At 37.0% G+C, this 72,089-nt stretch overlaps 1 protein-coding gene across 1 annotated transcript; it reads left to right on the top strand.

The window, feature by feature from the left end:
* Positions 1–40,922: 40,922 nt before the first annotated feature.
* Positions 40,923–65,540, top strand: LOC131276761 (vomeronasal type-2 receptor 116-like). Its single transcript, XM_058290337.2, has 6 exons — positions 40,923–41,038; positions 48,079–48,370; positions 48,760–49,566; positions 58,130–58,357; positions 58,700–58,823; positions 64,618–65,540. Exons 1-6 carry the CDS (start codon positions 40,923–40,925, stop codon positions 65,538–65,540), a joined length of 2,490 nt encoding a protein of 829 aa, XP_058146320.2.
* Positions 65,541–72,089: the final 6,549 nt, after the last annotated feature.

The raw sequence follows: 72,089 nt of genomic DNA, 5'->3' as shown, positions 1-72,089 counted from the left end.
TTCCTTTTTATCATAGATTTTGCCCAAATGGGCATGATCTCATCAATTTTTACTCCCTTTCTGTCTCTTCTAAATCTATCATCCAGACTCTAGCACTGCGAGTCTGCTCAATTTGCTTAATTCATATCAATAAAGTCATATAATATTTGTCCTTCAGTGCCTGACATGCTTCACTCAACATAAGGTTTTCAATGTTCATTTATGTTATCCCATGTGTTAATACTTCGTTACTTCTTACACTGAGTAATGTTTGAATGTATGTATGAAATGTAGTAGCAGAGATGCCAGGTGTATGTGGTATTGAAGGCCAGGACATGAGAACTCTGAGAAGGAAGTTGATTTATTTGGACTGCTGGATTCAGCAGACTCCTGTCCTAATAAAAACCAAGCCCCAAATAGAATTTTTGAGCCCCTTTTATACAGAGGAAATAAAAGTGGGGAGACAAATGGTGCTTGTTGCAAAAAGACTTTTTTAGTTTCTTCAAGTGTTTTATCTGAGTATTGGATAGGTTATTTCCTCCAGGTAAGCTTGAATTAATGCATATCCTCCACATGCCAAGTCAGCTTTTAGCACAAACCCTCCACATTCTAGCTTATATTCTCCCTGAATATCCAAAGCCTACAGAGCTTATATTTCTCAATTGGCTTTCTAGGCATATTTGGATATAAAATAAGTTTGTATCTGTTCACAGGCTATATTATCCCCCCCACCCCGTGTTGCCTGCTTAAGTTTGTTAAGTTTAGCATCACTATTGTCAGAGTCTCTCTGGACTTGCAGGTATGTATATAAAGCCATGAGATGGGCAGCTGTCTGCTTTTTTACTATACCATTTATTAGGGAGCACATTCTCTTTATGATGAAGGGGAGGAGGCAAGGAAGTATGGTGCATCCTCCTATGAGGAAGGCAATTATTCCCAGTAGAAGCTTGAAATTTTTCACTATTGACTGCCAGCTTCCAAAGAAATTACTTAAATTCAATCCATTCCAGGTATGTACAGGAACATGAACAATTTTTACCATTTTGCTTGTAATTTCATCAATAACCTTTCCAGTGCTGTCTAACTGAAGGCAGCAGTTAGTGAATTTTCCATAAACTGCCACTTCAGCTGCAAGGAGATAACCTAGGGTAAGGGTTTTGATAGATAGCATTCCTGAATTTAGTTTTCTGTTGGGCTAGTAAGTTTAGTGCATGGGCAGTTTCATTAGTTATTATCTCTACCACAGCTTGTAGGCAGATAATTCAGTTTAGCATATAGATAGGGGTTCCATAACCCCACATGCCATCCTCTGCCCAAGCTGCTTGTCCATAGTACTGGATTATACACTAAGGTGGCCATTCCTCACCTCCCCAGGTAGTGACAGCCCTTTTTTCTCTTATGTTTTGATATACTGGCTGGCTTAGCTCTTTCCCTTCTGTTAAGGTAATGAGGAAGAAGGAGGGTTTTATTGTACCAAGCATACAAGTACCACACCCCTTTTGGGGAAGTTCTTGGAATGCAACTTTCCCAAAAATCCAGTATAGACCATTTGGAGCAGTAAAAGGGCCCTTTGCAGTGGAGTTCCACACTATGATTAATTTGGGGAAAATATGATTTGTGAGAACGAGGTCAGATTTGTTCCATGTTCCCCAAGGCTCTGTTGTATTGGTGGTATAATTTTGGAATTTTCCTCCTGTACATGTTAGGTTTCCAACAGGTATAGAGGAGCTTAGGCAGGCCCTTGAAGCACAATATTTTCCTATGACAGAAGTTTGCAAGGGCCTCATACTATCTAGGGGGACAGCTGGGAGGCCAGTTTCATTATGTGGTTGGCTGTGATTTTATTCTCTAGTTTCCCAGCACCATTGGTCTCCAATATTAGTACCTCCACATACGTAGCACAAGAAAACATTTAAAGCTGTCCCTACCACTTCAGCCAGGCTTATAAAGAGGTTTCTTGCTGCTTGTGGGATGGAAAAGGGCTTTTCCATTTCTTCATAGAAGGAGTGGAACACAGAGTGGGCTTTACTTAAGAGTGGGTTCCCGATACCCAACCCAGATGTAGGCTCCTGGGTCTATTTCTCTTCCATCAATGTGGAGGCCCATTTGGACTCCCTAAGTCTGCTAGGATTCAGGGATAAGGATGGTGAAGTTTAAGAGGTTACATTGACCACGTGGAGAGTTAGCTGGGGCCTTTTCTTTGGTGAGGACGGTTGTTTCTCTAGTTGTGTTTGTGTTCCAGGTGGCCTAGGTGACACAGGACCAGTAGGGGCAGTAGTATGCACCTATGTATTTCACCAGAAGCCCCCCCCCCCCCTTGGGATGCATTTTCCATTTCTGGAACACACATATACTTATTGTTATGAGTATACGTCTGCTCCCAGCTGAGCCCTCCACAATCAGTGTTTCATGGTATCCTGGAGTCTATATCTTGACATGCATCAAATAGGAGGGACACTCATTGGTTCTGGCTAGTGACTGGGGTAGAGGAAAGTACCTCCTCATTTTTATCAAGCACTGTTATTTCCCATTTATGGGAGACTGTTGGGGGTCTAGGGTCATAGCAGGTTATTCAGCCAGATGCATTCCAGACACTATAGGAGATTCCCAGAAACTGGCAGGTGGTTATCTGACCCTTGCAGGTATAATGACTATGATATATTAATGTGGTATTGAAATGAGCCCCTGTTTGCACCTTTTGAATATATGGCTCACACTCTGTGATATCGACCTGGGACCAGGGGAGGGTCAGGTCTAGGAGTAGGGAAAGTAGCCAAAGGGGCATTGTAACTGGAATTAAATTGGAATTAAACTATTCTTCAGCTGTGCATACACCAGTCAACTTCTGGGGTGTGAGTAGAGTGGGGCTTGGTGTTCTGTTTCATTGCAAGATGAATTTGGTTGAACTGTGGGTGCCTGGAATACAGGTACAGGAGTCTGGGGCAGCTAGTTTGAACCAGCTATGGTGTATCTATGGGGTGATTTCAGCTACTTTAACTGCAGTGAGAGTGGATAAAATGACAAGATTGGGTCCTCTCCATCGAGGGGTAAGAGGATCTTATTTCCAGTTCTTGACCTAGACTCCATCTCCTGGCTTGTACGGGCATATGGAGATGCTTATGCTAATGGGGGCCCTTTCTTGGACACAGTGATGCAGGTTTTGTAGGTTTTTTTCCTAAGCTGATCATTTGCTGAGCTATTGATAAGTTTCCTCTTTCTCTGAGATCCCCTTCTATATTTCTGATTGGGGGGGTGGTCCTAAAGAGGCTTTCATAAAGGGCTAGGCTTAGTTTTCAGCTTGGGCTGGCTTGAACTTGGAGGAGAGCACTTGGAAGTACTTGCATTCATGTTAGCCCAGTTTCTTGGCAAATCTTGGCAATATAAATTTTTATTGTTGATTTCATTTGCTCTACTCTTCCTGAGCTTTGAGGATGGTAAGCAGTGTACAGTCTCAATTGGATGCACAGTGCCTTTGCAAACTTTTGAGAGATTTCAGAGATGAAGGCGGGTCCATTGTCAGAGCCAATCATGAGGGGTAGCCTATATTGAGGAATGATTTCCCTGAGGAGAACTTTGGCTACTTCTTCAGCTTTCTCTGTTCAAGTAGGAAAGGCTTCCACCCAGCCAGAAAGGTGCAAACAAGGACAAGGAGATATCTATAGCATCTGGATTGTGGCATTTCAGTGAAATCAATGACTAGATCTTCAAGAGGTATACTGCTGATTCTCTGGACTCCAGGGCTCCCGTGGGCCCCTGGCAAGGTTCATTTTTTGCACATGTTACACACCACTGGCATACAGCAAGGGTGATAGCAGCTAGTCTTGGGATGTAGGAGAATCTTTCTAACACTTCTTTAAGATGTTTTTTTTCACAAGTGTGTGTTCTCAGGGTAGTGCTGAACTATAGTTGCAGGTTAATATTTGTGGCACAACTATTCTGTGATCAGGAAATTTCCACTGCCCAATTTCTCCTTGAGTCGTGTCCTCAGGGAGTATCCACTCTCTTTTGCGGGGTATACTGTGGCTCTCGGTGATTCAGAGGCTGCGGGATAAGAGCAGGAAGTGTATACTGGATGTTCTGATGTTGTAGAATTTGAGAGAGGTTCAATTATTTGTGTATAGAAAGGCCAGGACTCAAGAATGATTTTGAGAAGGAAAAATGGTTTATTGATGGCCGGACGGACATGGGAGCTTCCTATTGCAAACCGAAGCCCTGAACAAGACTTTTGAGTTTCTTTTTAAGGTTAAATGGTCCTTTTATTTCAGTTCTCAATAGGCTTGAATTAGCATATATATCTTCCACATCTTAGGTAAGCTTTTAGCATGGACTTCAGACATTCTAGATAAGCTTTCAGCATATTTGGTTTGCATTTCCCCTGAATACTTAAAGTTTATAGACCTTGCATTGTTAAACTGTTTCCTGGGACTGGAGTCATTGCCATGATCACCAAGGACAGGACTGCAGCCTCTTACTGTCTCACACCCACAAGTCACAGGCAGCTTAGGTTATCTCTGAAGAGACAAAGAGCCTCCCACCCATAGCCCACATCATGATAGTTAAGAGGTTGAGAAATGAGACCAGCAACCAGGTTTTCAGGTAGGGAACCTTCCTATGCCACTCTTTTGCTTCAGCATCTGCCCTCACATTTCCCTGGGCAATGGGGTTGTGGTTTGCCTGGTGTCCCTTACAGTGCATTACAGCCACTTTGACAGGCTTCCAAACTGCTTCTAGTAGCTCCAGAATCTGTATGCCCTATTTAATGCTTTTTCCTTCCTAGTCAATGAGTCCTTTTTGTTTGTATAAACCTTCATGCACATGTAGGGTAACGAAGGTGTATTTGGAGTCTGTGTAGATATTAACTTTGGCTCCAGCCACAAGTTGCAGGACTTGGGTTAGGGCAATGAGTTTGGCTTTCTGTGTTGGTGTGTTATCTGGGAAGCACTGAGCCTCTATTGTGGTCTCAGATGTTACTAGATCATATCCCACTCATTGATTTCTGCCCAGCATGAAGCTACTCTCATACGTGAAGAACTCCATGTCAGGATTTAAAAGTGGTTGGTCTTGGAGGTCTGGCAGGCTGAAAAATACTTCCTGCAATGTTTCCAGGCAGTTAAGGACTGGAACTCCTGGCTCCACAGATAGCAGGGTGGCAGGATTTAGGGTTTTTACTAGTTCAAGTTGGACAGCAGCTGGATTTTCACATAATAGGGTTTGATATTTAACCAGGCAGCTGTTAGTGTGAGTCCACACCTTCTATTCATAAGCCACATTTCTATTTGATTGTTGTGCACCTGACTGCCTGGAAGGGGGGGAAGTGAAGGGCATTAAGAGCAGAATCAAAAGAAATGCAGTGAAGTTCCCTCCCTAGGGTGTCAAAGCCAAAATATGTTTGCATTCTGCCCAGGTTCTTAGAAGGTATTGTGGTAACTTTAACTAAGGGAATGTTTTCTCTGAAGGTAAAATTTGTCTTAAAATAATATAATTATTGTCTATATGGTTATAAATAATTATAAAAAGTTTAACATAGCATTGTTTAAAATAAGGTATTTAAATGATTAATTCCAAAAGTCTTTATTAAACAAAACCTGAATTGATAATGCTACTAATAAAAGGTAATTTTGTAACAGGAAAACTTGTTGGTGGCCAACCTCCCCTGCCAACTTGCACCCAAAAAAAACTGTTGCTGGTATTACATGCTACTAAGTATTTAAATTAAAGAAAAATTCATTATTTTCACAAGCTTGTTTAGTGTTAATGGCAATTATATGTTGTAAGATGTTTGCCTGGTAATTTAGTATGTGGGATATATGGAATGTGTTTTTATTGTTAAAGAAACAGAAGATGATTTTGTCCTAAGATAAAATGATTGATTATTGGAAAGTGTAGAGTGTGGAACAAAACCTGAATGAATACTGAAAGTGTAGAAGGTTTGTGGAAAGAAAATTTTTATGATTTAAGTGGAATAAGATTTAATGGGTCTGTCTATAAAGTTTTAAAAGGTTTAGTTTCAAATAGTATACTAATGCAAAGATAAAAATTTTGTCCTTTTTCAAAGTCTCTCAAATCATTAGTTTGTTTTGGTAAAAGTTTCCAGAATAATAGTATACAAAGAAACTATTTTATCAAAACAGCTTCTTGTACTTTAACCTCAGCATTTCCTCAGTGCTCAGTGAAGGAAAGGCAAGACTTTAAGGAATTGTTATTAATAAAATTCTTGTAGCTTATTTAATAAAGGTATCCAATTCACCTTAAGGTTAAAAAAATTAATAAAACCTGTAACTGAGTTAAGATCATTTATAAATGCATTTATATTCTAAAACAGCAAAAAATAATATCTGAAATTATAGCTGGGTGAATTTAGCCTGAAACAATTATTTAACTATTATTTAAGTAAATTCTAAACTAAACTTTCCTTTGTTTATGGTTACTTCAAGCCTAACCTCACCCCTTGCCTTTGCCTATGGTTATTTCATAATAGCTTCTGCTCCTACAGTCCATAGAAGAGCTGGGGCATCTCTGTCTCCTGTCCTGGTATTAGTAACCCTTTCTCTCATGAATTCAAGTGTAAACTAAATAAATTGCTGCCTGGTGGAATATTAGCCTGTTCGTTTAAATGATCACTGGAGTTTTAGTATCTCCAAGGACTGGGGGGAATAAAGGAAGTCTCCTGCTTTCGTTGTCAGTGTTCCTAAGAGTGGCAATTCATGAGAGAAACCAGTCTTTCTTCCTGAAGCATCAAGAATTAGTCTTGTTGCTTATCAAAATTCTGCTAAATTGAAAGTAAAATATAAAGTTCTGAAACAAAAAATGGTGCTAAAGCATTGGGAACATTTTAGTTACAAGCCATTAGTTAAGAAACAAATTCTTGTGTAAAACTGAACAGTCATAATGTGAATTAAGAAAAGTTTCAGGAGCCTTTGAAATGTTTTGCAGTCACACTTATTTTGTAAAAAATGGAAGGTTTAATTAAGTAACTAAAGTTATGTTTTTGTGTCACACTATTCATGTCTGCCTATTTGCTAAAATTGTTGAGGTTAAATACACAGTTATATAAGTAATATATATTTCTGGACCCCAAATTAAGCTAAACAGTATATAAAATAATGCAAAATATAAGTAACATCAATGAGTTGTGTATCTGTGTCTAACCCTTTGTGTCTGCCCATTTGCTCAGTGTATGTCTTCATATATCAGGATGATAGTATCAAATTAACAAGTGAGAATTCTTAAAAGAACTCTATTCAAATTGTTAAAAATTAAATATGCAGTTATATGTGAATAAATATTCTTGACACCCAAATTAAAGTAAGCAGAATGAAAAAGTCATATAGAAATCTTATTATAGAAACTATTGGGAAAGTCCCTCCTCTTTGCAAGAGGTATGGGAGATTAAACCTATCTACTAGGCTAGGGATTTAAGCATCAGTTTTCCCTCTAATTTCCCAGTTTAAACCTTTTGACAGCCATAAAATTTAATAAAAAAACAAAAATTAGGTTATTTTTCACATAAAGAAAGAAAAGTATTGATTAGTGTAACCTGACAGCCTACTGCCTCATTCTCCAACTCCTGGGTTAAAGAGCAACAAAGGAAACCAGCTTAAGGCAGTCCTATAGGCAATAAAAGGCTGCCCACGAAAGAGCTAAGCCAATACCAATTCAGCACTAAATTCCATTCCTTACTTGACAAAGGGGAGCAGGTAAAAACTAAAATGGTTGGAATGTGATAGAGGAAGCAGTTAAATCACAAATTTTACATGGAAAAATTAGATCTTCTTGGATAAGCTGTAACTTCTGAAGTATCCAATCTATAGAGAAACAGAGGAAGAGCATGCATGCTAGGCTTAAGGGTATAAACTGAGTCATTTTTATTTGTTCGGGGGCCAGCCATTTCTGGTTCTGTGCTCCTTCTTGCAAGATTGAGAATAAATGCTTTTCTTCTCCACAATCAGATGAGCCTTATTTTCTTCCAGAAGTTTCCTTTGCAACAAAATAAAGGTAATTAGTGGCTCTATTGACAAATTTCAGTAAGTAAAGAAAAACCCATTAAAACTATGGAGAGATCTTTCCTGGATTATGGTTAAACAAATTAAGTAATTATGTAATGTGCTTTAAAACCTGGTAGTTAGTATGCTTTTAAAAATTATTCATTTTCATGACTTAAACAAAGAAAAAAGTGTTTAGCTTCCTGTAAGGGAAAAAGAGAGAACTCCTTACATAAACTATAATGGTTTCAATTTTATTTAACTTGAGTGTAATCTCCCATAGTTAACTTATAAACTAAATTAACATTATATGTACAAAATCTTTAAAGTAATGGAAACTGTAAGTTCACATTGGTGAAATTAGGCTAAAGGAAAAAAAATTGTAGATATGCTCTCTTAAATAAATAAAGTAAATTTCTTTGGTTGGTAATTGTAATTTAATAAGTTTATTTAAATATGAGGAGGCTAGTCAATGTGGTTATAGTCAATTATAAAGAGTTTGTAAATCATCTTCCAAACTGAAAATATTTAAATAGTTCTAGTTCTAGAAATCATTGTTAACTAAAACTTAGATTGGTATTGGTTGCCAAAAAATAACTTCATGATTAAAAAACCTGTCTGAAGGCCACCACAAAGTGCATATATAAGTAAATGGTAATAAAAAGTTATCTTGATTCTATTGGGAATCTTCTGTTTTCATTTTAACAATGAAAATTAATTTTTTCCCTCTATTACTAAAGTAAAGTACCTATTGTTATCTTCATAGTAAAACTGTAAGTAAATAGTCATTTGATGTATGTCTTGCATTAAATTGTTTAAAATATATATAAATACAAAGGATAAAATTAAACATTGTTAAACTCTTTCATGCATTCAAACTAGGCCTTGAATACATTGCAGCTTGCATCTCCATGTGAGTTATTGGCTAGACTGGTCACTGACCCCTCAATTAGAAATATTTGCTATATCAGCCTCTGGTTCTGCTCCTGAAGTCCATGGAGACTACGTTGCAGTTTCAAGCTCCTGCAGCAGCCAGTGATGACTTGGTACAGCCAAGTGTGCAATAGATATCACCTCCAGACTGGCACTGTTCCATAGTGCCAGAGAACACTATGTACCAGGGTAGTAGAATACTGGAAAATCTCTCTAGGATCAATGATGGTGCAACTTGCTCCTTGAGTGAAGAATATGCTAAGTGGAGCCATGTTACCACGATACTGTAAGTAAAACTTAAACACAACCGGCTCTCCTGGAGAAATAACATGTAAAGTATTACAAACCTGAAACTTAAAACTATTAATTTCAACTCTGAATCCTTTGCATTAAGTAATATATTAATTAATATTAAGTGACTAAATATATGCCTAATAATTATAATGTTATCTTTTCTATTTTGGATCAAGTGCAAAATATATTAAACATGTTAAATTCCTAGTAAATTCATTTTCTAAACAGTTAATAAACATGTCTATAAAATAAGGTGGCAATCTCAGCCAGGCTCAGTCAACTTACTATATTCTACTCTACTCTAATGTGTAGAAAAATGAGTCTTGCTTGCTAATAATGAGTCACCTATTGAACAAGTCAAAATTACTAGAAATTGTACAATTAAACCAAAATGTAAAAAAACCTTTATTCTGTAGTTCTGATCACTCCCACAGCTAAAAACTAAGAAAACTTCCAACTTGGTTTGCTAATCCTGAGTGAAACAAAATGCCCAAGGGGTTCCAGTTCACCAGGAGCATCTGACAGAACACATGAGTGCCAATCAATAAACAGCTTGAAATGTGTCTTCAAACAAAGCTAAGTATCTATTGCAATTTCTCTCTAAAGATAAATAACTTAGAAAAAGTATATATATACTGTTCCTACCAGCTTTTAAAAAGGGATGCCCTCTTTATAGGCACCTAACCTTGCCTACCTCCGTAATCCAATGTCCTCTTTAAAAATGGGTATTCCAAATTTTTTATTGTTTCTTTCAGAGTTAACATCTTATTAACAATATGAAAATATCATCCAACTTTGAACAGAATGCCAGATCCATCTTCCTCCAGTTAAAATAAGAGTTTTACACCTTGTTAGGCAATGACTACAGCCCATGGCCAGCAGGAAGAAGTTACAGAAAAGAGATCATCTCTCTTCAGCACCCCTTTTTAATTAAAGGTGTAATCTCTTTATGGGTAAAATAAAATTAATAGATGGATCTGGAACCTGACTGGAAATCCACGTGAGACCTGGTGGCCCCAAGATGACTGCAGGGGGCCCCCACCCCAGGATTCTGCTGTCCAGAATGAAAACTTCTACACTTCTAAAAACAGTCCTGGATGCTACATTCAAGATTGATAAATAATCAATCAAAACAACAAACAGCCATCCACCTCATAGCTCCAACAATAATTATACCAAAACTTAGCAAGTTAAAACTTTGGCAAAGGGGGGAAATGATGTAGGCTATGGGTGGGAGGCTCTTTGTCTCTTCAGAGATAACCTAAGCTGTCTGACTTGTGGGTGTGAGATGGTAAGAGGCTGCAGTCCTGCCCTTGGTGACCAAGGCAAGGACTCCAGTCCCAGGAAACAGTTTAACAATGCAAACTCTATAAACTTTAAATATAAAGGGGAAATGCAAACAATATATGTATAAGCTTATCTAGAATGTCTGAAGTCCATGCTAAAAGCTTACCTAAGATGTGGAAGATATATATGCTAATTCAAGCCTATTAAAACTGAAACAAAAGTACCATTTGGCCTTTCCTCTCTGTATAAAAGAAACTCAAAAGTCTTGTTCGGGGCTTCGGATTGAAACAGAAAGCTCCCAAGTTCATCCAGCCATCAATAAACCATTTTTCCCTCTCAAAATCATTCCTGAGTCCTGGCCTCTCTATATGCAAATAATTGAACCTCTCTCAAATTCTACAACATTGCCACTGGCATGACTGCAAGATTTTGTTTCTAACCAATGACCTTTCAAACACCTTTGGTGGAAAGATCATTTTAAAAGTATGAAGTTAAAACTGGGAATCACATTTGTGGTGATGAAGAGGCTGTTGCCAAATTTGAAAGTTCCTACCCCCTAAAAACTTTAAAATGTGGTGGAAACTCATAAAGCATTGGTCAATTTTCTTACCATCAATGCCATACATTAATTATAAAAGATTTTAAATTTAATGTCAAATTAGAAATGACTGGCTAGTATGTGTCAAACTTTGATTTATTGATTTAATCTTTCAATTATTTCTTTGGCTCTTTCTCCCACTCACCATTTATCCCACTACAACCAACATGCACTCACCATTACTGACAAGAAAAATAAGTTGTTCAGAATAAGTAGATGGATATAGCTATAGCAAAATGTAGAGGACCCAAGAGCAGAAGGATTTCAGCAATAATATGAAGAGAGGTCTCTTAAGTGTCTTTGAGGCTCAGCAATTCAACTGCATACTTGACTACATAATAGACCTTTTTTTTCCTATCTGACAAAAACAGAAACTGTTTAAATCAACCCCAGAAAATCAAGACCCAGCTTGTTGCCACTGTTTTTAAAGCTGTTTCCTGACAGAATTCAGAAACTTGTGTAGTCACTTGTCTATCCCTCGTGAATTTCAGAAAGTTTGGGATATCTGATCTATTTGTAAAAATCAATGTAAATTGTCCTTATTACAAATATCATATTGTTTTCCTAGAAAAGCAAGTAAGGAAAGAGAAAAACTGAAATTAAGTTAACTGTAACTCAATAATTCAGAGATATTCAGTAAATATTTGAGTGCATGTTTTCCTAGATAATTACCTATTATATAAAAATATGTATATATCCATTCATATATTACAAAAATCTAATTATTTTTGTTAGATGGAAACGTGCTTCCTAATTTTTTTTTACTTAAGCAGCTCTGAAAATTCTAAATACACTAATTAAGGTAGATTCCATTTCATATAACTTTTGAAGTTTAACCTTCACTCTTAGCACTAAAGTATATTAAACAGACCTTCTTACAGTAATGTGCTTACAGTAATAAGGTAACATTTCAAAGCAAAAGGAGATAGAATGGTGTCAGGAGCTACTTACAAACCAGTAAATCTGTAAATTTACTCAGAGGCAAAAAGCTAGATATCCTTAAGCAGTAAGTACAACAATATCTAGAGTGGTTTACTAGCACCTGAAACAAAGATCAAGTTCAATGTACTTGAAACAATGCAGGACTGCAAAACTGCACATGCCGTCAAAACAAGACCCCTGGCATCACTTGCTTATTACTTGTTTTTCTTCTTACCTACCCCTTTCCCTTCCCTCCCATCCCCTCCTCTCCCCTCCTCTCCCCTACCCTCCCTTTCCCTGCCCTTCTCTCCCTTCCCTTCCCTTCCCTTCCCTTCCCTTCCCATCCCCCCTTCCCTACTCTACCTTCCCTTCCCTTCCCTTCTTTTCCTTTCCATCTCTTTTCTTTCCTTCTCTCTTTTCCATTTCTTTCTTTTCTTTTTGCCTAATAAAATCCTAGTTCTCAATTTCATTTTGAACTGTTTTATGTAAGATTCCCCCAGGTTCCCCAATTTGTTGTGGACTTGCAATAAATCACATTCTCATTAAGAGACCTGTTTCTCCTTTATGGTGTCAGGTTGGGTGAGTGTTTCTATTGTATTTTAGCTGTGCTTAGAGAAACAATTATGGTGAAGCAAGTCTAGAACCATGTTTCTCTTTAATGCAGTCCCTGGAGTATCCCTGAGTCATTTCTCAACAACCACAGGCTTCTCTGGACCCCTCAGTTCTATGTCCAGTACCTGCCCAGGGATTTCCCTTGAGGACTGAGCCTGGAGGATCTGGGTGGGTTTTGTGCTGTGCATGGACACTGGGTGCTTTGTGTGGAGGTGATGGTGAAGCTGGATTTTTCTCTGTGTTAGATAAGAGTGTGAAATACTTTCTTCTGTCCTGATCTGTGCTTACTTCATATTCTGAGTCTGCTCCCGCCAAGAAGAGTGCTGGACTGGTTTTGATGGTCTGCTCATGATGTGGGATATGGGTGGGAGGCTCTTTGTCTCTTCAGAGATAACCTAAACTATCTGTGACTTGTGAGTGTGGGATGATACAAGGCTGCTCTCCTGCCCTTGGTGACCATGGCACGGACTCCAGTCCCAGGAAACACTTTAACAATGCAAGGTCTATAAACTTTAAGTATTCAGGGGAAATGCAAACAAAATATGCTAAAAGCTTATCTAGAATGCCTGAAGTCCATGCTAAAAGTTTACCTAAGATGTGGAAGATAAATATGCTAATTCAAGCCTATTGAGACCTGAAACAAAGGGACCATTTGGCCTTTCCTCTCTGTATAAAAGGGACTCAAAAATCTTGTTCCGGGCTTGTGATTGAAACAGAAAGCTCCCGAGTCTGGCCAGCCATCAATAAACCATTTTTCCTCCTCAAAATCATTCCTGAGTCCTGGCCTCTCTATACACAAATAATTGAACCTCTCTCAAATTCTACAACACTCATGCTGAATGGACTGTTGGATTCCCCCTGTGGGTCTGCTCATGATGAAGGGACTGTTGAATTTTTAGTTAATCTGAGCTGGTAAATAAAGGTTTGGTGGGTTTGCATCTTATTACCCATGATCTTAGGTTTGGGATCCACCTTGATTTTGTAATTGTATTTTTCTTTGATGTGGGAAAACTTTACTTTGAGGAGGTCCTCATATTGATGCTCTGTCTTTGTTATTTCTCTAGGTGCTGTGTGTGCAGCTATAACTCATCTGGGTTGTGTTTTAGAAAATTGGTCTGAATTTGGAGGAGACCCTGTAAGAAAAAAGAAATGATATTCTATTTCAACATTGCCTGGCCACAGAGTAAATGATGGTGTAATGTAACCAATAAACAAGCCTTTAAATTTCATCACCAATGGAATTGGTTTAACTGCTGGAGAAGCAGAAAACCTTAGTAACATTGATGTTCTCAGTATTGTTTCCATGTTAATTCTAATGGAATCTTAATAGACATGTTAATAATATCCATGCTTTTAAAGTTTAGTAAGTTTTGAACTAGACAACTCTATGAAACTAAAAGAGGGAGAAAAAAATAGACAATTACTAGCTGCTTTTGTAAGCCTGCAATTTCACTGTGACCTAACACTGAAAATGTGGTTCCAGAAAATTGTTTTAGAAAGGTGTCCTTGTAAATGTTACATAATATAACTCTATAAAATATTGATAAATAGTAAACTAAAAACCCCTATGACCTATCAATCTTGTAGTAGTATTTGAAATGAAGAGAAGTTATGTTTCCATGTAACTGAATTGAAACATTATTCTGACTATTTTGCATACTGTTGATAATTGTATGTTATAAGAGCTTTGCTTGGAGACAGTTTCCTAAGTCATTACAGTAACTAAATTTAATAATGTATATAGAATGTGTTTCTTAATTAAGGAAAAAGAAAGTAATTTCATTCTAAGAAAATTAAATGACTGATAAGAAAGAAGAAAATGGGGACAAAACCTGAAAGAACACAGAAAATGCAGAAGGTTCACAGAAAAGGAACTTTTATCATCAAACTTAGGTAAGATTTGGTGGATCTATTTACAGAATATAAAAGTCTTAGCATCAAATATTATACGGATGCAAAAGTAAATTCATTTTTTCTCTGTTAAAATGACAAAGTTGCTTAAATCATTACTATTGCTGTAGAATTTGAGACAGGTTCAATTATTTCTGTATAGAGGCCAGGACTCAGGAATGATTTTGAGAAGGAAAATGGTTTATTGATGGCTGGCTGACTTGGGAGCTTTCTGTTTCAATCCCAAGACCAGAACAAGATTCTCAAGTCCTTTTTATACAGGGTGGGGAGTCAAATGGTGCTTTTATCAAAGAAAACTACTTTATTTGTTAGTTAGGTGTTTGCCTGAGTACCAGGTAGGTTTTGAATTAACATATCGCCCATGCCTCAGGTGAGCTTGAATTAGCATCTTGCCCACATTCTTTCTGGATGCAACCTTGAATACACACTTAGTCTTACATTCTTTCTGAACATTCAAAGCTCATGTCACTTACCTGGATTTCTATGACTAGACACACTTGGATATAGAATTAGATGATTTTGAATTTATACACAGTCTGTATTATATTTCCCATTTGAGGCCAAGCCCAAGTTCCCTTAAGTTTCTGCATCACCACCATCAGAGATTTCCCTGGACTGACTGGTCTGTATATAGAGTTTGCATTGCTAAATTGCCTCCTGGGACTGGAGTCATTGCCATGGTCACCAAGAGCAGGACTGTAGCCACTTACTGTTCCACACTCACAAGTCAGGACAGACAGTTTAGGTTAAGGTTATCTCTGAAGAGACAGAGCCTCCCACCCAAAGCCCACATCAGTACAGGTCAGTAAAATATCATGGAATTTTTCTGCTGAATGAGCAGTAAACAAAGCAGAAAGTCTGTTTTGTCAAAACAAATTCTTGTGCTTTAAATTTATTGTGTTCTTGATTTAAGAGAAAACATTCCTCTCACATTAAAATCCATAATGTCCAAACAACAACTTTTAACATTGTGCTTTCTCAAAGGCAAATCCTGAAAATTATTTTTTTATTTCAAATGATTTCAAAATATTTTCTCTTTCACTTAATAAAAAGTAAAGTACAAAATATAGCTAAGTTCATTTGATATAAATTACATAGGTAAAGTTTAGGAAGTGTATGAAATTTTTAAAAGTTGGACTTCAGTTTCATCAGACTCTCTTGTGCATTTATACCAGGCTCCAAATCTGTGTATGGTGCCTCCCAATTTCAGTTATTAGCTAGATTGGCCACTATGACCCCTAAAAGAATAAAGGTATCTGCCACATCTCCTGATCATGATCTTAGAGTAGATGGAAATGTGTTTCTCCTTCATATTCTTTTGGCTCTGCCAACTGCAGATGGCTTGGCATTACATCCATACTGGCTCTCTTTCATGTGCCAGAGATGCTATGCACCAAGTTTGAGGAACTTAAGTGCATGCATATTGCAAGATTTCTTAAAATATTTCCAACTTATCTTCCAAAATTGTTATGCTATTTAAATCCCATTACTAATAAACTCTTGTAACTATTTCCACATCTTTTCTCTATGAGAGGTTATTATTATTTTCATTATTTGCAAATGGTTGGGGAGTGCATTGATTAGAGGCTGGATGTGTTTTACATAGATTACTGTTGGGAATTGAATTGTGACCCCCAAAAAGGCGTGTTCTGGTTGCACACTCTACTCATGGTGTGTGAGCCCATTTGTAAACAGAGCTTTTGAGGAAGCTAGTAGGTAAGCTGTGCCCAAATTGAATGAGGGTAGGTGTTAATCCAATATGGCTGAAGGCCTTAGATGCAAAGATAATTGGACACAGAGAGGAAGCGATTGGAAGTAGCCAAATAAAGGAAATCCACAGAACACAGGGGAGGAATTAGATTCCAATGTTTCTACAGGTGGACTGATTTTTATTTACTGTACAAAACAGCACATATTGGACATTTTTAAGTGGAAAACATCAAGCTTAAATTTTGGACATTTCTATCCCATTATTTCTTCTAACTTGGATTTTTTGTTATTCACTTTACTCTTGCATTCTGGAACATCTTTAGTGACTGGAATCACTCAAGATTATCTCAATGACACTCATTTTCCTTGTTATTGTTCATGGTTTTCTCATTCTATTCTGAGTTATTGGTAAATTCTACAGTTCGATTACTATGTTCAGGTCTGGTCTAAGTATTTGTACAAATATTTAAATTGTATAATTCATTTCCACTAGTTTATACCTTGTTTTCATGAATTATAATTGTGCTTTTTCTTACCTCTATGTTCTTGATTACTATATGTCAATTTATTTCCTTTGTTTCTCTTTTTATTACTATTTTTTGTCTCATTTTTTAAATTGTAATATTAATTAATATTCAAAAAATAAGAGGTCCCCATATAAACCTACCCCCCTCACCCCAATCCTACCCCCATAAAAACAATCTCCTCCATCATCATGAACATTCATTGCATTTCATGAATACATCTCAGAGCACTGTTGCACCTCATGGTCAATGGTCCACATCATACTCCACACTCTACCACATTCCACCCAGTGGGCTATGGGAGGACATACAATGTCCTGTAACTATCCCTACATCATCAACCAAGACAACTCCAAGTCCTGAAAATTCCTGCACATCTCCTCTCTTCCTCCCATTCCCTACCCCCAGCAACAACCATGGCCACATTTTCTCCACACCAATGCCACATTTTCTTCAGTTACTAATCACAATCGTACATGAATATATTATCAGTAAGTCCACTCTAATCTATACTATATTCCTCTATTCTGTAGAGCTTGGAATGGTTGTGTCCAGTCCACATCTATGTCAAAAGGGGGCATAGATTCCATGAGGATGCTGGATGCAATCCTCCTGCTTTCAGTTGTAGTCACTCTTGACTCCATGGTGTGGTGGTTGACATTCTTCAACTCCATTTTAGCTGAGTGGGGTAAGTCCATTAAACCAGAGTGTAGGAGCTATAGTCTGTTGAGGCTCAGGGCCTGGCTACCACATGGTCAGTCCAGAGATTCAGGTCCCCTGGGTATATATTAAACTCCAGCACAACTACAGTTCTGGAAAATGCAACAGGAGAGGCTTGTGAACAGAGATCACATCTGAGTCCAGCTCCATCACACAGAAACACAAACTCCAAAGTAGGACCAACTGACATGGCACTGAACTCCATCTGCCATGACCACAGAATCTGTGCGTCTCTGCAGCCCTCAGAAGAACCAATACTCATGGTTGTATCTACTTTATCTGTCACTGGGACTCTGCTGAGGTATGCATAAGGGCAACCCCTCTGATAAACTTCCGGCTCTTTATGGAGACTCATAGCCATATAAACTCATTTGTCCTATCCATTTCCCCCTTGATTCAGGTCAAAAAGCATTTTTAACTCCTGGTATTATATGTAGATTGAGATATTCTGCTGGTCTAAGTTGACCCTTTTATTCAAGGTCATTTTCTAGTTACATCCTCAGCTGGTACCTGGTAGTAATCCCTCGGAACCAGGGGGGCTCATCCCTGGGAGTCATGGTCCATGCTGGGGGGAAGGCAGCGCAATTACATGCTGAGTTTAGCTTTGAGACTGGCCACATTTTAGCAACATGGAGGCTCTCAGGAGGACACTCTTAGGCACCCTACAGCTCTAGGCCTAGTTCTTATCTCAGGTGCTCAGGTTCACAAGCATAGTGATTAGTATCAAGAGCTCATTGTTGGACCTTCCTTCCTTTTTTGTCTTTGCCATTGCACTTGGGGGATTCTTGCTGTTCCTCTAGGGACTGTGATAGAGCTCCCCTGGTTGGAACTCAGCAATCCCTCAGTTGTTGTTTTTAATTATATCCACTATGAAAATATCCAAACATTTTTATGTACCCTGGATGTATGCCCTGCAGAAGTCCCTGCCAACCATGTCACCCCTGCCAATAACATCCCACACCAGTATTCCTTCACTGCCATTTTTGAAACTCTCTGTGATCCAAAACTTCCTGAAAAGTGAAGCCCAATATATTTCCAGGTTCCATTAATAGTAAAATGGAATATAGCGATGAGTTTAAAGGTTAGATATAGAATACAAATTAATTTGGAAAAATTAAGATAAAAATAAATTGGGGTATCAAAAAATTTAAAAAATGCTAAATCTTTGTTTTTGATGTTTTGCCTTCCATCACTGCAATAAGTGTTGCCCTGTATGCAAATTGGCAAGGCAAATACTTCCATCTTTTCCTCAGTGTCTACATGCTATATTTTCTTTTCTTTTTTCTAATTATTAAGCTTATCTTCACAAGAGTTTTAGATCACAGTACTTCATATATACAATATTCAGTACTCCCACATATCCAACATAAAACATTTTCCCTTCCACAGCAATAAGCTTTTTACATATTCATACTATATTTACTGAAACTGATGTACAGATATTGAGACAATAGCTTTCAAAGAAGGTAACATTTAGGTTTACATTGTGATTTATATTTTAGACTATATGATTTTCTAAATTTTTAGTTATGTCTTACATTATGATTTACATTTTAGCCTATCAGCCCCTATATATTTTTGGTGTAATTTTGCACTTGTGTACTTTTGTGGAACATTTATAATGCTCACACCCTTACACTGGTTCCTTCTATTCAATACCTCTTTCCACCACCCCTTAGGGTCCACAGTGACAGTCAATCTTCATTGCTTAAAGGGCCATATTCAGTGTTACTTGTAACAGTGTTGAGGGTTTGACATCTTCAACTGCCCTAATGTACTGGAGGTCACCATATCTCTTGAGAGACACAATACCCTCTATTTGAGGGGATCAGGCCTCCCCAGGATGTGGTTATACCTTCACTCTTATTATATGGGTCTCTATCCAGTGATGTAAACCACTTTGGCAAAATGAGCATTCACATATTCCGTAGGAGCCTGTCTTGCATCAGATTATCCCCTTTAAGCATCTTAAAAGGTAACCTTCCTTATTATATTTTTGAAAACATTTTCTCAGCATTATACTCTCAACCAAATACCTGACAATATCCTATGTTCATATGTTCCCTCATCCTCCTCCCAATTTCTTGGACAATATTACCCATCTTCACATCCCAGGTCCCCCTCAAGCCTGCAAAGGCCCACCCAAAGATAACCTGTGCCCCCATTTTATTCCTTCCTTGTACAAATACTTACCTCCAGTTTATCATAGATTTCACCCATGTATGTGTCAGCTTACATCCTTCCTCTACCCCCCCCCCCCCCATTTCATGTAAGCCTATCATCAAGTCTCTAGCTCTCTGAGGCAGCTTGGCTTATTTATTACATATCATTGAGGTCATGTAATATTTGTGCTTCAATGCCTGGGTTGCTTCACTCAACATAAGGTTCTCAAGATTCATCCATGTTATCACATGTGTTTGTAGTGTATTAGCTCTTAAAGCTGAGTAGTACTCCATTGTATGTATATAACACATTTTATTTATCCATTCATCTGTTGAAGGGCATTTGGGTTGATTCCAACTTTTGGCAATAGTGAACAATGATGCTATGAACATTGGTGTGCATATATCGGTTTGCATCCTTGTTTTCAGTTCTACTTGGTATATACCCAGCTGTTGAATTGCTTGGTCATATGGCAAATCTATGGCTAGTTTTTTGAGAAACCGCCAAACTGTCCTCCAGAATGGTTGGTTCCTTCTGCGTTCCCACCAATGCTGGATGAGTGTTCCCATTCCTCCACATCCTCTCCAGCATTTGTAGTCTTCTGTATTTTTTTATAACTGCCAATCTAATGGGAGTATGATGGTATCTCATTGTAGTTCTGATTTGCATTTCCCTGACAGCTAGAGATTGGGAGGTTTTTTCTTGTGTTTTTTAGCTATTTTTATTTCTTCTTTGGAGAAGTGTCTGTTTAAATCTTTTTCCCATTTTTTTAAATGGGTAGTTTATCTTTTTATTTTCAAGATATAGGAGTTCTTTATATATGCAGGCTATAAGTGTCCAGTCAGATAAATGGTTACCAAATATTTTCCCCATTGTGTAGGCTCTCTTTTCACTTTCTTGACAAACTCCTTTGAGGTGCAGAAGGCTTTAATTTTGAGTAAGTCCCATTTATCTATTTGTTCTTTTGCTGCTCGTGCTTTTGGTGTGAAGTTCATGAAGCCATTTCCTATTACAAGGTCTTGTAGATGCTTCCCTACACTGCTTTCCAAAGTCTTTATGGTCTTGGCTCTTATATTTAGGTCTTTGATCCATCTCGAGTTTATTTTTGTATAAGGTGTGAGATGGTAATCCTCTTCCACTCCTTTACGTATGGATATCCATTTCTCAAGGCACCATTTGTTGAATAGGCCATTCTCTCCCAGTTGAGAACGTTTGGTGGCATTATCGAATATTATATGACTATATATATGAGGATCTGTATCAGAACTCTCAATTTGGTTCCATTAGTCTTGTGTCTCTCCTTGTGCCAATGCCATGCTGTTTTCACTAATGTAGCTTTGTAGTACGTTTTGAAGTCAGGTAGTGTGATTCCTCCAATTTTGTTTTTCTTTTTCAATATGTCTTTGGCTATTCAGGGCCTCTTTCCTTTCCAAATAAATTTTATAACTAGTTTTTCTAGTTCCTTAAATAATGCTGTGTTGATTTTTATTGGGATTGCATTGAATATGTAGGTCAGTTTTGGTAGGATAGACATCTTAATAATATTTAGTTTTCCTATCCATGAACAAGGAATATTCTTCCATTTATTTAGGTTTTCTATGATTTCCTTGAACAGCATTAGTAGTTTTCTGTGTATAAGTTTTTTCCATTTTTAGTTAAATTTATTCCTAGGTATATGATTTTATTGACTATTGTAAAAAATATTTGTTTCTTGATTTCCTCCTGAGCTTGCTCATTATTGGTGTACAGAAATGCTACTGAGTTTTGCACATTGATCTTAAAACCTACAACTTTACTAAAATCATTTATGAGTTCTAGAAGCTTTGTAGACCTCTCAGGGTTTTCTATGTATAGGATCATGTCATTTGCAAATAATTAAATTTTGAGTTCTTCCTTTCCAATTTGCATAAATTTTATATCTGGTTCTTGCCTCAGTGCTCGAGCAAGTACTTCTAAGGCAATGTTAAATAGAAGTGGTGGGAGTGGGCATCCTTGTCTTGTTCCTGATCTTTGAGGGAAGGATTTTGGGATTTCACCATTTTAAACAATTATTGCTGTGGGTTTTTCATATATACTCTTTATCATGTTCAGAAAATTTTCTTGTTTTCCAATCTTTTGCATTGTTTTTATCAAGAAAGTGTGCTGTATTTTGTCTAATTCTTTATCTGCTTCTATAGATATAATCATGTGATTTTTTTCCTGCAATCTGTTTATATGACATATTACCTTTTTTGATTTTCTAATGTTGAACCATGCTTGCATACCTGGAATGAATCCCACTTGGTTATTGTGGATAATTCACTTAATGTATTGTTGAATATAGTTAGCAAGTATGTAGTTGAGGGTTTTTGCCTCTAGGTGAATTAGAGAAATTGGTCTGTAATTTTCCTTTCTTGTGGTGTCTTCATTTGGCTTTGGTACTAGGGTAATATTGGCATCATAGAATGAGTTAGGTAATGTTCCTTCTGTTTCGATTTTTTGGAAGAGTTTCAGCAGGATTGGTGTTAGTTCTTTCCAGAAAGTTTTGTAGAATTCACCTGTGAAGCCATCTGGCCCTGGGCTCTTCTTATTTGGGAGGTTTTTAATGATGGATTCTATCTCTTTACCTTTCATTGGTTTGCTGAGATCATCAGTTTCTTCTTTCATCAGTATAGGTTACCTATGTGTTTCTAGGAATTTGTCCATTTCCTCTGAGTTGTCATTTTTGTTGGAATATAGTTTTTTAAAGTATCCTGTTATGATAGTCTTTATTTCTCTGGGTTCAGTGGTGATATCTCCTTTCTCATTTCTTATTTTGTGTATTTGCATCTTATCTCTTTTTTTCTTTGTAAGTCTTGCTAAAGGTTTGTCAATTTTATTGATCTCCTCAAAAAACCAGCTCTTACTTTTGTTTAACTCTTCAAGTGCTTTCTTATTTTCTATTCCATTTAGTTCTGCTCTTATTTTTGTTATTTCTTTCTTCTTCCTGTGGGGTTAGTTTTTTTTTTGTTTTTGTTTTTTTACTAATTTCTCCAAATGTGCAGCTAGTTCTTCAATTTTTGCTCTTTCTTCTTTTTTGATGTATGAATTTATGGCTATAAATTTCACTCTCAGTACTTCTTTTGCTGCATCCCGTAAGTTTTGTTATGTTTTGTTATCATTTTCATTAGTTTCAAGATAGTTATTAATTTCTTTAGAAATTTCCTTTTTGACCCACTCTTTTTCTAAGTGTGATGTTTAATTTCCATATCATGGTGTGAAATCTGGGCCTCTGGGCCTTGCAGTTTTCCAGGGTCACTCCACTGTGGTCAGAGATATTATTTTGTATGATTTCTATCTTTCTGAATTCATTGAGACTTATTCTGTGGCCTAGTATGTATTCTATCTTGGAGAATATTCCATGTGCACTGGAGAAAAATGTATATCCTGCTGTATTCAGGTGTAATTATCTGTGTATGTCTATTAGATACAGCTCCTCTAATATACTGTTCAAAGTTCTTGTTTCTTTATTGATTCTCTTTTGAGATGTTGTATCCTAAGTTGATAGTGATGTATTAAAGTCTCCCACTATAATTGTAGAGGCATCTATTCTTTCACTTTGTTTTTCCAGTGTTTGTCTCATGTATTTGGAGGAACCCTTGTTAGGAGCATAAATATTTATGATTGTTTGTTCTTCTTGAAAGATTGTCCCTTTCAGTAATACGTAGTATCCTTCTTTGTCTCTCACAATTGTTTCGCATTTAAAGTCTATTTTGTCTGACATTTATATAGCTACTCCTGCCTTCTTTTGGTTATTGTTTGCTTATAATCTTGTTTTCCAGCCACTTACTTTCAACGTACATGAATCCCTGGGTCTAGGATGTGTTTCTTATAGACAGCATATATATGGATCATGTTTCCTTATCCAATCTCCCAGTCTGAGTCTTTTGACAGGTGAGTTTAATCCATTGACATTCATTGTTATTACTTTCAAGGAATTATTTATGCTAGCCATATTTTGATTTGACTTGTGTTTGTCATATTTTTTTCTTTCTCTTTGTCTTTTTTGTTGCTCTTACACTGTCCTCCAACTCTGCCTCTCCTGTTTTTTTCTTTCTTCCTGTAGACCTCCCTTTAGTATTTCTTGAAGGGCAGGGTTCTTGTTGGCATACTCATTCAATTTCTGTTTATCTGTTAATATTTTGAAGTCTACATCATTTTTGAATGCTAGTTTAGCTGGGTAGAGTATTCTTGGTTGGAAATTTTTTTTCTTTTAGTTCCTTGACAATATCCTACCACTGCCTTCTTTCTTCCATGTTTTTGAATGAGAAATCAGCACTTAATCTTATGAAGCCTCCCTTGTATGTGATGGTTTTCTTTTTTCTTGCTGCTTTTAGAATTTTCTCTTTGTCTTGAGCAGTGGATTATTTGACAAGTATATGTCTTGGGGTGGGCCTTTGAGATTTATGGTGTTTGGAGTGTGTTATGCTTCCTGGACATGTACATCCATCTCTTTCAGTAGATTTGGGAAGTTTTCAGCCATTATTTCCTCCAACACTGCTTCTGTCCCTTTTCCCTTCTCTTCTCCTTCTGTGATGCCTATAATACATATTGTTTGCATTTTGCATTTTCATTCAGGTCCCTAAGTCCTAGCTGAATTTTTTTCTATCTTTTTATTGATCAGTTCTACTATCTGTTTGATTTCAGATGTACTGTCTTCCCCGTCGCTAATTCTCTCCTCTGCCTCTTCCAATATGCTGTTATTTGATGAGAGTGTATTTTTGATTTCTTGAACTGTGGTGTTCATCCCCATCATATCTGTTACCTTTTTGTGTATGTCTGCAATTTCCTCTCTAAGTGTTTTCTTCATATTGTTAATCCTTTCCTTTACTTCATTAAGTTGGTCTCTAATATATGTTTTGAGATCTTTAAGTACTTGTCCCATGTTCTGCTCCCCTTCCAGGTTTTCAGTTTGTTCTTTGGATTTCAGCCATGTTTTCCTCATTATTGGTTTGGTTTGTAGATTTTTGTTGCTGTCTGGTCTTCATTTTACCTTGGTGGGTTTAATCAGTTCCTTAGCTTCTTTGTCTAGTCTTGGGGATTAATTAGTTGTTGTACATGCATAAGTGTTATGTCTTCTCTTTGTCACTTTGTTTTTCTTACTCTATTTTCTTTTTGCTGTGTAAGTTCACTATGATGGATAATATTAGGGCCAGGGAAAGCAAAATGTGTAAGAAAAGAAAATGTATAAAGTAGTATTGGTAATAAATGTTAACAGAGCAAAAATGTGAGATCTGGGAGAATGGGTATTAAACTCATGTAAGTTGTGTAGGGTTATATCTTTAAGTAGTGTACCTATAATGAGAAAGCCAACTGAATATGGGGAGGAATATAATATGAATTAAAATGCCAATGTTTTCATGAGAGAGGAAAAGAGAAAAGAAAGACAATATTATCTAGAGTGGGTAAAAGACAGAAAACAGAACAAAGGTATTAGAATTTAAAAGTCAGACAATTTGAGTGACAAAGAAAGGAAGATGGAATGTAAGAGAAGCAGTAGATGATGGATGATGGTATGATGTGGGGAAAGGGAACACTGTAGGTGGCCAAAATCAATTCACACAGAAAAGAGGAAATGGAGGATGAGGGAACACAGCAAGTATGAAGCACTCCCTGTAGCTCCTATTGTATAAATAAAATAAAATAAAATAAGAAGAAAAAGAGAGAAAAAAAGAGAAGAGAAAAATGGGGGTGGGCAACGAAAAGGGGAGGAAATAAGCAAGAAAAAGAAAAGGAGAAAAAAAACTAAATAAATGAAGAAGGACCTTTAGGGAAAACAGGAGAAAAGACCAGGAGACAATGCAATATTAGCAACCAAGACAAGAAATAAAAAGAAAAAAACACACACACACACAAATGCTGAGCGCTAGGGAAATCAAGGAACTCAGATGGACCTCAGGGAGCTATGGATTCATGGATGGGAAGTCTGTGACACTGCAGACTCAAGGTGTGTGTGTCTAGAGTGTGGGCCATCAGGGTTTAGGGCACTCAGACCTGGGAACCACGCATCTGGTTAACAGGGGGCCTGAGAGCACCACAGCACAACACAGCCTTCAGGGATCCCTGCAGCTGGGTGCCAGCCATAGCGGGAGGGGTCCCACCCACACCCTCTGATGTCTGTGTCAGAAATGCAAAATTCCACCTCTCACAAGAGTCTCTTCTGGCACTGTCTCACCAAATTGACATCCAGATACCTCCTACCCTGAAAGCCCCCAAAACAGTTCACTGGGGTTGCCGCCGCACTACAAAGATTTCAGGGACCAGCGCGGCTGGGCCGCCAGCCCTAGGGGGAGGGGTTCCACCTAGAACTTCTGACCTCCATGTCAGAAACTATAAGTTCCACCTCTTGCAAGAATCTCTTCTGTCATTGGCTCACCAAATTAACATCCATACACTTCCTGCCCTGCAAGCCCCCGAAACAGCCTGCTCAGAGTTTGGGAACTCCCCAAACAACAAAGATCTCAGGGATCACTGCAGTCCAGCCGCCAGCCCCAGGGGGAAGGGTCCTACTCACAACCCCTACCTCCATGAAAGAGACCCAAAATTCTCCCTCTTGCAAGAATTCCTCTGTCACTGTCCCACTAAATTGACGTTCAGATACCTCCTGCCCTGCAAGCATCTGAAACAGCCTGGTCCAGCAGGACGCCAACCCTACTCAGCTGCTTCTTTGTAGGAGAGATTATGAGGTGCACTCACTCAGAAGCCATCTTTCCCCGCCTCCCATTTTACTATTCACATTTGTTTCTTTTTTTTTTTATTGATTTTGTGATAATATTACATTAAAAATATATATGTGAGGTCCCATTCAACCCCACCCCCCTGCCCCACCTCTCCCCCCCCCCCCCAGCAACACTCGTTCCCATCATCATGACACATCCATTGGATTTGGTAAGTACATCTTTGGGCACCTCTGCACCTCATAGTCAATGGTCCACATCATGGCCCATACTCTCCTCCATTCCATCCAGTGGGCCCTGTGAGGATTTACAATGTCCAGTGATTGCCTCTGAAGCACCATCCAGGGCAGCTCCATGTCCCAAAGACGCCTCCACCTCTCATCTCTTCCTGCCTTTCCCCATACCCATCAGCCACCATGTCCACTTTCCCAATCCAATGCCACCTCTTCTATGTGGACATTGGATTGGTTGTGTCCATTGCACCTCTATGTAAAGAGGAGGCTCAGATTCCACATGGATGTTGGATGCAATCCTCCCACTTTCAGTTGTAATCACTCTAGGCTCCATGGTGTGGTGGTTGTCCTTCTTCAACTCCATCTTAGCTGAGTGTGATAAGTCCTATAAATAATATTGTAGGTGCTGGAGTCTGTTGAGGCTCAGGACCTGGCTATCACATTGTCAGTCCAGAGATTCAAATCCCCTAAATATATCTTAAACCCCAACATTAACTGCACCTCCAGCACATTAGCATGAAAGTCTTATGAAGGAAGATCCCATCTGAGTCCAGATTCATCACACATAAACATCAGTTCCAAAAAGGGGCCATCTGACCTGGTAGTTAACCCCATCGGCCATGACCATATCTCCCATGGGTCTCTTTAGCCCTCAAAGGAACCGATATCTGGGGGTTGTATCTGCTTTATCTGTCTTTCTGACTCTGCTCAGTTGTGCATGATGGCAATCCTTCTGCCAGCCTCCAGACTCTTTTTTAGAAACTCGTAGACATATAAACTCATTTCTCTTTTCCATTTCCCCCTTACTTTAGGTCAAACAGCATTTTAAAGTCATGTTATTTTATGTAGACAGGGATATTCTGCTGATCCACATTGAACCTTCCGTATAAGGTCATTTTCCAGTTGCATCATCAGTTGGATGTTGATAGTGGTCCCTCGGTGCCAGGGAGGCTCATCCCCGGGTGTCATGTCCCACGCTGGGGGGAAGGCATTGCATTTACATGCTGAGTTTGGCTTCGAGACTGGCCACATTTGAGTAACATGAAGGCTGACAGGAGGAAATTCCCAGGCACAATGTTGCTCTAGGCCTTGTTCTTATTTTAGGCTTATCAGCTCACAAGCATAGTCATTAGCATCAGGGGCTCACTGTTGAACCCTCACTCCCTCCAGGTCCCCGCCGCTGTACCTGGGAGACTGTCGCTGCTCCGCTAGGGACCACGACAGAGCACCATTGGCCAGGAACCCAGTACCCCCCCTGCTGTGGTTTTTAATTGTTGCCACTATGAGTATATCCAAACATTTCCATGCACCCTGGACATATGTTCTGTACAGCTCCCTGTCAGCCATATATCACCTGTCATTGGTATCCCATACCAGTATCCCTCCATTGCCATTGTTTCAACACTCTGTGATCCAGAACTCCCCAAAGTTGAAGCCCAATATAATGTCATGGTCCCTTACTAGGGAATGGCATATAGCGATGGATTTAAAGGTTAGATAAAGAACTTGGATAAAGTTAGATAAAGAACTTAGATAAAGAATGTTGACTTGCAAAAATTCTACATCCTATCTTTCCCCCCCCCCCCAATTATTCAGCTTCTCTTCACAGGAGTCCTAGACAACAGCAATGCATATATATAATATACAGCACTCCCTTACATCCACCACAAAACCTTTTTCCTTCCACAGCGATACTCTTACACCCTATTCATATCATATTTACTTAACGTGATGTACAGAGTCTGAGACATTAGCTTTCTAACAAGGTGACATCTGTGCTTACATTATGGTGCATACTTTAGGATATACAGTTCTTTACATTCTTAGTTATCCTATGTTTTACATTATGGTTTACATTATCAGTCTGTCATCTCCTATATGTTATGGTGTAATATTACATGTTTTATATCCATCCTTGTGTACTCTCAAGAAACTCCTCTCTTACCCCCCATTTACCTTGGTTCCACACATTTAACGTCCATTTTCCCTTCCACCTTGGTACCCAGAGTGACAGCCAACCTCCGTTTCCTGAGGAGCCACTTCCAGAGATAGATGGAATAGTGTTCAGGGCCTAACTTGCTCAACTGCCCTAATGCCCTGGGAGCCACCCTTTCTCTCGAGGGATACAGTTCCCTCTATTTGGTGGCATCAGTCCTCCCCAGGATGTGGGTACACCCCCACTCTCACTACTTGGGTTTCTACCCCATGGTGACACCCACTCTGGCAGAATGAGCATTTAGACATTCCCCAGGAGCCCGTCCTGCATCAGACCCTCCCCTCTGAGCATTCTAACCAGGTAACCCTCTTTATTATATTTTGATATGATTTTCTCGGCATTTTACTCTCCACCAACACCTGACCTTCTCCTGTGTTCATATGCTACCCCTCCCTCCCCCCACTTTTGGGCAATGTTACCCATCCGTCCCTCCCCAGCCACGCTCAAACCCCCAAAGCCCCAACCAAAGGCAACCCCTTGCCCCCCTTTTATCTCTTCTTTGTGTTCATACTTACCACCATCTCGTCTTAAATTACACCCCTGCAGACATCGGCTCATATCCTTCCTCCACCCTCCGATTTCCTGTAAGCCTATCGTTCAGTCTCTTGCTATCTAAGGCAGCTTGTTTATTTCATATCATTGAGGTCATGTAGTATTTGTCCTTCAATGTCTGGGTTGCTTCACTCAACATAAGGTTCTCAAGATTCATCCATGTTATCACATGTGTTTGTAGTGTGTTTGTTCTTACAGCCGAGTAGTATTCCATTGTGTGTATATACCACATTTTATTAATCCACTCATCTGTTGATGGGCATTTGGGTTGATTCCAACTTTTGGCAATAGTGAACAATGCTGCTATGAACATTGGTGTACATATATCTGTTTGTGTCCTTGTTTTCAGTTCTGCTGGGTATATACACAGCAGTGGTATTGATGGGTCATATGGCAAATCTATGGCTAGTTTTTTGAGAAACCGCCATACTGTCCTCCAGAACGGGTGGATCCTTCTTTATTCCCACCAGCAGTGGATGAGTGTTCCCCTTTCTTCACATCCTCTCCAGCACTTGTATTCTTCTGTTTTTTTCATAGCTGCCAATCTTATGGGTATAAGGTGGTATCTCATTGTAGTTTTGATTTGCATTTCCCTGATAGCTAGAGATTTGGAATATTTTTTCATGTGCTTTTTTGCCATTTGTATTTCTTCTTCAGAGAAGTGTCTGTTTAAGTCTTTTTCCCATTTTTTAAATGGGTTGTTTATCTTTTTATTTTCAAGATATAGAAGTTCTTTATATATGCACGTTATAAGTTTCTTATCAGATATATGATTGCCAAATATTTTCTCCCACTGTGTGGGCTCCCTTTTTACTTTCTTGACAAACTCCTTTGAGGTGCAGAAGGCTTTAATTTTGAGGAAGTCCCATTTATCTATTAGTTCTTTTGCTGCTCGTGCTTTTGGTGAGATATTCATAAATCCATTTCCTATTACAAGGTCCTGTAGATGTTTCCCTACACTGCTTTCTAAGGTTTTTATGGTCTTGGCTCTTATATTTAGGTCTTTGATCCATCTTGAGTTGATCTTTGTATAAGGTGTGAGATGGTAATCCTCTTTCATTCTTCTACATATGGCTATCCAGTTCTCCAGACACCATTTGTTGAATAGGCCACTCTCTCCCAGTTGAGAGGGTTTGGTGGCTTTATCAAATATTATGTGGCTGTATAATTGAGGTTCTATATCAGAGCTTTCCATTCGATTCCATTGGTCTATGTGTCTGTCCTTATGCCAATACCATGCTCTTTTCACCACCGTAGCTTTGTAGTATGTTTTGAAGTCAGGTAGTGTGATTCCTCCAATTTCATTTTTCTTTTTCAGTATGTCTTTGGCTATTTGGGGTCTCTTTCCTTTCCAAATAAATTTCATAGTTAGTTTTTCTAGTTCCTTAAAGAAGGCTCTGTTGATTTTTATTGGGATTGCATTGAATGTGTAGATCAGTTTTGGTAGGATAGACATCTTAATAATATTCAGTCTTCCTATCCATGAACAGGAATAGTCTTCCATTTATTTAGGTCTTCTTTGATTTCCTTGAACAATCTTGTATAGTTCTTGGTGTATTACTTCTTTACCTCTTTAGTTAAATTTATTCCTAAGTATTTGATTTTTTTGTTTACTATTGTGAATGGTATTTGTTTCTTGATTTCCTCCTGATCTTGCTCATTATTAGTGTACAGAAATGCTACTGATTTTTGCGCATTGATCTTATAACCTGCGACTTTACTAAACTCATTTATGAGTTCTAGAATCTTCGTTGTAGATCTCTCAGGGTTTTCTATGTATAGGATCATGTCATCTGCAAATAATGAAATTTTGACTTCTTCCTTTCCAATTTGAATGCCTTTTATTTCTGGTTCTTGCCTCAGTGCTCGAGCAAGTACTTCTAAGACAATGTTAAATAGGAGTGGAGACAGTGGGCATCCTTGTCTTGTTCCCGAGTTTAGAGGGAAGGAGTCTAGGATTTCTCCATTGTAAACAATATTGGCTTTAGGTTTTTCATATATACTCTTTATCATGTTCAAAAAATTTCCTTCTATTCCAATCTTTTGGAGTGTTTTTATCAAGAAAGGGTGCTGTAATTTGTCAAATGCTTTTTCTGCATCAATAGATATAATCATGTGATTTTTTTCCTTCAATCTGTTTATATGGTGTATTACATTGATTGATTTTCTTATGTTAAACCATCCTTGCATACCTGGGATGAATCCCACTTGGTCATGGTGTATAATACGTTTAATGTGTTGTTGAATACGATTAGCAAGTATTTTGTTAAGTATTTTTGCGTCTAGATTCATTAGAGAAATTGGTCTGTAATTTTCCTTTCTTGTGATGTCTTTGTTTGGCTTTGGTACTAGGGTAATGTTGGCATCATAGAAGGAGTTGGGTAATGTTCTTTCTGTTTCGATTTTTTGGAATAGTTTTAGCAGGATTGGTGTCAGTTCTTTCCGGAATGATTTGTAGAATTCACCTGTGAAGCCATCTGGCCCTGGGCTCTTCTTAGTTGGGAGATTTTTAATAACTGATTCTATCTCTCTGCTTGTGATTGGTTTGTTAAGATCATCAATTTCTTCTTTTGTCAATATGGGCTGCTTATGTGTTTCTAGGAATTTGTCCATTTCCTCTAGATTGTCATTTTTGTTGGAATATAGTTTTTCAAAATATCCTCTTATGATAGTCTTTATTTCTGTGGGGTCAGTGGTGATATCGCCTTTCTCATTTCTTATTTTGTGTATTTGCATCTTCTCTCTTTTTTTCTTTGTTAGTGTTGCTAAAGGTTTGTCAATTTTGTTGATCTTCTCAAAAAAACAGCTCTTGGTCTTGTTTATCTGTTCAAGTGCTTTCTTATTTTCTATTTCATTTAGTTCTGCTCTTATCTTTGTTATTTCCTTCCTTCTTCTTCCTGTTGGGTCACTTTGTTGTTGTTTTTCTAATTCCTTCAAATGTGCAGTTAGTTCTTCAATTTTTGCTCTTTCTTCTTTTTTGATATATGAATTTATGGCTATAAACTTCCCTCTCAGTACTGCTTTTGCTGCATCCCATAAATTTTGGTATGTTGTGTTATCATTATCATTTGTTTCAAGGTAGTCATTGATTTCTTTTGAGATTTCCTCTTTGACCCACTGTTTTTCTAAGAGTGTGTTGTTTAATTTCCAAATCGTGGTGTGAAATCTGGGTTTCTTTCCCTTGCAAATCTCCAGCTTGACTCCACTGTGGTCAGAGATAATGTTTTGTATGATTTCAATCTTTCTGAATTCGTTCAGCCTTTCTTTGTGGCCTAGCATATGATCTATCTTGGAGAATGATCCATGTGCGCTTGAGAAAAATGTATATCCTGCTGTGTTTGGGTGTAGCGATCTATATATGTCTATTAGATCGAGCTCCTCTAATATACTATTCAGATGATTTGTTTCTTTGGTGATTCTCTTTTGAGATGTTCTGTCCAGAGTTGATAGTGGTGTATTAAAATCCCCCACTATAATTGTAGATGTATCTATTCTTTCACTTAGTTTTTCCAGCGTTTGCCTGACGTATTTAGAGGCACCCTTGTTAGGGGCATAGATATTTATGATTGTTCGATCTTGACAGATTTTTCCTTTCACTAAAATGTAGTATCATTCTTTGTCTCTCACAATTGTTTCACATTTAAAGTCTATTTTGTCTGATATTAATATAGCTACTCCTGCCTTTTTTTGGTTATTGTTAGCTTGTATGATTGTTTTCCAGCCATTCACTTTCAATCTCCATGCGTCTCTGGGTCTAAGATGTGTCTCTTGTAGACAGCATATGGATGGGTCATATTTCCTTATCCAATGTCCCAGTCTGAATCTTTTGATAGGTGAGTTTAATCCATTGACATTCAGTGTTATTACTGTCAAGGAATTATTTGTGCTAGCCATATTTTGATTGGATTTGTGTTTGTCATATTTTGTTTGTATATTTTTTTTTGTCTTTTTTTTATTGTTGTTGGTCTTATACTCTCCTCCAACTCTGCCTTTCCGGTTTTTTCCTTTCTTCCTGCAGAACTCCCTTTAGAATTTCTTGAAGGGGAGGTTTCTTGTTGGTATACTCTTTCAGTTTCTGTTTGTCTGCGAATATTTTGAACTCTCCATCATGTTTGAATGCTAATTTAGCTGGATAGAGTATTCTTGGTTGGAAATTTCTTTCCTTTAGTACTTTGACTATATCATACCACTGCCTTCTTGCCTCCATGGTTTCAGAAGAGAAATCAGCACCCAATCCAATTGAGCTTCCCTTGTATGTGATGGTTTTCTTTTCTCTTGCTGCTTTTAGGATTTTCTCTTTGTCTTGAGCATTGGATAATTTGACAAGTATATGTCTTGGGGTGGGCCTGTTGGGGTTTATGACTTGTGGAGTGCGCTGTGCTTCTTGGATATGTACATCTGTCTCTTTCAGTAGATTTGGGAAGTTTTCAGCCATTATTTCCTGCAGCATTCCTTCTGACCCCTTTCCCTTCTCTTCACCTTCTGGAATGCCTATAATACATATGTTTGATCATTTTGCATTGTCATTCAGGTCCCTAAATCCTAATTGGATTTTTTCTATCTTCTTATTGACCCCTTCTACTATCTGCTTGATTTCTGAAGTACTGTCTTCCACATCACTAATTCTCTGCTCTGTCTCTTCTAGTCTGCTGATATTTGCTGCAAGCGTATTTTTGATTTCTTGAACTGTGGTGTTCATTCCCATCATATTTGTTATGTTTTTTCGTATGTCTTCAATTTCCCCTCCAAGTGATGTCTTCATGTTGTTAACCTCTTTCATTACTTCGTCAAATTTGTCGGTGATAAATGTTCTGAGATCTTTCATTGCTTGTGCCAAGTTTTGCTCCCCTTCGTGATTATTGGTTTGTTGATTGGATTCAGCCATGTTTTCCTGATTACTGGTTTGGTTTGTAGATTTTTGTTGCTTTCTGGTCATCTCTTTATCTTGACGGATTTAATCAGTTCCTTAGCTTCTTTGTCTGCTCTTGGAGGTTAATTAGCTGTTATTTTTGCATAGGTGTTATATCTTCTCTTTGTCACTTTTTTCTTCTTATTCTAGTTTCTTGTTGTTGGTTAAGTTCACGCAAAGGCAAGTTCACTCAGTGACCATTTTGCCTCCCCCTCCCACATTTGTTTCTTAATGCACATAATAGTCCTTTACTTCTTTGAAGAGCTTAATATACTTGATTTCTGAGATTTACCCATTAGTTCTACTTTTTCCTGAGGGAATTCATCTCCCATTTTTGAAGACTGAGCAGTCTCAATTACTAACATATTCCCTCATATCTTTAGATGAATTGTATGAACTTTTTCTCTCCTTCCATGGTTTACTCCTTTCTACTGCAAGCAACACACAGGAACTTCTACCAGAAAAGTAGGATTTCCATGATTACTCAATAATAATTTTTAAAAATCTAATCTCTCATGCTTAAAAGCTACAGAAGTCCCCTGGAAAGACAGTTGCTAGAAGCAGGGAAGTAAGAGAGGTGAGCTGTCCATCTTTGTTTGCAGTGGGTCACCTCATGGCTATCTTGCACAAGATGGCAGAATGAAGAGCGGTGATGTTGTGCTGACTATCAATGCTATAGACTTCATCATCTTAAATCACAGTGAGGTGGTAGCTATGCTGCAAGTCAGTGCTGCTTCCCCAGCTGATGCCGTTAAACACTGGAGTTCCAGTTTTAGAGGAGCCAGCAAAAACCATGGAAGAGTGCCAAGTGCTTTCAGTTACAATGAGTACCATGCCAGCTGGTCTCTATCATGGGTCACATGGCTTGGGCTTCCAAGACCTCTGCATGGCTGCCATGATTTAGTTTTAAGAAGCTATTTGGGAAGTTGGGGCTTTACTATTGTTGGTTGACATGAGGAGAGGCACACCAATCAGCCTTCCTTCCTTAAAACTATCATCCAGGAAAGGCATGCTTATTAGGATTGAAGACTAAAACGTAGAGATAAGATTGTAGGGGTGAATGGCTTATCTGTCATGGGAATGAGCCATTCCACCCTAGTCCTCATGCTGAGGGATCAGAGGAAGAAAGTCACGTTGACCATTATTTGTTGGTCTGGAAGTCTCCTATCGATTTTTTAAAACATTTTAATGTATTTTTAATTTATTTTTAAAAGATCCAGAGATCACACAAAATGTGACTAAAAAATAAAGATTCTCATATGCCCCACTTCCCCAGCCCCCACTTTTTAAAAATTAGTTGTGAATCAAGCATCTTTTCTAGTGAAAAGAGGAATTGTAAGGTGATTATAGTTTAGTGCTGAAGGTGGTAAAAGCTATATTTGCGTGAATAATCCTGCTGCATTAAAGATTCATTTCCAAAGGAATATTTTGTTACATAGAAAAATTCTGAAGCAGTTTTTGCTAAAAATCCTTTCTGGAGTTTGTATTGTATTTATCAGCAAACTTATCTGGAAATATTTTTGTGATTTATGCAATTAAAATGGATAAAGATAAAACCATACTGCTATTAGATAAACAATCATATATCACTGTTGAGTAAGAGAAGATCATTTTTGTAAGAGTCTTAAATGTTTTAGAAGCTCTTGTTATCCCCATTATTTCTTTAATTATGAACTTAACTATTTTAAGTAAGAGATTGAGAAGTTCTTTTTCTTAATCTGAAACATTAAATTTTTGATGTGACCTTTCAATCAAATCTTGGTCACTAGACTATTTCATATTTTGAAATATTTTTGAAAGCTATGAGCACCCACTTTGTTGGTCCTTTATTTGATATGGTTGTCCTTTGAAAGAGCATAAATAAGTGAATAAGAAAAAAGTATCTTTTCCTTATTAATGTTATGCATACTTGAAAAAATTTCATTTACAAACCTAGTTCAGAATGTATGTTAATTTATAAATGACTCTGGAATAAATGGTCTTGATGATCAGAGAATGTAATTCAAAATACTATATCTGTTGAGAAGCACAACCACTTTATTTTCCGACGTAGTGGTTTCCTTGCTGTGATTTAGTGTATCTGCATATCACTGATGATTTCTGTTAATTTTATAATGATTAAAAAAATACCGGGGTGGGGGAGAAGGGGAGAGAAATAAATCTTAAAAAAATATATAACTCTTTTGAATAAACAAGAAATTGCAATTATAATGATTACTGATGTATTCGGTCCTTTGCTATACTCTGTGGTCAACATAAAACCAGGACACAGTGAAATGCCCTCTACGTTATGGTATGGTTATTTGATGATTGCTTTTGAAATAATGTGATTATAGAATTCTTCGATATTCTAATTGATATGGGACAAGGTTTTTCCTGCTCTGCAGATAGAATTTTGTAACCTACTTTGCTAATTTTAAGAACATTTTATAAGAGTACATCATTTTTCTTGGGGACTAGCTATCCATCAAAAAAATCATAATTACTGGTTTGTTATATATGAAATACTTACCCTAAACCCTATCGTATAATAAGCATTTTTGGAGGAAAATTTTTTCAATGTTGTTTTTATTATTGGAAGCTTTGGAATGCACTTAAGTCACAGGTTTTCTTACAAAAGACTGTTGACACTGGTCAGAATGGTATTTTGAAACTATGAAAACACTTGGATTTTCTCATTTTAAGCTATCTGATTAAATACTTTTATTTGTTCTGTGCCTTCTTTGCATTATTTCAGAATTTTTCAGATGTGTTTAAATTATTTTGTTAAAATCATTCTGCATGGAAAATAAAAGTCTTCCTTTACAATTAAAAAATAAAAACTGTCCTAAACCATACCAGATTTAGGAGACCTCAAGACTTAAGTCTTCTTGGGAAGCGGACTTTGCCCAGTGGTTAGGGTGTCCATCTACCACATGGGAGGTCCACAGTTCAAACCCTGGGCCCCCTTGACCCATGTGGAGCTGGCCCATGTGCAGTGGTGATGCATGCAAGGAGTGCCCTGCCATGCAGGTGTGTCCCAGCATAGTGGTGTGCCCCATAAGGAGAGCTGCACAACACGAAAGAAAGTGCAGCCTGCCCAGGAATGGCACTGCACACAAAGAGAGCTGACACAAGATGATGCAACAAAAAGAAACACAGATTCCCATGACACTGACAACTACAGGAGTGGACAAAAAAGAACATACATTTATGCGTGATGAATCTGGACTCAGATGGGATCTCTCTTCTTAAGACTTTCATGCTACTGTGCTGGAGTTGTAGTTGGTGTCAGGGCTTAAGATATATTTAGGGGATCTGAATCTCTGGACTGACAATGTGATAGCCAGGCTCTGAGCCTCAACAGACTCCAGCACCTACAATCTGATTTATTGGACTCACCTCACTCAGCTAAGATGGAGTTGAAAAAGGACAACCACCACACCATGGAGCCTAGAGTGCCTACAACTGAAAGCGAGAGGACTGCATCCAGTATCCATGAGGAATCTGAGCCTCCTCTTGACATAGAGGTGCAATGGACACAACCAATCCAATGTCCACAGAGAAAAGGTGGCATTGGAGTGGGAAAAGTGGACATGGTGGCTAATGGGTATGGGGAATGGCAGGAAGAGACGATATGTGGAGGTGTCTTAGGGACTTGGAGCTGCCCTGGATGGTGCTTCAGGGGCAATCACCGGACATTATAAATCCTCACAGGGCCCACTGGATGGAATGGGGGAGAGTATGGGCCATGATGTGGACCATTGACCATGAGGTGCAGAGGTGCCCAGAGACGTACTTACCAAATGCAATGGATGTGTCATGATGATGGGAATGAGTGTTGCTGGGGGGGGAGGGGTGGGGTGGGGGTGGTGGGGTTGAAGGGGTCCTCATGTATTTTTTTGTAATGTAATATTTTTACAAAATCAATTAAAATATAAATAAATAAAAATAATAAAAATAATTAAAAAAAGAACACACAGCAAATATACACAGAGAACAGACAACTGGGTTGGGGGAGGGAAGGGGAGAGAAATAAAATAAATCTTTAAAAAAAACAAATGCACTTATTAAGACATTCTTCTATGTGCTTGGGAGACACCATTGAACATAACTCGCAAAAATACTTAAAAAAGACTTACGTCTTCTTCTCAAGTTCTGAGACTTACTCCCTCTCAGACCAAATGAATTGTGCCTTAAACATACACTATTTTACACAGTCCCATTTTAATGCATGAGTTTCAATCCCTCATCCCACAAGCTTCCGCATACTCCTAGTTTAGCATATGTAAAAACAAAGAAACCATTTCTTCTTGGAAAGTTGAATATTTAAAATATTAGACACCTATTCAAGCATTAAAAAGAAAAAAAAATCAATTTCATAGAAGACCTTATTTGCTTCATCATGAATTGGATAAGGAAACATTATTTCTTGAAATATAACTGAGGAAGGACCAGTTGGACATGACTACATTAACCTTTTTAAAATATTTTGTATTTTAAACATAAAAGTTCCATGAAAAATTTAGGGGATTCCCATATGCCCCACTCCCTCCCCTTCCCACACTTTCCAGCATTAACAACATTCTTCCTTAGTGTGGTATATTTGTTACAATTGATGAACACATGTTGAAGCACTGCAGCTTAGTGTGGATTTTTGTTTACATTATATTTTACACTCTGTCCCACACAATGTAGTAAGTTTTGATGAAATATATAATGGCTTATATCCGTCACTGCAATGTCATTCAGGACAATTCCGAAGTCCACAAAATGCCCCATATTACACCTGTATTTCAATTTTCCTGCTCCTCTGAACCTTTGGTGACCATTGTCTCCACCTCAATGATAAATATCTTACATTGCTAGAATAACAGTAAGTGTATAGAAGAATAACCATGAATTTTCTATAATCCACATTTAATTTCCTTATCCTGAGGATGCTGGGATAGTGATATTTACCCCTCCTGTAAATGAGAGAGTCTTAGATTCTTTGGAGCTGATGGATGGGAATAAATCGCGTGCAGTTCAGATTCTCTCTGTTCCTTGGGATGGATGTGGTCCATCATCATCTCCTTGATACTTGTCCTGGGTGAGTACAATGAACTGGAGAGTAGGTGCAAGAAATCTGTTGAGATTTAGGGCCGACCTGGCACATGGAACCCCAAAACATTTAAGTCCTATCAAGTCTAGTACTAAGTATAGTTTTAAATAGAATGTGCAGAAGAGCAATTTGTAGGAAACCACAAAGGAGTCTAACTCAGTCACACTGGGGAGCATAAATTCCAAAGTAGGGCCAATTGGCAGGGTGCAAAATACAATTTCAGCTTGAGAGCTCTTTTGCCAATTTTAATCACTTGTATCACATACATCCCAATAAACTTCAGCATGATATTCATCCTCACATAAATATCTCAATATCCTCAAATATTGTAATGGCCTTACCAATACCTATGACCTCAATAAAACCACAATGGAGTATGTTTATATGTGAACTTCACTACTACCTGGAAGAGAGAGAAAAAAGCCCCTGTTGTCTGTTTATGTTGTCTATTTGTTCCTTGTGTTATTGGATCTCTGCCATCAACAGCCTCAAGGATCAGAAACTGGCCCATAGTCAGAGGAGGTACACTTGATGTGGATTTCCCAAAACCTAGAGCTTCCTGCCCTGACCATTGATAAACTTGCAAGAGTATGTGCCTGTGAGATGGGCACAACTTTACATTCCCTTCCAAGTTAGTGGCCATAAGCCCTTTATTTTTTATCCAGGGTAATAAAAAGCCATATGGGTTGCCTGTGTCTTAGATGTTTGATATGGTGGAGAATATATGGGGTATTAAAGTGACCATTCTCTGCTTTGGGGTGACAAAAAATAAATGTTTCCAACATAACTCTATGTTCCCATAAAGGTGCAATTATTAGGAAAAATTCTCTGTAGATGGAGAAATGGATCAGCACAAGCTGCTGATCTATGGTATTAATGCATTTTACAGGGGCTGAGGAGTAGACAAGGGTGTCAAATTTTAGGAATTCAAAATGCAGTTCTATTTTCACATTAATCTTATGCTACAGATTTGTAATTTATGAAAATTGCATGACTGCTGAATCTCAGGCAGGGGCACATTGAATCGTGGGTGTTTCTGGTCACAGGAATGGTATGCAGGCCTGCATCTACCTTAGGAGGCATGTTGTTGTCCTAACCTGAGACATAGTTGTGTGAGGCTGTCCATCTCACTGTTGGACCATGGAGTGCATGATTCCAGGATGTCCTTAGCTAAAACATGACTGGCATGAGCCCCTTTTGACAGACCACCCTTGTGATGCAGTTAACACCAGCTTATTCATTGGGCCTGGTTGATTGACAAGGGATAGCACTAAATCTGCCTGGAGAGTGGGTGGTCCCTGGGGCCTTGCTATCCCTGGACTGGAGTGAAATGATAGCACCTAGGGGTGCTGAGAATATTCCAAAACATATTTTCCAACTCTTGTTTTTCACCTGGGCATGGAGCCTCAGATGCAGAGCCCCAGGGCAAAAAGTGTTACAGGTCCCCCTATTGTCTAGAGGATTTGGAAAAGCTTAGCAAAAAAAGGTCATCACAGCCCTTAGATTTGACTTTCGAGTTCATAACAACAACATATACACACAGATGTATTTATATATATAAACAGTATATATATATACGTATATAAGCAGTATATATACATGTATATACAGTATATATATATATACTTATATATATATTTATATACTGCTTGAGTCTGCAGGTTCCATTTCAGCTCTGCATGCCCCTTACCTTGCACATAATTAAAGCTTTGGCTAAACTGGGAGCTACTTCTAAGATGCATCTATTGATTTTCATTGTCCTGCTCCTGCAACTTCCCCTTTCCGCATGGAGGTTAACGGATCCTGCCTGCTTCTACAGAATGAAACCCAATGTATTTAAGGATGGAGATCTGGTTATTGCGGGGTTTTTCCCCCTCTATACATTTCTAACACAAGAAAGGACTGTCCGGCCTTTCAAAGGATTCTTTTTGCAGCAGTAAGTGCCTTTTTCATTTATTTTCTGCCTCATTATTATGATAAGCAATGCCTAGACAATTTGCAGATGGCTAGATCAACACACTCCACATTATTGTCCTTGCCTTCCCCGCTGCACACCTAGATCCCAGATTGTCCATAATCTTCTGACTGGATATTTTTCTTTCAAAGGAAAGTGAGTATATTTTATCTTTCTTCCTTTTAGTTCCCATGACATTCTTTTTTCCATTTCTGGAACATAAGGGATTCATCCTTCTCCAGCCTCTCCTCTCTCCTTGCCTCTCTCCTTGCCTCTCCTCTGACCTCAGCTGCCACGAGTAGTGAATGAAATGATATTCTTTAGAAACACAGCCCACTACCATTAGGGCATTGCTAAGAGGTTGTAGAAAAATGTCTTTTCCCCAAATTAAGGGTCTGCTAATGATTCTTTTCCCATAATTATAATTGCTAATATTCCTACAAAGATGCCACAGATATCTGGGGCCCACTTGCTTGGACAGATTTCTTACTGTAGACAGCTGGTTACTCTCTGAAATATCTTTATATCATAGCCCATCAGGTATCCTCCTTCTCTCCTCCAGCTGCCAGCCAAGCCAGGTTTAAAATGATGAAGGATCTGAGTGACACTTTCCACTCCAGCATGATTCTAAATGCCATTTCTAATGGTAATGGTCTAATTAAAGAATTGATAAATTAAAACTGCAGGGGTGATAGGTTTCAAAAAATTCTTTAAAATATTTTTGATGGGCTTCTGGCTAATAGATATAGCTTGAGTGAGAAGAGGGTATTTTACTAAAGAAAATGATAGCTTAATCTGGTTTTGAAAGTACCAGACACATATGTTTTGCAAGCAGCTGCACACATTTGTGACTGGAGATGGCAAGGTTCAGAAATTGCTGTAGAAAGAGTTTGCAACTTAGTTTTCTTCCTTTTCATGTCTAGTTGTTTTTCTGCTTATCTCTTTTATTCTTTGACAGACCTCCAGTGATTCACTGCTCATTTTCTTTCCATAATTTTCCAAAATCTTTGTAAGTATCTGTAATATACACACACCTCTTTCTGATGGGTACTGCTGATGGCTGTCTTTCCAGAAGCATCAGGGACATAGGAGTTGAGGGTGATTGATTCAGGGTATTCTGGCCTGAATCTCTTAGGAAAGAAGGCAAGTTTGACTCATGTCCCAGCTTGAAGCACCCTGTAAGGTGGAGGGGAAGAGTTTGTGCATTGTCAGAGAAGGAGATACTAAACTGTTTTCTTCTTATATTCTGCTGTCCATTCAAACTATGTAAGGGAAATGAGCATTTGGTGGATTTGCATTGCTGAAGAGTAGAAACCAGGAGTGACACTTGCTAGAATGCCCTGATAATTAAATAAGGCTTTCTATTCCGTGGTGACTTATCCACTAGGTTCAGCAGGTGCAGTGTCCAGTGCTGACCACACTGGGGGTCAAGAAAATGTTTTGATATCCTTTTAAATCTGAAGAATAAATAAATGTTTTGTCAAAGAGAATGTTTTAATATATAATATTATTAAATTTGTTTTTAAAATAACTAAGTCATAAAATGCAAAAATGCACATAAATGTCTCAGACCATGGAAGTTGTAATGAATCCTTAAACATATTCACTACGTTTCTGTGCTAAAAATTTGTATATTACAAGCGCGAGATCATTCTGTCCCCATTATCCTTTAACGTGCTTGCATATAAAAGAAGAAATCACAAACATGTTTCATATAAATACGTGTTTCCAATATACAATTTGTATGTCTACTTATCTTATAGTCTTAGGGTTATTTTAATTTTATTTCAGCAAAATTTTTGTGTTTTTATTGGGTTCTAATATTTTATTACTATAATTAAGTACATAATGGATATAGTAATAGAACTTTGCATTATAAAAGAAGCTAACAGAATTTTTGTAGTTAAGTGGTTGGGTGCAATTTTGGATATTTTTTAAATGTATTTTAAACCTATTGTAAAAGAATCCTCCAGAAGTACACTAATTGACAATTTTACTAGCCATAAAGGAAATATCTCCTTCCTTGCATTGTTTTTTATCATACTTGAATAAATCGATGTTAGATATTGGTCTCCTGTTGATCACATTTGCATTTATTTTAACAATTGTTGCATTAATATTTTCTTCAGTTATTTGGTCTTAAGAATATATTTGATGATTTGTCTTTTAAGTCTTGGGTCATATTTCTATTCATGTATACACCATTTCATTTTTTTCAAATGTTTTCATTACTGAAAATATAAAGTATGTGTTTGCAAACATTTATTTTAGGGCTGTGGATTTAGACAATGGTTGAGCACCTGCTTCCCAAGTACAAGGTCCTGAGTTCAATCCCTTGGACCTTCTAAAAAGTCTTATTTTCCTGTTGTTCCTTTTTTAAAAAATAGTTTAATTGTGGAGTATTTAAATTAACAAAAATAAAAAATCAGTATTAAAGTAAAATCCAATCATCTTTTCTCCTATTCTGTCTGACTTTTTGGCCATGCTACCCCAATCTGTAAGTTTATTAATAGATGTGCTAATTCCAGTAATTTGTTTTATTTTATGAAATATGGAAAGTGTTTGCCTCTAGTATGAAGTAGATTACCTCAATTTAATATTCCAAAATGATTTTCTTTCTCCATTAATTAAACCCATTATTTCCCCCTTACTAGTTTTTCAAGACCACCTTGAAGATGCATGAAACATTCCCTTAGACATACATCATTTCTCTATTTTCTATTATTTCCTAGAGATACAACAATATCTTCCTCTGTCTTTACCACACTCCTTAAAATATTGTGGCTAATTAAAAATTGCAGTTATTGGTTTTGTAAAATCAAAATCTGCCTTTAGTGTTCTCAATTATTTTCCCTAATTTCCTGAACTTTGCATACTTCCAAAAACCTCTAAAATTGTATTAACATTACCTTTAAAATAACTCTCTGAATTTTTATAATTTTTGTACTAACATCCATGCAACCTCCAAATTTTCCATTTTAAACACTGTCAAGTGTACAATTCAGTGTAATTAATGGCATTCACAATGTTGGGACACTATCACAATCATCCCTTACCCCAACCTTTCATCATCTCTAAAAAAATATACTTGCCCAATTAGAAACGATTCCCCTTCCCTCATCGGCTGGGCCCTGGTAACTTATCTATCTGTGTTAGCTTTTTTTAAGAAATCATATTTTGACTATATTAATACAGCATAAACCTATTGAAAGTGTACATATAGTTATGCATTTATCATTTTAATAATTACTAGATCATTTTCATTATTCCAGTAATAGTAATAATAATAAAAAGCAAAAACAGGAAAACTCATCACCTCTCAATCTTTCTATGCTTCCCATATTGTGTTTAGGTACTATTTTGTTTCTATTAGTTTATTTGTATTTATATTTTGTATACATTCTCTTATATGTGCAACATCACCCATATTTGTATTTCACATAAGGTTTTAATGTTATATAGCCCGAGGTTAAATTTTTTTAGTTATCCTTATAGTGATGTGGGCTATGGGTGGAAGGCTCTTTGTCTCTTCAGAGATAACCTAAGCTGAAGGCTGTGGGTGTGGAACGGTAAGAGGCTGCTGTCCTGCCCTTAGGGACAATGACAACAGGCTCCAGTCCCAGGAAACAGTTTAACAATGCAAGGGCTATAAACTTTAAGTATTTAGGGGAAATGCAAAAAGTAAATATGCAAAAGCTTATCTACAATATCTGGAGTCCATGCTAAAAGCTTACCTAAGATGTGGAAGATATATATGCTAATTGAAGCCTATTGAGAACTGAAACAAAGGGACCATTTGGCCTTTCCTCTCTGTATATAAGATGTTTGAAAATCTTGTTCGGGGCTCGGGATTCAAACAGAAGTTCCTGAGTCCGGCTGGCCGTCAATAAACCATTTTTCCTTCTCAAAATCATTCCTGAGTCCTGGCCTCTCTATATCAAATAATTGAACTTCTCTCAAATTCTACAACAATAGTAGTATACATGTCCTTAGATTTTACTTTTCATCCTTAGTCATATCCATTTAAAAGCTCCGCGCTAGTTGCTTACACTATCATGTGCTTTTTCCACTTCTATTCATTTCCAAAGGTTTACAAACAACCTTTTAAAATAATTCTGCAAATTGTTAAAAACTGTCCATTCCCTACCCTCTTTCTATTTTCTATTTATTAATGCCACGAATTTATACAACATATTTAGTTCATAATAGCACCATCATACAATATTTATGCTGTGTTAACTTTTATAGAAATTTTGTAGATTTGTTTGTGTTAGAGGTTTGCAGGAAATAACAAGCCGTACCTCAGTTCCCATGATATGCACTGGGAAAAAGGTAAACCACCTCCCCAGTGTGGCACTTTCCTACAGGTTAAACAAGGGAATCCACTCAAGACAGGTGTGAAGGGAGATAGAGATCTTCACCATCTGCATATCAGAGGGATATGGAAATCTTTACTACCTCTACCTGCATATCAGAGGGAGACTTTGAAACCTTACAGATAAAAAGAAACGGTTGCTCCTGCCGCATTCCAAGAAGCCATAGACTCCCTCAAACCCCTCCCACTACCTCACTCAGACCCTCAAGCCCTCTCCCACTAACTATCATTTCCCCACCTAGGAAAGTTATGTATAAATTCAAGTCCCCTCCTTCCAGGAATGGGCTGGCGTCTCTCTTCAGACTCCCAGGATGCTGGTGGGGTAACTGAAGTCTGTTCTTCAGACCCCCTCCATTGGAAGAGCTTCTCAATAAATAAATTATTTGCTTATGGTCAATCAGTCTCTGTGTCCCAGTAAGAGCCGTATTTTTTCCAACAGTGTGTATCTTTGCGAAATTGTTTCCAATGTTTTACATTCCTTGATAAGAGCTTTATGATTTTATCCACAGGAGATGCAGCAATTTTTTAATCTATTGCTATCATATATATCATCCCCAAAAGCTTCTATAAACTGTTGGTATACTATTGAAAAGCCATTGACTGTTATATATTTGTTTGTGTACTGCCTTATCAATTGCATATCTTTATCACATTTACTATTGGAGTTCCCTTGTGAACAATCTTATCTGCAGCGAAGTACTGTGGGTCCTTACTCTTTCCATTGTTTTTCACTTGTTATTTTATTACATTATCTGATAGACTAGAAATTCCAACAAGGTACTAATTAATTCTGCCCCCTACAGAACTTATACATATTCTTGATTTTAATAGGAGTGTTTTTTGTTCAAGAAATTTTTAGCAATATTCATCCGACAATACATGAGGAAAATGACTTATCAGTAAACTTGGCTAATAGTGAGGATTCAATTAGACTGCAAGGGGAGAGTATCTGACTGTGGAGATGAGTCTCTAGATGGGGGTGATTCAACCATCCCTGACCCTCACCTACTTTCAATTGTGATTCACTGTCTCTGTATGAAGCAAAGTCTATATTCTAATGTTAAGAAAGTTTGTTTTTAAGCATATTCAGTAAATACTCTTCTCCTAAAATAATATGTTCAATTGGAAGTTGTTTCATTTTCTTAAATTATTTCTTTCTTTTACTGTATTGTGAAAGCGTTTCTCACTAGGCAACTCAATTTATTTTCATAAAGCCTGTACCATGCTTTTTCTATATTTATGTTTACAAGAAATTTTGAGGAAAAATGGAAAATATGAAAGGCAACATACGGAATTAGACATAAAGATTCCCAAGGCAGATAATAATCAAAATATATCAGAGGTAGATATACCACACAAAATGGATAAGGATAAAATGCATTATTAGGAATCAAATGATAAATTCATAATGATAAAACACTCATCACAAATGTATAGTAATTGTTATATATTAATGAAGATTAAAAGCCTAAGATGAATAAAGCAATAAAGAGAAACAAGAAGATATAAAATGAATCAGTTATCATAGTGGAAACTTTCAACATTTATCTCTCAAACAAATGATAACATATATCTAAGAAATATCAATTGTATTTGGAAAAAAAACAAGTTCGATTTATTGAGCACATTTGGATACCTGTGTCCTACTATTGAAAAATATCCATTCTTGCCAAGCACACGGGGTGCATTAATGTACATTTAGTAATATGTTAACTAAGCCTGAACAGAAGGAATTTTGAAATAAATACAAGGGTGCTTTTCTTTTTCTTGGAATTTCAGATACATTTAATAAAAATGAAAGGTGTTTCCTTTGGCCTGGATGATAATTTCTTAATAAGTAAATGAGAACTTAGTGTAATCTGCAGAAAAATGAAAATAATAAGGATTATTTGCAGGAAGTACCACTGAAGTTCTTGACTAATTATTAATAACAGGATTTTTTTAAATTAGCAAATGGATGATAGACTTTTTAGACTTTATGATGCAGTTCCTCTTAGATTCCTAAAGTGTTTCCTGTCTTATTAGGTATGCATAATATTCACCTCCCCCTTCATCATTTTTACTCTCTCAAATCTTCCTGCCTTGCCTGAATCCTCCTTCACTGCGTCTCTGAGGCTCTTCACAGTTTGTTGATTTTTGATGATGGAAGATCCAAAACTTGATGGGGTAGATGTTTAGGCTAACTGACTGTCAGTCTTCTGCAGGTCATTTTGTCTGTCCCATCCACTTCTGTCCCTATTGCAGATCTGAACTGTTAAGGAGACTCACACTTTAGTTGGAAATAATCTGTCTTCAAACTCATGCCAATATTCCTGACATTCTACAAATCATTTAATGATGTGTTAATATTTTAAAAAGTATTTTGGTTCCAGAATTAAAGAACAAATCCTACCATGAAGGTATTCTGTTTTTCCACTCATTGAACCTTCCATTGTAGCTACCCTTACCTATTCCCATATAGGTAGAATTCAGTCAGGGCTTTAAAGAAATTTTTAGGTTTTAGCATTAGCTAAAATTCTGTGGATTCAGAAGACCCAGACTAGAATGACTTCAGTGTGTTTTCCTCCTTAATCTGGACATTGAATTGGATTGGTTGATAATCATGATTTGTGTCTTTTCCCTAAATATCCCTGTGCCCACCACAAAGGTTTCTAACCAAGAATTACCAGTATGTTCTGGCCATGCTTTTTGCCATTGAAGAGATCAACAGGAATCCCCATCTATTACCCAACATTTCTCTGGGATTTGATATCTACAATGCCCGGCACAGTGAACAGAGAACTTTGGAAATTCCCATCATTTGGCAATCCGGGATGGGCAAGTACAACCCTAATTACAACTGTAGGAAAGAAAGCAAGTCAGTAGCAGTCCTTACAGGACAATCATGGGCACTTTCCATTCAGGTTGGGATACTGCTGGAACTCTACAAAATTCCACAGGTAAGCCTTGGTGGGGGTGGGGGGAGGGGCCCGAGTATTAAATCAAGTATCCTTTGGTGTGATTTTCAAGAAACTTAAAAGTTCAAGTATGGAATTGTTTATGTATTTCTGAAAGGGTGTGGCCATTATACAGAATGTTGGGATGTGCACATGTCCTTTATATGGAATAGATATAAAGGAAAGGGGCGAAAAGATAAAGGAGTTCCCCAGACCTCAGACACTGATGAATGATTTTCTAAAACACTCCCAGGGATCAGGAGATGATTAGAAAATAAAAAGAGCAAGACTTTTCTTCTACGTTTCTAAGAATGCTTGTTATTTATTGGGGTTGAGAGGGTAGTTCACCAATTCTCTGCTTCATGTGGACTTATTTTCTCCTTACCCCTTAGCTTACTTATGGTTTTTATGATCCTAATCTGAGGAATGATGACCAGTTTCCATCAATTTATCAGATGGCTCCCAAGGATACCTCTCTGGCCCTTGGCATGGTTTCACTGATGCTGCATTTCAGCTGGACCTGGGTGGGACTGGTCATCTCAGAAGACAAGAGAGGTATCCAGTTTCTATGGGACTTCAGAGAAGAGATGGACAGGAATGGAGTCTGTGCAGCCTTTGTGGAAATGATCCCTATCACTGAGAAATCATATTTCACATTCGAGTGGCACTATCATTTACGTATCAAAGAATCACCAGTGAAAGTGGTTGTCATTTATGGTGACTCTGACTCACTATTGGTTTTGAGTTTTTGTAGATGGAGAGTGTTAGTGATAGGGAAAGTCTGGATCACAACCTCGAAATGGGATGTTACCACAAGTGAAAGAGACTTTTTCCTTGACTCATTCCATGGGACTCTCATTTTTTCATACCACCATGGTGAGATACCGGGTTTCAAAACTTTTATCCAGATTGTTAACCCTGTAAAATACCCAGAAGACTTTTACCTTGCTGAATTGTGGTTCATCTCTTTTGATTGCTTGCTTTCTGAATCTGACTGTAACACTCTGGAAAATTGTCCTCCCAATGCCTCCTTGGAGTTGATGCCTTGGTGGCAGTTTGACAAGGACATGAATGAAGGGAGTTATAATGTATATAATGCAGTGTATGCTGTAGCTCAGAGCCTTCAGGAAATGCTTCTTCAACGAGTAGAAATCCAGTCAGTGGAAAATGGAGATGAGCTTATTGTTGAGCCTTGGCAGGTAATGTCTCTTCCACTTAATAGCATGTGTTTTTTCAGAACATATCATAAATGTGACTTTCTTAGAGTGCCATATGTGCTCAAGTTTATAGCTTAGGGTTCGTTCCCCAAAAGCCCAGAATTCAGTGTACTTGTTTTAGTGTCTAGGAGGTAAATCTAGTCTTAGGTAGAAAAGTTCATCAAAAAGGAAATGCCATTGGGTGGGAGGAAAGGAGTTTACAATCTTTGTTACTAAGGATCTCAACCTCCTTCCCAACTAATGTTTTAAATAGAAAATATCAAGACATCTTCCACCAGTCACTTAAATGACAACAGGACTTAATGTCTTTTAGACAGTGTTGAGTATTGTACATACATTATCACATTAAATTCCACAACTACTTTAGGTATTGATAACCATGCTTTGCAATATGATTATCTGGGAGAATTCAAAGATTAAATGAGTATGGTTATGTATAATCCACCTTAAGATTTTCTGCAACTGATGTGTATAGATTATTTTATCACCTTGCCTTTGGAGTTTTCTGCACAAATTGAGTGTTATTGTATTGACTCTATGATATGTTAGTCCTCCATACATTTTATTTTATTGAAATATTCATACATGAAAATACAAAAAAATAAGTGTGTAGTGAAACTGTGAACTTACAAAACAACCATGCATATTATCATACATTGGTCACATGCATCACACCACCACCAACATCTCGCATTGTTTTGAAACTTTTGTTATAAGCTATGCAAAGGCATCATCAAAATATTACTAATAATTATAGCCCATAACTTACATTTGGTGTATTTTCCCCCAAACTACTATATTATTTTTATATATATTTTTATTATAGAGGTTGTGAAGTTAGAAAACAATCATGCACATGTTTAGAATTCCCATACAACTTACATTCACCAACACATCACACAGTGTTGGAATATTTAATATGGATTATCTGATAATATCATCAGACTATTATCAACAATCATTGCCCATAGTGTACATTTGTCAAATTTCTCCATACCCCACCACTATCAACACAATATATTTTTAGCATTGAGGAGAATATTACAGTAACGCTCATAACCACAGTCAAGAGGTCACACTAATTGTATTTTTCCCATGCTTATCCACATTCTCACTACACTGAAATAGTGACACAATTCTAGAATAGCTCACAGAAGGACACTCTTGTAAATCAGCCATCAACCATAATTGTCATCCAGCTGTGGGTTCACTGTTTTTCAGCCCCTAGACTATTCTCTAGCTTACTTTCATTTGACTTTTATATCCCTAGCCTACCCTTTCAGCTGCAATACCATTTACAAATCAGATACTACTCATTTTAATGTGTTACCATCAACTATATCAATTTCCGCATTTTAGAGTCAAGTTAATTAAAATCCAACGTACATTAAGCATCAGTAGTCCTTCTCACCCCTCCTCTTATCTCCTAATGACTTCTACTTAGATTTTACCTCCATGCATTTACTTTTCATATTTAGTTCATATTAATAAGACTATAGCAATATTTGTCCTTTTTTTCTGACTTACTTCACCTAGCATAATGTCTTCAAGATTCATTCATGTTATAAGTGTCCCAATTTCATTTCTTCTTACTGCAGCATTGTATTCCATCATATGTATATACCAGATTTTGTTTATCCATTCATTGGTTGATGGACAGTTGGGTCATTTTCATCTTTTGGTAATTGTGAATAATGCTGCTATGAATGTTGGTCTGCAGATGTCTGTGTGTCTCACAATATTCAGTTCTTCTAGTTATATTCCTAGTAAAGGAATGCTGGGTCATAGGGCAGTTCTATATTTAACTTCCTAAGGAACTGCCAAACTGTCTTTCACAGACACAGTATCATTTCACAATCCCACCAACAGTGAAGGAGTTCTCTTATTTCTCCACATCCTCCCAGCATTTATTGTGTTCTGATTTATGAAATAATGACTGTTCTATGAGGTGTGAGACAATATCTCATTGTCATTTTGATTTGCAGTTCCCTAGTAGTGATATGGAACTTTATTTTAATGTGCTTTTTGTCCATTTGAATTTCCAATTTCCTCTTTGGAGAAATGTCTATTTAGATCTTTCGCCCATTTTTAAATTGGATTCCTTCCCGTTTTATTGTTGACTTGAATGATCTCTTTATATTGAATGGAAATTAAACCTTTATTAGATATATGGTTTCCAAATATTTTCTCCTATGGAATAGGCTGCCTTTTCACCTTCTTGGTGATTTCCTTTGAATCACAAAAGTGTTTAGGTTTCAGGGTGTCCCATTTATCCATATTTTTCCTTTGATGCTTGTGCTTTCAGTGTAAGGTTTAAGAATACACCACTCCATTCCAAGGTCCACAGAATGGAGGAATAGAGTATGGATTAGAGTGGACTTACTGATATTCTATTCATGAACTGTTGTGATTAGTAATCGAAGAAAATGTGGCATTGGTGTGGAAAAAGTGGCCATGGTGGCTGCTAGGGGTAGGGAGTGGGAGGAAGAGATGAGATGTGGGGGCATTTTCGGGACTTGGAGTTGTCCTGGGTGGTGCTGCAGGGACAATTACCGGACATTGTAGATCCTACAGTGGCCCACTGGGTGGACTGTCAGAGAGTGTGGGCTACGATTGACCATGAGGTGCAGTGGTGCTCAGAGATGTATTCACCAAATGCAATGAATGTCTCATGATGATGAAGGAGATTGTTTGTTATGGGGGGAGGAGTGGGGGGAGGTGTGGGGTATATGGGGACCTCATATTTTTTTAATGTAATATTAAAAAAATAAATAAAGACAAAAAACAGAAAAAAAAAAAGAATGCACCACTTACTGCCAGGTCTTGAAGATGTTTTCCTACATTTCTCCGAGAAGCTTTGTGGTTCTTGCTTTTCTTTAATCCACTGTTTGTTAATTTTTGTATAAGGTATGAGATTGGGATCCTGTTTCTTATTTTGGTTATGGATATCCAGTCTCCCAGCACCTTTTTCTGAATAGATAGTTCTGCTCCAGCAGGGTGGGTAGGAGAAGCTTCTCAAAAATCACTGGACCATAGATGTGTGAGGTTCAGTTTCTGAACAGTTAGTTCAGTTCTGTTGGTCTATGTGTGTATCTTTATGCCTGTATCATGATATTTTTACCACTGTAGCTAGCTAATATGATTTGAAGTCTGGATGTGAGAGTCCTCCAACCTCACTCTTCCTTTTGATATTTCTGACCATTTGGGTTCCTTGCCCTTCTAAATATTATTTGCAATTGTGTTTTCCATTTTTTAAAAAAACTCCTGCTGGAATTCTTATGGGATTGCATTAAATCTGCATACAAATTTGGGTAAAATTGACTTCTTAATGATATTTAGTCTTCTAATCCATGAGCATGGAAAATTCTTCCAATTTTTTAGGTCCTTTTAAAATTAATGCATTATAGTTTTATGAATATAAGTGTTTTACATTCTTGTTGAAATTTATTCTTAAACATGAGATTCTCTTATTTGCTATTTTAAATGGAAATTTTTTACTTCATCCTTCAGATTATGCCATTATGATTGTATAGAAATACCACTAACTTATGAATATTGATCTTGTATCCTCACAATCTACTGAATTTATTTATTAGCTCTAGCATCTTTATTGTAGATTTTTTGGATTTTCTAGAGATAAGATCATATCAACTGCAACAGTGAAATTTTACTTCTTCCTTTCTAATGTGGAAGCTTTTTATTTACTTTTTACCTGATTATTCTACCTAGAAGTTGTAACAGTATATTGAAAAACAGCGGTGACATTGCACATTGATTTCTTCTTCCTCATCTTATTTTGAAAGCTTTCAGTCTTTCACCTTTGAGTACAATGTTAGTTGAGGGTTTTTCATATATAGACTTTATCAAGTGGAGAAAGTTTCCTTCAATTGCTACCTTCTGTACTATTTTTATCAAGAAGATATGCTGTGTTTTGTCAAATGCCTTTTCTGCATCAGCTAATAAGATCATATGATTTTTCTTATTTGATTTATTAGTGTTCAGTAATATGCTGAATGTTTTTCTTGTTTTGAACCACACTTTTATGCCTCATTAACACCCACTTGATCATAATAAATAATTCTTTTAATGTGTCATTGGATTCAATTATCCAGTATTTTGTTGAGGATATTTGCATCCATACTCATTAGAGAAATGGTTTTGTAATATTTTTTTCCTAATATCTTTATCTGACTTTGCTATTAGGATGATATTGGCTTCCCAGAATGAGTTTGGTGTCATTCCTTGTTGTTCAAACTTTTGGAGACACTTGAGTAAGACTGGTATTAAATTTTCTTCAAATGCTTGGAAGAACTAACTTGTGAAACCATCTGGTCATGGGATTTTCATTTTGGTGTTTTGTTTGATGATGGCTTCAGTCTCTTTATTTGTGATTAGTTTGTTGAGATCTTTGATTTCATTTAGAAACAGCATAGTTTGTACATTCCTAGGAAATTATTTCTTTCATCTACATTGTCTGGTTTTCTGGCATACAGTTGTTCATAGGATCCCCTTATAATGTCTTTTATTTTTGTGTGGTCAGGAGTAATGTCCTCATTTTCATTTTTTATTTCATATATTTTTATCATCTCTCTTTTTTCTTACAGCAACCTACATATGTGTTTGTCAATTTTGTTTATCTTCTTGAAGAACCAATTTTTGGTTTTGTTAATTCTTTCTACTTTTTTGTTGTTCTCAATTTCATTTATTTCTCTTCTAATCTTTATTCTTTCTTTCCTTCTACTTGATTTGGCATTATTTTGCTGTCCTTCTTCTAGTTTCTCAAGCTGAGTGGTTAGGTTATTGACTTTAACTCTTCCTTCCTTTTAAATGTAAGCACTGAGGACTTTAAATTTCCTTCTCAGCACTGCCTTGATTACATTCCATAAGTTCAGATATGCTGTGTTATTATTTCCATTCATCTCAAGATATTTGTGGGTTTACTCAAAATTTCTTATTTGACCCCCTGATTATTTAATGACTAGATGTTTAATGCTCATATATTTGTAAATTTACCACTTTTCTGCCTCCTGTTAATTTCCAACTTCATTCTATTATGATCAGAGAGATTGTTTTGTGTAATTTACATCTTGTTGATTTTATTGAGATCTGCTTTGTGACCCAATATACAATCTATCCTGAAGGAAGATCCATGAGCACTTGAAAAGAATGTGTATCCTGCTATATTTAGGTCCAGTTCTCTGTATATGTCCATTAGGTTTAAATCATTTGTCATATTATTCAAGCTCTTTATTTCTTCATTGATCCTCTGTGAAGTGTTCTATCCAATGCTGAGAGTAGAGTATTGAAGTCTCCACTATTATTATCAAAATGCATTTTTCTCCCTTCAGTTTTGACAGTGTTTTCCTCATGTATCTTGGGACATATTGCTTAGATCTACATACATTTAAGACTGTTACTTCTTCATGGTGTATTGCCCCTTTTATTAATATATAATATCCTTACTTGTGTGTAATGAAAATTTTGCTTTTAAAGTCTATTTCATCCAATATGGATAGAGCTACTCCAGCATTTTTTTTTTTTTTTGTTACTGCATGGAGGAATATCTTTTTCCAATCTTTCATGTTCAATCTCTTGGTATCCCGGGTTTTAAGGTGAGCCTCTTGCAGACAACATATAGGGGGCTCATTATTTTCTTTTCTATTCCATCAGTCTGTGACTTTTGACTGGGGACTTTAATGCATTAATATTTAATGTTTTTTCCAGTGAAATCAGTTCTTATTTAACCCTTTTTAAGCTTTGGAATTTATCAATCATATTTTATTTTCACCACTCTTTTGATACTTTTAGTTACTTATACTGATGTAATCTTCATTTCTAGACTCTCTTCCAAGACTGTCTCCTTTATTTTCTTTTCAGACTCTAGCACTCTCTTTAGTATTTCCTACAATGCTAGTCTCTGTGATAGACTTTCTCAGTTACTGTTTATCCATGGCTATTCTAAACTCACCCTCATTTTTAAAAGACAGTCCTGCCAGATATAAATTCTTGCCTGGTATTTTTTCCCAGGCAGTATCTTAAATATATCATGTTACTTCCTAATTTTATCCATTGTTTCTTAGGAGAAATCATCACTTAATTTTATATGGTATCCCTTTTATGTTATGCATCACTTTTTTTTTTTACTACTCTCAGAATTCCCTAATTGTTTTTGGTATTTGATATTCTGATTACTATGTGTTTTGGAGTTGGTCTATTCGGATTTACTCAGATGGGAGTGTGCTGTGCATCCTGGACATGGATATCTATGTCCATCAATAGGGTTGTGAAATTTTCTACTATTATTTCTTCAAATAATCCTTCTGCCCATTTTCTCTTCTGTTCTACTGCTCAGAAACCAGTGACGTGTATGCTTGCATGTCTTTCTGCCATTTAGTTCCATGAGACTCAGTTAAATTATTTCTCTTCCTTCTTATATTTGTTCTTTTGTATGTTTGCTTTTAGAAGCCATATCTGCAAGCTCATTGATCTTTTCTTCTGCCTCCTCAAATCTGCTGCTATATGCTCCAGTGTGTATTTAATTTCATTTATTGAATCTTTCATTCTCATAGGGTCTGCTGTTTTTCTATGAATACTTTCAAATTCTTCTTTGTGCTCACTCAGTGTCTTCTTAATACCCTTAATTCCTTTAGCTATCTCATTGAATTTATTAAGGAGACTTGTTTGAAACCTAGGCTTAGTTGTGGCAAATCCTTTGTCATCTGGAGGGTTATCTTGGTCCTTTAAATAGCCCATATCTTCCTTTTTCTTATCAAGGATTGTGTTTTTATTTTTTTGGTGCCTTGGCACCTGGCTTACAAGATTTATTTATAATGGATGCATGTTCTCCTTTTACTTTAAATCCTTCTTGCCTTTTCTCCTTTGCTGGTGTTGTAGTAGAAGCTGAGGATGAACTTGGTGCTGCAAGCTGTGGAGGCTTAAGCTGCTTGCATTGCCCTGGAACTGATTAATCTTCTCCAACATTTCTTCTCTGTCAGGGGTAGGGACAGAACTTCAGCCATGCATAATAATCCAAGTTGTTCAGGCAAAGATTATCTGTAATTGCCCAAATAGACTGATGAAGCCTCAGGACCCTTCCTCGACTGGTATGGGTGGGGGTAGAGATTCAGGTATGGGCTTCAATCTTATGCCATATAGGTTCAAAATGTCAGGCCCAGGTAGAATGACATAGTTCTGGGGCGCCTCCCTGCTGGGGGTGGGGATGGACTCTCTAGAGTGCACAGCAATCATATTCATTTGGGCTAAATATGGCTTCAGTTGCCCTGAAGAACTTCCCTTTAAGGGGTGAGAACCGAATCACTGATACGCAACAGTTTAGTCTGTGCCTACCAATACCTGGAGAGTCTGAGGAAACACCAGTCCCCTCTTAACCTTTCAGCATGTGGGGGTGGATCCCAAGGCACCTTGCCCTTCATTCCATGCATGCCAAAAGGGTCTTCCATTGCCCAGAGAGACTGAGAAAATGCCAGCTTTGTCCTATCCTTTTGGGTCATTGATGTGGACCCACAGGTGACCAGAGGTTCAGACCATCAGGCTGAAATTACCTGCCATTGCCTGGAAAGACACTGGAAACCTAAGACCCCTCCTTACCTATTGGGAGTTGGGGGCAGATCAACAGGTACCCACCAGTTCAGTCTATGCAATCCAAAAGTGCCTACCATTGTCCAGAAAGGCTGAGGACACACAGCTCCCTTCCTATCCCATTTGGAGGCAGAGGTGAAGATGGAATTGAAAGTGATTAAAAATCAGCAGGTCTAAGATTTCCAAATATTCAGTCTGTATTTGTCAAAATCACCTGTGGCTACACAAAGAGGTTGGTCCAGGTCCCCCCAGTTTCCTTCCTGCCAGAGGTTGGCTGGAGCCTATCTTAGGGCTGCTATCCAATTCTGGTGGAAAGATGCCAGTCCCTACCTTCACTGTGATTTTCTGTCAGCCCTGCCTCCCATCATGCCAGAGACAGATTTAAAAGGGAGCCTAGCCTACTGTTCTTTTTCTGACTTAGGCAGTTTCAAATTTGAGCTGTTCTTAGGATTATACTTTATCCAGTTGAGGTTCCTAATCAGGAGCTGAAGTTGACACCAAAGTCTCTTTCTCTGCATTTTTTTCAAAGTGGATCTTCCAATTTCAGACTCAGAATAGTTTCCAAGGTGGCTTGCACTGCTGCCACAAGCCTCCATGGTGGGGAGAACTTTACTCACAAATATCTGCAAATGGGCAGTCTCCTTCCATTCTTTCAGATGTTGCAGGATGCTCCACTGTCCCCCAGGTACCCCAAACAAGTGCTTTAGATAGTTCTGGGTGATTACTAATTGTCTTGTAGGTCAAGCTGACATTTCTAGCTACTTATTTGGCCACCATATTTTCCCATCTTCTCTCCATTCACTTTTCTTTCTTTTACTTCATCGGATGCTAATAGTTAATTTGTATTATGAAGCAGGGCTCCCATAGGTTCATGGATGTTCCCTAATTTGGGTTTTCAATCTTTAATCTTTGGACAAACTCTCTCAACAAATGATGTCTCTTTTAGCTGCACCCATTTCTGAAAAACACACAATTTAAAAATCCTGTTGGTGACCACGTGGTTTTGGATGAGGCAAGGAAATTGGATACCAGGTTTGACATTCTCAACTTTTGGAATTTTCCAGAAGGTTTTGGTCTAAAAGTTAAAGTAGGACAATTTGCTTCAGATATGCCACATGATCAACAATTTTCAATATCTGAGGAGATGATAGAGTGGAACGCAGGATTTTCAGAGGTGGGTATGATTCAATCATCGTATTTTGTATTACATATAAAGAAAATATCTTTATGGGGGATTCCTTCCTCCTTATTGCTCAGTAAATTGCCAATCTGTATATTTAACATCTTAACCTTCAACTTGAAAATTTTTCTTACACACTGTCAAATGGATGGTAAGGACACATTATATATATATATTATTTTGTATTTCACATATTACCATGAAAATGAAATCCTTTCAGATAAATTGATTCATGTATTTAAAATTTAAATTTGTGTTTGTGTCAACACCCCTAGCAGTGTATATTTTGGAGAGATAAAGTTACACTTTTTAACAGGTTTTTGATTTTCTTCCCAGACTCCCCACTCAGTATGCAGTGAGAAGTGTATTCCTGGTTTCAGCAAAACATCTCAGTTGGGAAAGCCTGCCTGCTGCTTTCTTTGTACTGCATGCCCAGAGAATGAGATTTCCAATGAGACAGGTAAGTTCACGACAAGAAGAAAGTCCCATCTCTTCTTTATATCCCCCACTCATACAAGGTATTGAAAAGTTTCTGTAGGAAACTAGAGTCAAAATTCATCCTTCATTTAGCAATTTAATTTTATAATCAATAATATTTTCCATTGAGATGACACTCCTCTGCACTTATCTATTATATTTGATAAACTTTAGACCCATTGCAGACAGTCATCTATAGGAAACACTTTTCTTGAACTCACAATAGTAAACTAAGTTTCATCCTTATCCTGTAATTAATACATTGTATTAAAACTACCTGCTCTGCATCCTGTTTGAAAGAATACTTAGATTGTATCAAAAGCTTGGGTCTTAATCCTCTTCAGTTTCACCATAACTAACACTGATATGAAGAACAGGTGCTCAGAACGTTTGTTACACTTTTTAGAAATGAATATTTCTGTGGAGTGCCATATGAGGACAATATACAGCACATCTACAATGAATGGGTTTCACTTTCTGCTTTCTCATAGTTCACAGCTGACCGTGGGGACAAAACATAGAGATACTTTGTGTACATCCTTAAAGCCTGCAATTAGTGCATGTGCAGCGGTTTAAGGGCTTGCAAATTCATTGGGACAAATGGTTCCATGGAGTTTTTCATAGAAGCAGTAGCATTAGTATTATGTAAGATGAATGAAGGGGCAATAAATTCTTGGCAGAATTCTTATAAATGAGAAAGAAGCAAATCACCACTGCATGTATTATTCATAGATTCAGAGAACTGGAAAACAGATTTCAGTGTGACTAAGATCACAGAAGATATTGAGGATGGAGATGGAGACACGGTATATAAATGTGACAGAAAATCAATATGCCATATTTTCTTCATAATACAATTCTTGAAATTAGCCATATTCATGATATTACATGCTGGAATGACATCTTTGGTGGGGAATTTCTGCGTTTCATTTATTGATTAATATGAGGTTAAATTTTCCAAAACACTTCCTATTATTCCATTTTTTGGAGATGTGTTCAGACTAAAGATATAACAAAGCAATTTGTCAATTTGGGAAAATGATCCATGTACACATCAGTACAATACAGGTACAAGTATATGTTCCATGTGCACATATAAAGAATACTGTAACCATCAATGCCTACTCCCACATGTTAGGAGATCAAGAAATATACATTTTAGCAACTCATTTAATTTAGATAATACAATAGATTTTATAAAACTACTTTGAAATTAAAAATGCTACATTTTAAGTGATATGGGATAGAGCTAAAGCTAGCTGTCTTTAGAGAAAAATGTATAATGATAGAATATATAATTTTAAATTATTTATTATATATATTTAAATGAAAAAACTGAACAGCTAAGTATTCTTCAAAAATTAAAATAATAAGAGCAAATAAATCATAAAGAAAAGAGAAGAGAGAAAATAATAATTATAAGAAACTTAATAAAGGACAATCTAGATAGGATAAAAAGATAAAGCTAAGGCTAGAATTAGGAAAAAAATTAATAATCCCTAGAATGGTGTATTATGAAAAATGAAATTTGCAAAATAAATAATATCAGGACTAAAAAAAAGTTGCCCTCTGTGCAGAATTTTGTATCATAAAAGCCTAGTATAAACTATTTTATTCCAATATATTTGAAAATGTAAATTATATTCACAAATTCCCAGAAAAATAAGTTACCAAAAAATGTCCCAAGAAAAAATGAAATATCTGAAAAGTTTCATATCTCCTTCAATTATTGAATCCACACTTTAAAAACTTTAAAACATTGTCATATATTTTTATATTCACCAATGGCTTTACTGGGGAATTCCACCAAACTTTCAAGGCAAAAATTAAGCTTATTTACTCAAACTCTTCCAGGAAATAGGAAAGAAATGGGAAAACTTCTCAATTCATTTTATGATTAAAGCTTAACATTTTTATCAAAATCTTATAAGGTCATTACAAGATAGAAAATTTACAGGTGTCTTGCTTTTTAAACATAAACTCATATGTCAACGAGAAAAAAAATTGTAGTCTAGGTTTCCAGCTTGTATAAAGATGTGTTCTCATGACAAAGCAAGGTAATTCAGTATGTGTGCCCCCTGAAAAGTAGAGTCATCTCAATGCATGCAGGAAAACATTTAATACAATTCAACACCGCCAGTGATTTTAAAACAAACAACAAAAGTATCACTTATCAAATATGGAATAGAAGGGAATCATCTTAATCCCTTAAACTAACAAGTATCATCCTGAAAACTAACAAGTATCATCGTTTGGAAGCATTTCAGGCCTGGGAGATGAATAAAGAAAAAATCCACAGTATTAACACGGTCACCAATACACTGGGGTTCTTTCCCAATGTAATATTGGCAGGAAAATAATTGGAATGAGTAATTAGGGGAAAGGATAAAATAGAGCTGACATCATTTGTGAAGGATTTTATTGTGCATGTCTAAAATCGGGAAGATTTTACAAACTGAGATAGTGGTCTGAATACAAGTGTAATATAAATCCTTATATATGCAAGTCATGGGACTTTCTAAAATGAAATTTTCAGAGATTATATTTACAATATCTTGAAAGTATTAAATACCTGAAAATAATATTAAGCAAATTTTGGAAAGACTTCTGCACATAAAGATATAGAAAATCATTTGGAAAATTTCAAAAAGACTAAATAAATGGAAGGAGAAACCATATTCATAAGGGAAAGGACTCAATATTGGAAAGGTATCATTATTCTCCAAATGGATTGACACAATGTAATTGCTTTCAAAATCCCAACTTTTTTGAGGCAATTGAAACTTATTATATCATTCATATGAAATCAAACAGGAAAAAAACTTGGTCAAGAGAAATTTTAAGACAAAGATTGAAATTAGAGTACTTATTCTACCTGTTTCATTTTTTATGAAGTCACAATAATGTTCTTTCAGCATAAGGATAGAAAAAGAAAGAAAAACAAAAGAAAACCCAAAAGAAACAATCTGGTCACATAAAGATTCATCAAAATCAGGCACATTGGAATGCTAAATGTAAAAATAAAAATATTAAAGAAACTTAAAGAAGAATATTTTCATCTTCAAAGTCAAAAATTTCTTAAATAAAACAAATATAACATCAACCTTAAAGGAAACATTTAATAAATGTTAACTACAATAATACTGCTATTTTTTGCTCATCAATGAAAGGTAAAGCCACAAGTGGATTAAATTATTTAAAATAGATCTAGTCAACAATGAATTACATCAGGAATATACTGAGAGCTCCTATAGAAACAAGATAAGCAAAAAATTCATTAGAAAAAAGTTCGATGTGTGAACAAGTCCTCCTTACCAAAACATCTCCAAACATGCAATGCACATATGTGATAGTGCTCAGATTAATTATTCACAAGGAAATTGCATTTAAAAAGCATGATGAAATACTCAGAACATCCCATAAAAGCTAAAATTAAACATTATTACTGTGTCCAGTGTTGAAAAGAATATGGAGGGAAGCGGACTTGGCCCAGTGGTTTGGGCATCTGTCTACCACATGGGAGGTCTGTGGCTCAAACCCTGGGCCTCCTTGACCCTTGTGGAGCTGGCCCATGTGCAGGGCTGATGCGGGCATGGAGTACCATGCCATGCAGTGGCGCCCCCATGTAGGGGAGCCCCATGCGCAAGCAGTGTGCCCCATAAGGAGAGCCGCCCAGCATGAAAGAAAGTGCAGCCTCCCCAGGAATGGCACCGCACACGGAAAGCTGACACAAGATGACACAATAAAAAGAAACACAGATTCCCATGCCACTGACAACAACATAAGTGGACAAAAAACACGCAACAAATAGATGTAGAGAACAGACAGGTGGGACAGGGGGAGGAGGGAATGGGGAGAGAAACAAATAAATAAATAAATAATCTTAAAATAATTAAAGAAAAAAGAGAAAAGAATATGGAACAACTGGATGGTAAATTGGTGTAAAACTTTGGACAGCTCTATGGTATTACCTGTCATGGTGAATATTTGCTTATTATACAATCCAAAATTATAGCATCTTATCGTACCAAATATGTTCATGGCAGTAACTTTAATAATAACTAATACTCATAAATAATCAAAAGTCCATAAACTGTAAAATGGATTAAAAAATGATGTATTAATAGAATTCTATTCAGCATTATAAGAGAATGGATTATAACACTTCACACCCACAAAGACTATGTTTTTAAAATGTGAAATAACAAGTGTTGGAAAGATGCAGAGAAATTGGAACTCTAATAAACTGGTGGTGGGAATGTAAAATAGTTCAGCTGCTGCAGAAAGCAATATGTCAATTTCTTAAAGAATAGAATTACCACATGATCTGCTAATTCCATTTCCATGGATGTACCCATACAAAGTGATAGCATGTACTCAAACAGATAATTGTGCACAATGGTTATAGCAGCATTTTTGACAATAGCCAACACATGGAAGTGACCCAACGTTTATTAATGAATGAACGGGTAAATAAGCAGTGGGACATACAAACAATGGGATATGATTTGGCTACAAAGAACACTGAATTTCTGATATGCACTGCTAAATAGAAGAACCTTGCAAACATTATACTCTTTGAAATAAGGAAGTGAAATGTCATTTATAAGAGATGTTAAAAAGGAGCAAATCCCCAGGAGCAGAAATCAATGAAGAGGGTTCAAGGGGATGAGGGTAAAGGGAAGAGGAAATATTTGTTGGTGCACATAATGAGTGTGTAAAAAGGAAATAAAAATATATTTAAAAGTGAATGAAATCTAAATTATGAAAGAATATTATCACAATCTTAATATTAACTATATTTCATATGTTATATTCAGTGTATTTATCACCTGCCCACTCTATTATTATTATAAATAATATAAAAATATATTTTTATTACAAAGTTGGCACTTATAAAATAATCAAGCATATGTGTAGAATTCCCATACAACACCCTTTCATCAACACACCAAAACAGGGGAATAATTGTTACAGGTTATGAGATAATATAATCAGTATATCACCACCAGCCATCATCCATACCATATATTTGGTACACTTTTTCCATACTCCCTGATTTTGTCTCACAACAATACAGTGTGTTGGTGGTGACTTGACATATGGGATCTCTGTATGATGTTATGCATGTTTGTTTGTAAGTTCACAACTTTTATTTTATACTTAGTCTTTGTGTATGTTCATATATTAGTAATTTTGAATAAAAATTTTAAAAAACGAATGAACTATACAGATACATCCAGTGAAATGAATGAATCTCACAAATAATATTGGTAAAAGAACCCAAGCAGAAGTAAGCTAGGTGCTTAGAATTCAAGAAGGTAGTTTATTTGGAGATTTGAGAGGGAGTAAATGATCAAGAGAGGTTGGAAAAGAGGCCTCTGGAGGGCTGGGTGTGTTCTAGTGCTTGGCCTGTGTGGTGTTACCCATAGTTTCACTTCCTCATAATTCATTAAGGCAGACACGTATGGTTTGTTCCCTTGTATGACTATATGTTACACACCAAGAAATACATTTTAAAAAAGAAAAGAATGGCAGCTCAAAAGTGAGTAAAGTGGAACTGTTATGAAATTGAAGGACTGAACTTCCAAAAGAAAGCCAGAAGGTTAAAAGAAAGTTTAGGGGAAGGAAAATAAGCAGATTAAAACACAGAGTTCTTTCGAGTCATCACAAACTGGGCAGATTTGGCTGAAATTGTCCAATTTTATTCTTTTGGGTCCAGTGAATAAGTGAGAATTACTGAATGCGTGCTGGTGACACTTTGCATTTCTTGTCAGATATAGAACACTGTGTGAAGTGTCCAGATCATCAGTATGCAAACAGTGAGAGAACTCGCTGCATCCAAAAAACTGTGACCTTCCTGGCTTATGGAGACCCTTTGGGCATGACTCTGGTCTGCACAGCACTTTGCCTCTCTTTCCTCACCGCTGTTATTCTTGGAGTCTTTGTGAAGCACCGGGACACTCCCATCGTCAAGGCCAGTAACAGGACTCTCAGCTACATCCTGCTCATCTCCCTCAAGCTGTGCTGCCTCTGCTCCTTGCTCTTCATCGGTCGTCCCAACACAGCCACCTGCACCCTCCAACAAATCACATTTGCAATTGTGTTTACCGTGGCTGTGTCCACTGTCTTGGCCAAAACAATCACTGTGGTTCTGGCATTCAAGGTCACTGCTCCAGGGAGAAGGATGAGGCAGTGGTTGGTATCAGGAGCACCTAACTTTGTTATTCCCGTTTGCTCCCTGATCCAGATGACAATCTGTGGCATCTGGCTGGGAACCTCTCCCCCATTTGTTGATAAAGATGCACACTCTGAGCCTGGTTATATCATCATTGAGTGCAATAAGGGCTCAGCCACTGCCTTCTACTGTGTCCTGGGATACCTGGGCTGCTTGGCCTTCGGGAGCTTCATTGTAGCTTTCATGGCCAGGAACCTTCCTGACACCTTTAATGAAGCCAAGTTCTTGACCTTCAGCATGTTGGTGTTCTGCAGTGTTTGGGTCACTTTCCTCCCTGTCTACCACAGCACCAAGGGGAAGGTCATGGCAGCTGTGGAGATCTTCTCCATCTTGGCTTCCAGTGCTGGATTACTAACCTGCATCTTTGGCCCAAAGTGCTATATTATTTTGTTAAGGCCAGATAGGAACACTCAGCATGGATTATTGTATAAATCACCTTCTGGGGGCAATAAGCTGTCTTAAGTTATAATTGAATGTTTTCCTGCAATAAATAGAAGATCTGAAGAAAATTTATACCATCATTGCATTTACCCTCACTGATTATGAAACAAATATAATTTTCCTCCTCTCTCAAAATATCAGAATGACAACCACAGCCATCCAACTTTTCAACTTTAAATTTCATTTGTCTTATTTTTATTTCACAATTAATCTAATGCTGAATACTGTTATTCTAGATATTTTATGTGTTCTGAATATATTTATATAGAATTTTACTTTGGTTTTCAGTCCTTTGTTTCTCAATTTCTTTTTTTCCAAATTATCATCGAAAACATGATATAGATTTCTTCCTTTTCTCTGGCTATGTCTTTCTTAATTGTTGTTGTTTGATTTTTAAAAATATATATTTAATTGTTTTTAGAATATACATAGATCACATGAAATGTTACATTTTAAAATATAGGAGTTTCCCATATGTCCCACTCCCCACAACCCCAATTTTCCCACATCAACAACTTCTTTCTTCAGTGTGGTACATTCATTGCAATTGATGAATACATTTTGGATTATAATTTATACATCCTGGATTATAGTTTAAATTGTAGTTTACTCCCCTAGTACATTCAGTAGGTTATGGCAGGATATATATTGTCTTGCATCTGTCCCTGCAACACTATTCAGGAGAAACTCCAAAGCCTGAAAATGCCCCCTTATCACACCTTCTTTTCCCTCTCCCTGCCTTCACCAACCCCTGTGGCCACTGTCTCCACATCAGTGCTATAATTTCTTCCATTACTAGAGTCACAATAATTCTATAGTAGAATATCAGTAAGTCCACTGTACTCCATATTTTACATCTCCAACCTGAGGACCCTGGGATGGCGATGCCCTTTCCACCTCTCAACTGAGAAGGGACTTCTATCATGCATGGCTTGTGAATGGGAATCTCATGCCCACAGGTCTAAACTCTCAGTTCCCTGACGTGGTGGTTGTCCATCCTTACCTCCCTTTCAGCTGACCTGGGTAAATCCAATGAATCAGAGGGTAGGATTTGCAAGTCTGCTGAGATTCAGACCGCAGCTAGCACATGAACAGTCCAGAGATTCAAGTCTCCTTGGCATACACCAGCCCCAGCACCAAAAATGGTTCAATAATAGCATCAGAAAATGCTTGTGTGGAGAAGTCACATCTGAGTCCAACTCCATCAAATTCAGGAGCACAAATTGCCAAGTAGGGCCCACTGGCAAGGCACTAAATTCCAGAGCCATCTGCCATGATTGTAAGACCTGGGTGTCACCATACCCTCAGAAGCACCACTACCTGGGGTTGTATCTACTTTGGCTGTTTCTGAGATCCTACTGAGATGTGAGATGTGCATAAGCACCACCCTTCTGATGACCTCCCAACACATTTTGAATTCTTAGCCATATAAACTCATTTGTCTTTACCTGACTATGGTGATCTTAATGATCCAATACCATTTAGGGAATATTCCTTACTTTCCCACATATTTGAATTGCTATATTTTAAGGATAATAAATACCTACATATAAAAGCTCTGTTTCTGGGCACACTCTGTAGGAGTTTGAATTATACAGCTTTTATTGGGCCATACCAGTTGGACTTTGAATCCCCTTTCCCTTGTTGCTGAGATTCCATAATTTGGACTCAGAAACCAATAATCCCCCAACACCAAAATAATTTGCAGAGCAAATAATGCATGGATAAGTATCCTACTGCCCCTAGACCTAGAGGTACTCACTGTCAAGGCATTGAGACTAAGCTGAGAAATAAACTTTAACTGAATTCTGTACAAAGAACTACAGCATTTTCCCATCACTACAGGCAGCAGGAAAACTGCAGGCAGAAACAAATAGCTCATCTAGGAAATAGCATGACCTGGGTGAGAAAACCCCATGGTGTGTGAGTGGTGGAGTGGACCATGGTATAGCCCTCATCCAGTCATTTTGGTTATCATGTTAATGCATTTTTTCTACTCTCACCTGAAAATATTTACAATGAATATACTTGCTATCTAGAAGTACTAAAATGGGACATGAGATCAGATTTTTACTCTCTACTTCTGAGTCCCATTTTACTTGCTCTAGTTTATAGTCACTAACACTGCATTACTGACCCTGAATTTATCCCTATGTGAAATGTTATTATGAGTTTTGCCCTTTAAGGCTTCAGAGGAAGTGTTTTCTATGTACAAGGCCTTGTCCACACTAGACTTCGATAAGAGAGTTGAATAAATTTGTGAGTGCATAAAATTGTGATGCTATGTGTGCATTTAATTTTGTGGACATTTGTTCATTCATTCAACATGTATGTATTAATACATTTAAAATATTTATTCTATGAAGATACAAAACAGAACATCATAGAACCAGAAATTGTCCTCATTAATCTAAGTGTAAAGTTTGATTTGATGGCATTGGCCTTTGAAGGGAAATTCAGGATGCAATGAGAGAATAGAAGGGAATGCCCTAATCTAGATATGGTAACTAAGGAAAAAGCCTTGCACGATAAGGAAATTAGAAAAGATACCTAGAGGATGAGCAGGACTTATGACTAGGCAGGGAAAGGGGACAGAGATACAGAAAAAAATGATATTACAATCATGGGAATAAGCTGAGCCTAGAACCTGAGTTTGACAGGTGCACTGTAAAAGACAGAGGTACTGGAATCCAAGGCAAAGGGAGAAGTGAGAATAGACAGGCATAATCAGATTGTACAGATTATGTAGTTCATTTTAGGGGCTTAACTTTATTCTAAGAAGGCTAATTTATTGAAAGATTGACAACTGGAGAAGTGGAAGTTGTTCATAAAAAGCGACCTCATTTTGGTAGCACATTATTGTGAGTTTAATTAACACCACTGAGTTATACAGGCGACTTATATATTACTGGGGAAAATGTTAAAAATAAAACATAGGGCTGTATAACACAGGGAACCTTATTGTAGATGATGGACTATAATTAATAGTGCATTTGTAAGAATGTTGTTTTATGTATAATCACTAATTTAGAGCATTTTAATACCAGATGTTAGTAATAGTGTGGTACATGGGGAAAATGCACCTAATGTAAGCTATGGATGGCAGTTAACAGCACTATTTTAATAATCCTCCATCCACTGCAACTAAGGTAATTACTAATGCAAAGTGTCAAGAATAAGGGACATATGGGAACACTTCAATTTTTGCATGATTTTTCTGCAAATCAATTACTTTTTAAATTAAGCATAAATAATAATGATAATAGGAAATATTTCATGTGCTGAGTAATGGTTTTTTTTATTGTAATCCATGTAAATTGCTTCACACACTGCCTAGAATATAAAATCTTTCATTTAATACTGGCTATTACAGTAAAAAATAGAGATCACTTATATTTTAAAAATCTATCATCAAATTTAACAATTATTTGACATCAATGAAAGGTGTTGGTGTGGTGGTGTATGGGAATCCTGTATTTTCTACATGATTGCTCTGTACACCCACAACTTTGCTAATAACATTTTTAAACAAATCTATTTTATTGATAAATATTAATAAAGCATAAATCCACCAATAGTGTAAAATCAGTGGTATTTGATCTAATCACACATTTGTGCATTCAACATATTTTTCATTCCTAGAGCACTTTCATTACCCCAGTAAAAATAATAATTAACAAAAAACAGACACACACAAACAAAACTCAACACTCTCAATCTCTCTGCTTCCCCAGCCATAGATAGTTGTTATACTTTTTCCTTCTCTCTAGTATATCATTATTTGTATTTGTAAAAAGTCTTATATATGCAATATCATGCATATTTGTATTTTACATGAGGTTTTACTATCTTATAGAGTACCATGTTGCAGTTTTTAGCTTTCTTTCTAGTAATATACATGACCTTAAATGTTTCATTTCACTCACTGTCATACACATATTATAGCTCTGCTAGTTACAAACACCATGATCCATGATGTGCTTTAACTATTTCTATTTATTTCCAAAGTCTTAAAAACAGCCTTTGTTTTTAACCAATTTTGCTGCTTAACCATCGGGTTTCTAGTCTCTATCCTCCTCCTATTTTTGTGTCCTATATTCTAATTACTAACTCCATGAGTTTGTACAATACACTTAGTTCATGAGAGTGCCATAATCCAGCATTTGTCCTTTTGGGTCTGGCTTGCTTTACTCAACAAAATATCCTCCAGCTTCTTCCATGTTCTCATAGGATTCATGATTTCATTTCTTCTTACTGCTACGTAATATTTCATCATGTGTATACTCCACAATTTGTTTAGCCATTCATAAGTTGATGGACACCTGGGTTGTACCCAACTTTTGGCAATCGTGAATCATGCTGCTGTGTGTGTAGATGTCTATTCATATCTCTGCTCTCATGTCTTCTAGATATATTCCTAGTAATGGTATTGTCAGGTAACATGGCAAGTCAATAGTCAATGACCTTCGGAACTGATAAACAGTCCTCCACAATGACTTTATTTTCTTCCCTCCAAACAATGAATAAGTGTGCCTTTCACACCACATCCTCTCCAATGTTTATAATACCTTTATGATGTTTTAATAGTGACCAGTCTAATAGGTGTAAAATGATGTCCCAGTGTCTGATTTGCATTTCCCTAATTTCTAGTGATGTTGAACATTTTTTCTTGTGTTTCTTCACCATTTGTATTTCTTCTGTCAATAAGTGTCTTTTCAACTCTTTGGCCCATTTTTTAAAAAATGGGGTATTTTTTTTTTCTGTAATGGAGTTGTGTGATCTTTTTGAATATCATAGATATTAAACCCTTAGCAGATACTTTATGATCAAATATTCTTTTGAAGTGGCTGCCTTTTCACCCTTAAGGCAATGTCCTTTAAGGTGCATGTGTATATTTTTGAGAAAGTCCTCATTTGCCTATTTTTTTCTTTTGTTGCTCATGCTTTGGATGTAAGTTTTATGAAACTACTGCCTATTACAAGATCTTGAAGATATTTTCCTAAATTTTCTTCTAGGAGTTTTATGATTGGAACTTTTATACATGGGTCCCTGATCCCTGATCCATTTCCAGTTAATCTTTTTATAAAGTATGAAATAGGGATCTTCTTTCTTTCTTTTGATAAGGATCTCCAGTTCTCTCTGCACCATTTGTTGAAAAGACTGTTCTAGCTTAGCTAGTGGGGCTTGTCCACCTTCTAAAATCACTTGAGTGCAGATGTGCGGTTGTATATCTGAGTTCTTAAATAGGGTCCAGTGTTCAATATATCTGTCTTTATGCTAGTACTATGTTGTTTTTAAAACTGTGGCTAAATAATATGATTTAAATTCCAGAAACGTGAGTCTTCCAACTTTGTTCTTCTTTTTCTAAGATCTTTTTGTCTATTCAGGTCCCCTTACTGTCGATCCAATTGATAAATACCCAATTTAGTATAAACAGTCTTTCATTTCTTTCTAGCACCCTCCTGGATGACCCGGGGCACACACCTCCCTGTACACTCCCTATATATCTTGAGGTGCTGGCAGGAAGGAAGAAGCCTGTTCCCCTCTTACTCAGACACCTTTTGCCAGGTGTTTTACCCTTGTTGGATATCTCAGGAATAGGGAAGGGGAGACTTTCCTGTGACTGGGAGGTTCAATACCTCACCATTTGCTATTTCAGCTTCCTCCTCTCTGTCCCTGACTCTCTTGTTATTATGAAGCAGTGCCCTGGTCTGCTGTACTTGAAAGCAGGTTACCAAGACGGCCTTAGACTCCCTCTCAGGTATTTTAGTAAGAGCTAAGCTTTATCTGTCTAACCCATCTGTCCTGCTTCCACAATCCTCACCTATACATATATTTTCTCTCTCTCTCTTTATTTTTTTAATGTTACATTTGAAAAAATTTAAGCAGTCCCCATATATCCCCCAGCCTCTCCCTCCACTCCTCCCACCTCAACAAACTTTTTCATCATCTTGGCACATTCATTGCATTTGGTGAATACATTTTGTAGTACTGCTACACCACATGGATAAGGATTTACATTGTAGTTTACACTCTCCCCCAGTCCACCCATCTAAATTTAAAAAAATTCAGTTAAAAAATAAATAATAATTAGTACTTGATTTAAGAAGACAATGGCTATTATTTAACTGTAAAAACTCCAGTAATTTATAAATGCATATTTTGTCAGATGTGTTTCTCTAATATGGATTTTTGCCAATAGGATGGTATTTTACATTACTTTTATGATTTAAAATTCATACACTTTAAATATCGATCCTCTTGAAGTGATTCTAACACATTAATCAACTCTCTGGCAAATTACTGTTTATGTGGTTGTATGTAAACCTATATGTAAATAAGCTTCGTAATTTGCCCCTTGCAAATATTGAAGGCTGTGTTAATAATTTTCCTGTAAAGAGCCAGATAGTAAATATCTGTAAGCCTTGTGGTCTCTGTCACAACTGCTCCACTTAGACTATGTAGTGTAAAACTTGCCACAGATGATATATAAATAAAAGAATAAGGCAGTGTCCCAGTAACACTTTATTTAGGGGCACTGAAATTTGAGATTTGCATAACCCTTGCATG

The sequence above is a fragment of the Dasypus novemcinctus genome, chromosome 30 (assembly GCF_030445035.2).
Source record: "Dasypus novemcinctus isolate mDasNov1 chromosome 30, mDasNov1.1.hap2, whole genome shotgun sequence".
Classification (NCBI taxonomy): Eukaryota; Metazoa; Chordata; class Mammalia; order Cingulata; family Dasypodidae; genus Dasypus; species Dasypus novemcinctus.
This window is presented reverse-complemented; position numbering and strand designations above follow the sequence as displayed.

Excerpts from the sequence above, each read along its gene's own strand:
- LOC131276761 (XM_058290337.2), top strand. The coding sequence starts at position 40,923 with ATGAAACCCAATGTATTTAAGGATGGAGATCTGGTTATTGCGGGGTTT. Across the intron at positions 49,567-58,129 it reads TTATTGTTGAGCCTTGGCAG|CTGCACCCATTTCTGAAAAA; the intron begins GTAATGTCTCTT and ends TGTCTCTTTTAG. Across the intron at positions 58,824-64,617 it reads TGAGATTTCCAATGAGACAG|ATATAGAACACTGTGTGAAG; the intron begins GTAAGTTCACGA and ends ATTTCTTGTCAG.